The 72,089-nt window shown below is 39.2% G+C and overlaps 2 protein-coding genes across 4 annotated transcripts; one reads left to right on the top strand and one right to left on the bottom strand.

The window, feature by feature from the left end:
• The first annotated feature begins 29,097 nt into the window (after positions 1 to 29,097).
• LOC116259508 (cationic amino acid transporter 2, vacuolar-like) lies at positions 29,098 to 30,010 on the top strand. Its single transcript, XM_031637372.2, has 4 exons — positions 29,098 to 29,184; positions 29,341 to 29,437; positions 29,644 to 29,816; positions 29,905 to 30,010. Exons 1-4 carry the CDS (start codon positions 29,111 to 29,113, stop codon positions 30,008 to 30,010), a joined length of 450 nt encoding a protein of 149 aa, XP_031493232.2. The 5' UTR covers positions 29,098 to 29,110.
• A 5,405-nt stretch (positions 30,011 to 35,415) lies between these two features.
• Positions 35,416 to 45,987, bottom strand: LOC116258699 (two-component response regulator-like PRR1). Of its 3 annotated transcripts, none has more exons than XM_031636024.2 (6): positions 45,647 to 45,987; positions 37,675 to 37,836; positions 37,452 to 37,585; positions 37,158 to 37,328; positions 36,840 to 36,924; positions 35,416 to 36,772 (listed from the first exon to the last, which is right to left on the bottom strand). In XM_031636024.2, the coding sequence occupies exons 2-6, from the start codon at positions 37,724 to 37,726 to the stop codon at positions 35,739 to 35,741; spliced, it is 1,476 nt and encodes a 491-aa protein (XP_031491884.1). In that variant the 5' UTR covers positions 37,727 to 37,836; positions 45,647 to 45,987; the 3' UTR covers positions 35,416 to 35,738. The 3 variants fall into 3 exon arrangements, with proteins under 3 accessions (XP_031491884.1, XP_049935047.1, XP_031491882.1); XM_050079090.1 differs by lacking the exon at positions 45,647 to 45,987 and adding an exon at positions 40,632 to 40,904; XM_031636022.2 differs by lacking the exon at positions 45,647 to 45,987 and adding an exon at positions 37,975 to 39,254.
• Between the last annotated feature and the right edge of the window lie 26,102 nt (positions 45,988 to 72,089).

The following is a 72,089-nucleotide window of genomic DNA, read 5'->3' as shown; positions in this document are numbered from 1 at the left end:
TCCTCATCGACATAGAAGGGCTTCAGGTTACAAACATGAAACACTGAATGCACCTTAAAGTCTGGCGGCAAGTCTAGATTGTAGGCTAGCTTTTCGATTCTCTTCAGCACTGTGAAGGGTCCCTCATACTTGCGGATCAATGACCTGTGTCGACCACGGAAAATGCCCGTGCGATCAGGATAGAGCTTCACGAGGACTTGATCACCCACTCGGAATTCCATTGGCCTTCGATTCCGATCTGCAAGCTTTTTCATCTTTTTGGCGGCCTTGTGTAAGAACGCTTAGCCATTTCCGTCTGTTCGTACCAATCACGAACGAACTGGTAGGCAAAAGTCGGTCTTCCCTTTTCTTGGGCTGCAAGGGTATGCGACATCAACGGTTGTTGTCCAGTGGCTATTTCGAATGGACTATGTCCAGATGACTCGCTCTTCTACAAATTGTAGCAAAATTGAGCTACATCCAACAATTTCACCCAATCCTTTTGATTCGCGCTGACATAGTGTCGAATGTATTATTCCAACAATCCGTTGATTCGTTCAATTTGGCTGTCCGTTTGAGGGTGGAAACTTGGTGAGAATAATAAAATCCGAACCCAACAAACGAAATACTTTGCGCCAAAATTTTCTTGTGAAGCGAGTGTCCCGATCACTGACAATGCTTTTCGGCATGCCCCAATGCTTGACTATATGCTTCACGAACAACTCTGTCGTCTTTTCCGCAGGACATTCTTTAGAGGCTGGGATGAAGGTGGCATACTTTGAAAACCTATCCACATCCACAAGGATGGAGCTGAAGCCGTCAACTTTGGGCAAGCTGATGATGAAGTCCATGGAGAGGCATTCCCACGGACATTCTGGAATAGGAAGAGGCTCCAGGAGACTGGCAGGCTTCTGGTTTGTTCCCTTGTGCTGCTGATAGATCAAACATGTTTTCACATAGGCTTCAATGTCGTCGCGCATCTGTGGCCAGTAGTAGCCACGTTCGAGCAGTGCCAGTGTCCGCTCCTGGCCAGGATGGCCAGCCCACAACAAGTCATGACACTCTTTCAGCAACTCTCGTAGGAGATTGCCCCATCTAGGCACGACACTCGTCTGCCCTTTGCCATCAAAAGTCCATCTTGTAGCCAGAATCGTCGCGTCTTTCCCGCCTCCGTTGTTTCGACAAAGTGCTTGGCCACTGGGTCCTGCTTCATGCCTTCTCGAATCCGCCCGAGAAGAGCACCCTCGAGTTGCGCTTCGGATGATGTTGTCTGGGTAGCTGCCGACTCAGTGCATCGGCTACGACGCTTGTCTTCCCTGCCTTGTACTCCAAGGCGAAATCAAATTCTGCAAGGAATTCCTGCCATCAAGCCTGCTTCGGACTCAACTTTTTTTGAGTCTGGAAGTAGCTTGTGGCTACGTTATCAGTCTTTACCACGAATTGGGACCCCAGTAAGTAATGCCTCCATGTGCGAAGACAATGAATAATGGCCGTCATTTCCCTTTTGTGCACGGAGTACCGTCGCTCTGCGTCTTTCAGCTTCTGACTCTCATAGGCGACTGGATGACCTTCCTGCATCAAAACTCTGCCAATGGCAAAATCTGATGCATCCGTGTGGACTTCAAATTTCCTTGTGTGGACGGGCAACCTGAGCACAGGCTCCTGCGTCAGGGCCCTCTTCAACTTCTCGAAGGCATCTTCTTCGAGTTCTTCCCAAGCCCAAGTTCGGTTTTTCTTTAGCAAATCAGTGAGAGGCGCAGTTATCAAAGAATACCCCTCAATGAATCGTCGATAGTAATTTGTCAAACCGAGAAAAGAACGTAGTTCTGGTATATTGGTTGGCGGTTTCTAGTCTTGAATTGCCCTCACCTTTTCTGTGTTCATTCGCAGCTGACCTTTTCCCACAATGTGAACGAGAAAACTGATTTTCGGTTGGCCGAATAGGCACTTCTCGCGCTTCACATAGAGTTCGTTTTCCTCCAATACCTTGAACACTGTCCGCAAGTGTTCCACATGGTCCCTCATGGAGCTGCTATACACTACAATGTCAAGATAGACTACCACAAACTTATCTAAGTACAGATAGAATATCTTGTTCATTAGAGTCGAAAAAGTGGCTGGGGCATTCGTCAACCCAAATGGCATTACCAAGAATTCAAAGGCACCGTAACGAGTGACACAAGTGGTCTTTGGCTCGTCGCCATCAACAATCCAAACTTGCCAATATCCTGATCTGAGGTCTAACTTGGAAAACACTTGAGCTTCGCCTAGTTGATCAAACAGATCTACAATCAAAGGTAAAGGGTACTTGTTCTTCACCGTTACCTTGTTCAATGCTCGATAATCCACACATAGCCTTTTGGAGCCGTCATGCTTCGCTTGGTATAACACTAGTGCACCAAAAGGAGCTTTGGAGGGTCTGATTATACCTCTAGCTAGCATCTCATCCAACTGTCGCCGAAGTTCTCTTAATTCTGCAGGGGCCATTCGATATGGTGCCATTGCCGGGGGTTTGGCACCAAGAAGGAGTTCAATGGCATGGTCCACCTCACGTCGAGGTGGCAGCCGTATAGGGAGCTCCACAGGCATTGTACCTGTGAATTCTGCTAAGACAGGCGCAAGCGCCTCTGGGACCAAACCAGGGGAGTCATTAGTCACTTCCCTGATTGCCACCAAGTACGTCTCTTCGCCGTGCTTGAGGCCTTTCTTCAAATGAAGGGCAGATATCATTGCGGCTTTGCCCTTATCCCTCTTTATCGATGTTACTGGAACCATACAAGGGGACTTCTCGTCCATGATACTGATACTGCGTAGGTGCGGCATTGGCACCATTTTCGCTATACTGAGGAGCTCCATGCCTAGCATCATCCGGAAATCATCCATTGGGACCACCGAGAAGTTGGCACTTCCTGACCAACTCTCAATCTTCACAACCGCATCACGGGCCACTCCGTGGATGGGTTTGGCCTCTGAGTTCACCGCCTTCATGCGTAACTCTCCCCTCTCAAGGGTTAGGCCTAGTCTCCTCGCCTCCTCAACTGAGACGAAGTTATGCGTGGCTCCTGTGTCTACCATAGCCAGGGTAGACCTTCCATTTACCAAGATTTCCAAGTACATGAACTCATTAGAAGGTGTCGCTGTCACCTTCACTTTTTCCTCCCTTTTTATGGTGTTCAGAAGTTGAAGTGCACCCATCTTTGGTCATTCCCCTTCTTCACCTTGTGCCGCATTAGCAGATTGCCTTGAAGAGCTTGCTTGATTGTCCCTGTTTACATGCTTTGGACATTGCCTCCCCAAGTGATTACCATCGCAAAACCAACATTTCAACACTCTATTCTGAGTTGTCGTTTCTGCGAAAGAAAGTTCTTCTTTCGACTTGGCGCTGAGTTGATGGTTCATCTTTCCGTTCCCTTCGATCCTCTTTCTTTCCTCTATGGTCAGGCTTTTTCGACGGCTTGAAGGCATTAGTGTAGCTCTTGTGCTGAGTATCAGCCAAACGTTCTGCTACCACATAAGCATCCTCCAAGGTCTCTAGATTACTCCTTTCCACTTCGGATTGTGCCCATGACTGAAGTCCCAAAATAAACTAGTTCAATTTATCTTGTTCTTGCATATCTGGCACATCTAACATCAGCCTTTGATAGGCCCTCACGTAATTTCGCAAGGGTCCGGTATGTTTCAGTTCACCAACCTTCCGATATGCATGGCGTGTCGCATTCGGGGGCATAAAGTAAGTTTTTAACTCTCGCTGAAAATCATCGAAAGTATCTATTGTGCAGATCCCCTTCTGAATGTCGAGCCTTTTCCTTCTCCATCATGCCACAGCATAGCCCTCTAGCAACATAGCCGCAGTCTTGACTTGAAGGTCATCCCCCATAATGCCTTGCAAGTCTAGGTAATACTATACTTGGAATAAAAAGTTGTCGATCACTCGACTATCCCTAGTTCCATTGTATTTAGGTGGTCTCTGAACGTCGACCCTCGCTGGCCGATCGTCACCTCCACCTACAGAGATCTGTCGCTGTAGTGTGCGGTTCTTTACCTGAAGTTCATTGACTTCAGCTTGTAACGCGGTCACTGTGTCAGTCAGTGCCCGATTCATGGCCACTAGGTCGGCCACTTGTTCCCGTAGTACCTTCATCTCGTCCTTCATTTCCCCGAAGGACTCAGCTGCATTACCCAACGCTTCTTCATGAGTAGTTACGTCGGTAGCCTTGTTCACCATCTCGGTCAGGTCTTCTTGTCCCTGGGATGTACCCATCTCATCAGAATGAGCTACCCCCTTGCCCTTGGCACTTCGCAGATTGTATTGAGTCGTCAGGGCTTCTTCCTCTTCGATCAACGATCGTCGGAGGTCTCTTTCGATCAACGATCGTCGGCGTGTAGTTCTACATCGACTATCCAACCGCTTCCCCAGATTGCCGAACCTGGCTCTGATACCAGTTGTCACGGGCTGACAACTTCGGCCTATGCGGCACGGCAAGAACCTGATTGCCACAAGCCTTCAAACCGCTGAACGGGGCGCAAAGGTAGTTTGAGAAAACAAGTGTATAGAGAATGCTTGTGAATAAAGAAATCTCGCAATGTATTCGCTTGAAAAATTAGTACATCAGGAGAAAGATAAACAAGGAGAATGATCTCGACTTTACTTATATAGGATGGCCGAAGCCACTTACAGGATTCCCATGCCGACCACCCAAAACAAGAAATCCCAATACTTGACACTTAGACCGGTGGGAGGGTACTCTCTTACAAGTAAACATGCATAAACAAATGACTCAACATAAGCAAGGGAAGCACAATGCAAAACAAAGCAAAGGACTGTACAGACTCCCAGACACAAGGGAACATTCAGAATACTTTTAAAAATTAAAAATAAAGACATCACCGGCTTACAGGCCCCCAATGCGCAGCGTGTAATGCTAAACCCGAAAGGTTATTGGGCCAGGCTGGGTCTGATCGTGCAGTCTCAGAACCATTTCTACGGTACCTCAGCTTAGGCATGGGTCCGACCAAGCATCAGGTACCTTGCCCGATGTTCATGTCTATGGTCAGGTCATGCCTAACTTGCCCAAGAAGCAAAATGAGCATTTTGCTCGTCCAGGGCCAGGTTGGGCAGGCCAAATGGGTGGAAAGTAATCCTTGACCTAATAAGCTCCCTTGGTTTGTCTAAAATGATAAAAGTGCCCATGATACAGTGATTATGGCCTTTCTAGCTAATGATGCTTCTTTTAATGGGTGGGCAAAATCTACTACGTAAACCTCTTATCCCTCTCGTTTGCCTCCCATTCAGCCATTTAAGTCTCTCCCCTCTCTTTCTCCCCTCCATTTTCCCTCTCTTTCTCCCCTCCATTTTCCCTCTCTCTTCTCTCCTCCTCCTCCTCCTCCTCCTCCTCCTCCTCCTTCTTCTTCTTCTTCCAGCCCACCCCATAATAGGTACTTTCCTCCTTTTATTTCACGTTGTCTTGTTTTAAGTTTAATTAGTTAATTACTCTTGCTACTTAGTTATTTCACTATTTTAGTTTCAAGTGGTGTTATGTTTTTTTTGGTTTTGTTTAAATCGCGTTTAATTTAAGTTTAGTTCAACTTAGAGCTTGACAATAGGTCCTTGCTTTTAATTTTCTTTAAGCATGCTTAGTTTAAGCTAGATTTAATTTAATGTCATTAGGCCTTAAACGGTTTAGGTTTACCCCTCTCCCATAAGTTTAGTTGTTAATTTACTTAGCCAATTTACATTTCCACATACCATGCTTTATAAATGGCTTATAGATAATCATTCCCTAACTGTGGTACTAACATGGGATCGGGGAACTAATGATTGTGTCTTTAGCATTGATGGAACATCACTTACATTAAAAACTCTTTGTTTCATTTAATATGCATAAAATGAACTAGATATTATATTTTCATTTTGGTTTAATGCACTTTATATAATCTAATTTCAATTTAACACAACTACACACATTACCTTTAGTTGAGATTAATGATGATTAATCCTTTGACAGTGGTATGAACCTTGGTTTAAGAAGTAAATAATCATCCTTAAGACAATGAAATAAGCTCACCTAGATTAGGAATGTCTGAATTTTAATTGGCACCATTGATACACAAATCACACACATTTCCCCTCTCATTAGAATTTAAATACAAATGATTTAGTACTATACAATAAGTGCTAACTTGAGTATAAAAAGATTTGAATTTTAAACTATTATTAGGCATACTATTTCAAATTAAGTCTACGTTTTCCAAAAAGAATTTTAAAAAGCACCAGCATTTCAAAAATAAAGTTTCCTGAAAACCTCAAAGTTCAAAATGATTATGATGCCATAAAATTTAGGAAAGTCAAAACTAATTCCTTAACAAAATCAAAATCTTCAACTTAGATCAAAACTTCCAACCAAAACCCTTAACACGGATAGGAAAAACCAAAGGCCAAATTCCAAATCTCAAAATTTTAGACAAAACACAACTAATTATAATATGAACTAATAAAGAATCTCATAAATCTGAAACTCCTACCTTGAAATTTAAATTAAAATACACCAAAGTGTCAAGTCACAGACCTTAGATAGCTTAACAAAGTAACTATTTCAAACCATAACATTAAAAATGTCAACATCTTACTGCATATACGTTTAAACTAATTAACAAAAACCAAGTCCAGCGTTTGTCTGATCTATAACAAACCTTCGAAAAGTTAAACTATGAATCCCAAAACAATTGAGTCTTACAAAAGAAACCTAGCCGAACCTAAGAACTTTAGCTCATTTCCAACAATCATTAAATTTGAACACCATGACATCTCAAACCCTAAATCCCAAAATTGGAGATATCAAAACTCAAAGTTAGAATCTAACTTTAAATCTGAAATAAGTCTTCAAAATTTCAATTGAACATCAAAATGTCAATAAATCAAAACTTCATAACTCAGTCTGAACTTTAGGATCTAGTTCCAATTCTCAACATTAATCTTAGAACCCCAATTTTAATCATCAAATCTTTGATATCCATGCAACATATTCGTTAGGGTAAATCATTGCCTGACCTATCATGAAAATAAGACTAATTTGCAAATGACATCATATTTTGGAATCCTATATTTTGAAGGCCAAATTAGAGCTTATTACTTTCAAAAAGCTAGGGCATGCTCATTTTATTTTTGCATTAGAATCACAATGGCATTCAGATATTTAAGCAGTAGAAAGGTCAAGCTTAGTCCTTGGTTCGATTACCCTTGGCAAAGACATTAAGAACAATTAAACCTTGTCTTGATAGGTCGAGTCTCATCTCTTTGGAAATCCTACATAACCCGAATGGAGATGAGTCAAAATTTAGATGATATGTAACACCCCATTTTGAAAAGATTTGTACTATATCTAAACTTATGAAGTTATTTAGGAGACTTATAAAGGGGGGATGTTAAGTGGTTAGTTGTCCTGGTTCTGAGCCTTTTTAGGGTTGAGTCGAAGCTGCTAGGAGGTGGGCTAGGATCCGTCAATCAGGTTGTTATAGTGATATCAGAGATGGTTCAACACTTAGAAATGGGGTCTCACATGCATAGATGCATGTGTCTTAATGGGGGTATATTGTAATGCCCTACTTTCAAAAGTTTAGTCCAGTATCTAAGATTGTGAATAATTTTCAGGGACTTATAAAAGGGTTTACTAAGTCATTTGTTATCCTAGTTCCTAGCCTTTTAAGGCTAGAACCAGAACTGTTGTGGGATGGGTTGGGATTCGTCAGACATGGAGCCCGAGCCCTGTGTACGAGTGGGTCAGGTTATTATAATGGTATCAAAGTAGGTTCAATGCTCAGACCAAGGGTTGCACATGCATGCACATGGTGTCTTAAGAGAGATGGATTGTAATGCTCTACTTTGAAAAGTTTAGTCATGTATCTAAAATTGTGAAGAATCTTATGAGACTTATAAAATGAGTTGTTAAGTGGTTAGTTGTCATGGTTCTTAACCTTTTCAGGGTTGGAACCAAAATTACTAGGAAGCGGATTGAGATCCACCAAACTAGATCTTGAAGTTTGGTATCAAAGGTGGTTCAACACTCAAAACTGGGTCCCACAAATACGGATGTGTGTGCTTTGAGGGATGAGTTATAACACTATATGAAAAAAGGTCTAATATTGTGCTTAAGATTGTGAAAAACAGAAGCTGCTAAGGAGTGCGTTAGGATCCGCCAAATAAGTTCATGACATGATCAATAAGTAGAGCGCCAATATTATAGCAGCTTCTCTATTTAGAATTTTGAAAATAAGTGAAGAACTAAGGAAAGTTGTGGAAACATGTGAGCCAAGGGACGTTCCCCTCTTTTTCTCATCCTCCCAACTCCTTCACTTTTAAGCTTATCTCTTTTCTCCACTCTTGTCAAGCCTTTAGCTTATGTGTTTTTTATCACTTTATCTCCAATCCTACACCTATTTTTATCTATTTATTTGTCTCCTCTCATCCACTAAGAGTTGAAGTGAAGATGAAGCTTGGTAAAAAAATCAGTAAGGAGGAACACACTCCTCCCCCAGCATAACATTTTCACGGCCATGTAGACACAAGAGTATCCTCCCTTCCTCATCTTTAGATAGGTTAATTTCATGTGTGATTTCAAATTTCTATTTCATCGATAGGTTATCACCTTTCCTTTTCAAAATTTAATCAATGATAAAATGCTTCTATCTGGGCATTGAGATTATCAAATTTTCTATATACCATATACACCTATATACTTGAACAAGAAAACCCATACTATGTGGCATAGACTACTCTAAATGGGGTTCAAAAGGTTAAGGGTCTTTGTTCTCCTTAATTACTCACTAATATACTGGGCTAATGCCTTAGTACGTTGGGGGGGGGGGGGGGGGTGGGGGGGAGGAGTGGTCAATGTCTACCTCTAGTAAGTTGTTACTACCATTGAACCATCTTGAACAAATGCATGTAATGAGTATTCTGTGACACAATGACTGGGACATATAGGTGAGAGGAAATTTTGAAATATGAAAGCACTTGCGCAAACAATTGGCTCTAATGTCAGGGGATGATGCCTTGTTCCTCTTCTTCGCCAAATCGCCTCTGCAACTAATACGGAAAAGACACCCCCCTTCTTTTTCTTTTCTTTTTTTCTAATCAGTCGGGCGATTGGTTCTTCCTGTCGATGGAGCTGCGGTACTTCCTTCCCTCATTCTTATTTATTTGTTGTTTTTGAGTTACCCAGATGTTTAGCAGAGTATAACCCACCTGCTGTCGACAACGTTTTGTGTTTGATGAAGTATTTGGTTTGGGATGACAACAGTCTTCCCCCTTAATGTTGTATAACAGTTTTTGTGGCCAGACCCTTCGTAAGGGTTCTGGTATATAATTTTTTTTGTTTTGTATCTGTGGTTGGTTTGAAATTTTCTAACGCAGCCTTATCTCATACATGCCTGCTCGGTTTTTGTGTTGATTGTAGACTTGGTTTCTCACAGATTCAGCTCAAACTCCTGAAAACAACAGAAGAAAGAGCTCGAAACTGAATTGAACTCAAGTGGGGATGAATGGACTCAAACCAAAGCAAGAGAATATTGATTTATATGTGATAAATACTGTCCTAGCTTGGTTTCAATCACTCTATCAAGCTAAGCTGAAAATAGAAGAGAGAAAGAGCTCCAAGCCTCCAAAACTGAAAGTAGTTGGGAAAATAGTTTGTATGCATTGAGGAGAGCTTACCTTCAGCTTGGTTTGGATTGGCATGGTCTTGGTGCTCCAAAAATTGACATGCGCTTGGTTTCAGTGAGCTAGTTGAATTAGAGTGAGCTAACTTTGAATTGAGATAACTTTAGTGGGTTGAGTCTAATGACTCTTGAGGTCATGTAAAGGTGAGAAATGGCCTAATTGCTCAAATGTTAGGAAATTCTTAAAGATTTGGTGACAATTCTTGCTGTTGAAGTTGGGATGCTAGGGATGCATGTGCAAAATTGTCTGTGTTTAATGATAAAATGAAATGTGTTTGTTTGGTTCAGAAATAACCCTTGTTGTTAGAATTGACAATCTCAGGGTGAAGGGTAAAATTGTCATTTAGACATGAAATATCTAGATATTCAAACCATGATACTAGAGGATGTTGCAAGACTAACTTGCATGGAGTATCATGGCAAAGCTGCTATCAAGAGCTCAAAGTATGATATGAGAAGTAGGTACATTCTACTTGGCATGTTCCATGAAGAGTTCTACAATTGGCTCTTTGGTAAGGGGAAATTTATGATGATTTTTATCATGCATCTCCGTGAGAAGTGGATGAATAAATCATTGAACCATCGATCACAGAAAGCATATAGAGGACTGAGGTCATTACCTATATTCAGCGATAATTCTCACAAAAGAATAAGTTGAAAGTACATGTAATTCCTTGAGGACTTAGCAGCAGTGAACACCTATGCATGGGTACTATGCTGGCTTGCTTATTCAGCCAGCTCGACCAATTTGCATGTGACACTCAATTAGTCGAAAGGTTTTGGCCATTGATACATGAATATATTATATTGCACATTTTATTGCATCGTTACAATTATTTGCTGCATAATGTCTACATAAATACATTTATATGTCTTCTTTGTATGCTAGAATGTGGGAGCATGCACCTTTGTTGCATCCAACATTTGTGCCTCTAAATGCAGATGCCTTCCCAATAATGGCATAGTTGACACATGGTACTTGAGAAGATAATAGAGAGACTGAGGATCAAATAGGTACAATTACACTTATATTTTCCAATAGTAGTTACTAAATTTATAAAATTTGCTTTTGTATAGGTTTAATAGAGACTATATAGGGATGGAGAACATGAAGACAACGCAGAAGTTCCAGAGGTTGGGAAAATGTCATGCAGAGATATTTGATTGTTATGTATGAACAAGGTCGTGATGCAACATGGCAATCGAGTTCTCCTGCAGGCTGAAAAATGATAGTCTATTTAGAAGCTACTGAATGAACATCACAAGATAAAGAACGTAGGTGGTTTATAGCATAAAGAGGACTGCGAGCTCCATTTGTCAAAGAAATACAAGACTTAGATAGAAGAGACATTGAGGCACCACCATTTGGAAAGGAGGGGTTTGCATCAGGGTATGAGGAGTGGTAATAGCAGAGGGTGCACTCCCGTTCTGCTGAGAGCTATAAGACATTCAACGGTCAATGTCAACACTATAGAGCCCTTTGGTACACATATCTTTCACAAGTTCTTGCCATAGCTGCATCTTAGCCTAGTGGTTGTGTTCTTCTTCAACACGAATGGTTTCTACAGCCCACATTCCTCCACTTCCATCTCCAGTGCATGATCCCTTCTCAAATCATCCTATTCCAACCCAGGCTCCATCACTAGTGCATTTTCCACCCCCAAGACAGCCTTATCCCCCAAAAGCACAACATGAAAAAATCAATAATTTAAGGAGAATGAATAAAAATGTGGTAGTGATGAGTGAGAAAACTGATGAATTGAATAACCGACTTGAAAGAAATTCTGAATGAAGGCATAAGATTTGAATGTCTAAAAGAATAATTGTATATTATTTTCATATGTTGAATTTTTATTATATATTATTGGAACAAAAGGTTACTAAAATATTGTGTTTGCTTTGGACTTATCTGAATTAGATTGATCTCAAACTTGTGTCAAAATGGGTTACGCTACAACCATGGACATAATTTTTCCAAGTGCATAGGCAATGTTGCTTTTAGCAGGTAGATACTGTGGTTGCACACTAATGCACATACAATCATGCTCACTATTGATACCCATTTAGTATGTGTGCTAGTGTGTGTGACACCCAGTTAATGGATACCATAATATAATGGTATGTATAATCACACTTGCAAGATCTTTTGGCCGAGCCTCAGTGAATGAGTATGATCATGTGTAAAAGTTTCTACTTTCCTTTTCAAGGTAACATGTATATAGCCATCCACAAAGGAGTACTTGTTTGATTTGATTCCACTTTTTCATAGTGTATTGCAAGCATCGGTGGGAGTGATTCATGCATCCAATTTGATTGACTATTCCGCTATTCAAGGTTTTTATCATGTTTGGTGTTAAATCTCTTCTTCATATGCATTCCTACTCCTTGTTGTTCCATGTCCACCTTTGATGTTACGTAATTCACTCAGTCTCAACATATCTTCTCCCAAAAATTACCTACATCATCCTACCAAGGGACAACTAAATGCAAGTTTAACAAGGACCATGGTCATGAATTGGTATCTTAAATAATTTACTTATAGGATAAAAAATCGGTTCCCTACCAGTACTATAGATTGCTTTCACATACTTTGAGGATGAATATGCCACAATTTTAGCCATTGTTTTGTCATGGAGCTTCCATTGTATGAAAAAATCATCAGGATGGCATGTACCACAACTCACTCCCCAAGAAGCCCTTTACATAGAGCAAGTCAATGTGTACACTTTAGTGTGTATTCATAGAATTGTAGTATAGTATAATATTGTTTGAAACATAAAGCACATACATCATACTCTTCACACAAGATAGGAAGAATGATACACACAAAATATAAAAGGATGATGTCATGAAACATTTCAGATATGAACACATACAAAGTATAATTGTATGGTTGATCAATCACTTCAACACATACCACTTCAAATGACAATAATATATTAGGATTGTGGCAGAACATCCTTTTAGCCCATAGGAAATTAGAAATGAAGGTTGATTGGTGGACTGCATTCTACAAATGATGACAACTAAATAACGGTGTATGTGAGCCATACTCACTATGACACATTCTATCGATATATGATTGCACATCAGTAATAAAGTATATGTGCACAAACTTCAACAATGATGAACAGACTGAGTATGGAGTGTGATTTGATTCTTTGATGATTGTTGCATGAACTTTACTTCTTCATGTATAACCTACAAAAAAAGGTTAGAAGCTGTAAATAAGTAAACTAAGTATTGTAGGAAGTACTTGATGACAAACATGTATGAGAGTGCATATGAAATCACTGATCCATTTGTTCTGGCCCAGCTTGTCCACAATTTGTGTATCTATTTACTTAACCAACTCTGATGGCACCTCTTTCACTTCCCATTTGTGGTGTTAATATTCACCATTGCACTAGAATAAGTACCATCTATCATTGCACATGAAAATCCGTCCACAATGAAGAGGAGCTTTATTAAACACTCATAATGTCATTTAAACATCACTAATTGCAACAATATTAATTTTAGAACTGTCCCACCAAATTGATGGCAGTGAACCAAACATTTATGGGAGAGTGGGATTAATTTATATACCTGCGGTAACTAATGGCTCAACTAAGGATTTGCTGGCATACCCTATGGGCATACAACAGAAGCCAGCAAGGTAAAGCAAGTGCCATTGTTAAGTCTGAATAGATTGTAGTTCAGGGATAATGGTCTTGTGCAATAGTACTACATGATTACACGTGTTGTTGAGCAATAGCCAGTTACAAGAACTATGAGGTGTGATAGTATTGTTTACCATTGGACAAATACAGTAACACATACTAAATGAATGACACACAACCATATGTACATTCGCACAACATGATGCATGCATTGGACAACCATGGTGTTCGCAAAGGTTGATGTGTGATAACATCATACGATTACACTTGTGTTGTGTGATAGCCATTTAAATGATTTTCCATTTGATGAACTACCATCAGCGAATGATTTTCTTGAACATCATTCATGTTCACTAATTACTTGTGGTTACAATCATCCAAATGATTCATCATAGACGTAACAAGCTCAACTCCAGTTGTACAAATGAAGGTCATAAAAAACATAACTAGATAGTATGTGGACATGGCCACAAGTGACCCATTGGTCAAATTACAATTAAGTAAATTACTTTCATAAATGTTGTTCATTTTAATACTAGTGCTTACAATCATTCAAGTGATTCACTATCAGATAAGATTCATTTGGTCTGATTTTATTTGATATGTGAAATTTGCCTACGATATACTTGTCCAACAATATGTCACTTTCCCAAAAAACTATGTATCACTATCTTACTGATCATCATATGCACAGAGTGATACACACTAAATCAATGATACATAATTGTACATAGCTTCGCACAACATGACAAACACATTGGACAACCATAGTGTTTGTGAAGGTTTGATGTGTGATAGTGTTGCCTGATAGCACTACTATTCTATGATATTCATTTAAATGGCCTTCCTTTATCGAGCAAATGATTTTCCTTAACATCATTCATGTTCACTAATTATTTGTGACCACAATCATCCAAATGATTTTTCATAGATGTAATAACTAACTCAACTCCAAATGTATAAATGAAGGTCATAACAAACATAGCTGGATAGTGTGTGGATGTAACCATAATGACCCATTGATTGAATTCAATCGAGCAAATAACTTTCATAAATGTCATCTTTCACTAGTTGCGATTACAATCATTCAAATGGTTCATTATCGAATAACATTCAATTGGGTATAATCTCATTTGATATGTAGAATTGACCTACGGTATACTTGTCTGTTAAGATGTCACTTTCTCAAAGGCTACATATTACTATTTTAACCATTGGATGCACACAATGACACACTAAATCAATGACATAGAATTGCACGTACCTTCACACAACATAATGCATGCATTGGACAATCCATGGCATTTGTACTTGTGTTGTACGATAGAGTTGTTCGATTATACATGTTGTTGTACTTGTCGAATAAGATGTCACTAGCACTATGGAGCTATACATTCGCACACACTATCATACTTAGTTTTACACATGTTCATTTACATCCTTTTTCAAGCCATGTGCATAATGCTTATGGTACATTATGTGTAGAGAAATATCTGGTGTTAGATTTGATTCCAATCATGTGATTAGTGCGATATGTTTGATAATCTTTCACTATATGATTTTTATTATGTTTGGCTTATATTTTAGCTCATTGTTTCTTTTTTATGGGACAAATCCAAACATTGGGTGTTATACGCCATCAACAAGAAAAAACACATGATTGCTGACCAACATTGACCTTAAACAACAAATGCTCGATGCATCAACATTGGTGTGCCTGTTAAAGACTACAATGTTGAACATAATAGATTTCATGTCATGGTACTAACTTATTTCTTATTCGACAATATAGTTTCTTAGAACAAGGGATGGTCGCTGAGGTCATGAATTACAAGTTATTTCCTGTCAAATGTCCCTAGAAAACCAATGGATATGATTGCAATGTGTTTGTAATGAAGTTCGTGGAGGAACTTGAGATTTACACAGGAAGAGATCATGAAGCATTTTTGGAAAAACTATTGTCATGTACTTGTTGAATACCAAAACCACAAATCACGTGGTACTAATTCAGAATCTTCTAGCAAAAGCATTTAACCAGCATGTTAATATTGTGTATGTTGTTGTATAAGATAATGCAATATAAAACTCTAATACAACACAAAACTCACACAACTCTCTTACTAATCATTGGATGCACAATCATACCGACTATCGAACAATGTAGTGTTCTCCACTATGGAATTCACTATCCAACCGACTATCAGACGATATCACCATTGAATTGATATTGATGCTCTGGATCACATAGACTATATCGGGCTGGCTATCAAATGGACCAAAGCATTCAATATTGGACCAATTATTGGACTTACGATCAGATTGTCTGTCGAACTAAACTGCTACAAGATGATATCAGTCTTGAACTTATTATTGAATGCTATAATTGCCTAAACCACCAAACCATGATTAGACTTACAATCATGTTATATATCAAACTAACTAGGCATTCACTATTGAACCAACTATCAAACTCATGATCATATATGGAACTAAACAACACAACTCACTATTGTACTCGCTATCAAACTGACTATCAAACAATATCACTTTTGGACTCACTATCAAACAATATCATTGTAGACATCACTTTCAAATGATATTACCAACTAACTCAAGTCACTTTCCCAAAACCGAATCATGTTTATTATCGAACTCACAATTGGGCTAACTATCAAGCTTTGCATGTGAACAAAAAGTCAAGCATGTCTAGCAGTGTGCCTTGATAGTACATGCTTGGAGATTAGGACACATTACCCAATGAGCGCTACCGATTGGAAATGACTGCTCACATTGTTCTAGGCATTGGCTCCAAGCAAACCAAAAGAGAGGGAGGAGCAGATATTATACTTACTATTGAGCTCACATATACATCTATTGGATGCCTATCACACTCAACATCCATGCTAACCATTGTACAGATTGTTGAGGATATTGTAGAGAATATCATTGTGTCATCTAAGATGGGCATATGATACAGTCGCATCTGACAGGCACACAAACTAGTTTTTAATGTGTCTGTTATTAAAAAAAGTATCAGGGCTGCATCCTTTGCATCATATAAAAAGGCAACTCGCTACTAAAGAACTAGGGTTTGCAGTAGTTGAAAGAAATAGGAGAAGAAGTAGAAAGCTCTAGGGAAATGGATGTCTAGCATCGAGAACCAGGTCAAAAACCGCTCAATCCAAACAAACAAACTGTGGGAGGAAGGTGTAGACCCAAACAAGTATGAGGAATCAACCAGTTGCGGACACTTTTATAGCTATTATTGAGAAGGAGTTTTTGCCTCAAAATAACATCAGTAATGAGGTCATTATCCTATTCACCATCGTCGGGTGTGAGTGTCGTACATGTATGATTTATTGTTCATATATAGGTTGTCAATGAGTATACAAAAATGTTAGGGCCGCTTTGGTATAACCACACTAGGATAACTTTGACCTCACATTTTATGGTAGATTTACACTAGCACATATTTATTGCTATAGCTTTGTTTGCCATGAATAATTGTTGACACTTTCTCAAAAATTGTACTTGCTAAAGAGTTGCACAATAACTCGATATTTTTGTGTTAGTCGACAGACTAAATAATGTGAAATGGTATGTCTGATTTGTTGTTCCATTTGTTTCCACTTGTATAATTGGTTCATTTGTATGATGTTTATGTAATTGTATCTATGCTTTAGCACATTCTTCCATGCTTGTGGGTCAACGTAAAATATTGGGTGGTATACATCATCAACAACAAGAAGAAACGCCTATAGATGCATAATTCACTGGCCTACATTGATCTCGAGCAGCAACTGTTTGATGCAACAACATTGGTATGCATAATAAGGAGAACAATTTTCAATTGAATGTATTTCATATTGAGGACCCTAACATGTTCTACTTCTTCGACACTATAATAACTTTACAAAAGCGTTCTATTATGAGTTTCATGACTACAAGATATTTATGTGGAATGTCTCCAACAAAAAGACAACTGTGAGTGCAATGTCTTTATGATAAAGTTCATGGAAGACCTCTATTATGGTTGGAACCCAAAATTTACACAAGATGATGTTACAACAATACCCCAGAGATAGTGTCTCCTTATTCTAATTTGTTGGCAACTAGGGGCACAACGGAATAGTAGTCAATGCCTGAGACACAAGATATCATTGATTGAGGGCAATTCTAAACCAATAGACATTTCATGATATAATTTGTACAAAGCAGTTATCAACAACATATATAAAACTCTTAATTATATGATATAGCATATCTATCGCACTCTCAATTGCATTCTCCATTCATCTTCACATGATATATGCATTCGGTACTTCTCTAATGTTCTCCAAATCAAGAGTCTTGAACACATGATAACATAAAATGCTTTTGAATTCATATTTTTTGCAAGAATATTACATGACACTGATTTCAACACAGTAAGTAATATACACAACATTCCTTTTAAAAGACTCTTCTTAGTACCATACTGCATGCTATCTAAGCGCCTTTGGTTCTTGCATATCTAATTCTATGTAGCAGTTAGTTGCTTGAATGGCATCTTGCTTAAACCGCTCAAACATAGTTGGTATATATATAGCACTTACCAACATATTCACACCCAGAGTTTGAGGTTGTGAATTGTAGCTTTTTACATCTTATTCAAGCTCATTTTTCCTAAGGCCATTGACAAATAATTCATATTGTTCCATGAATCAATACATTGATAAGAAGAGTAGACTCCTTATTTCAATGCAACGTGCATGCTCTAAACTCTTGTGTGCTCATACCTATGCAAAAATATTGTCTTTTGTATATCAATGTCAATTTTTCTTTGTCTGTATACAACTTTTGAAGCCAAAGGTTCTCTTCAAGGTCATAGGCATGAATCATTTGTTTACATGTAGACTCGAATGTCTCTACATCTTTACACTTAGTATACATTTTGAGAAACACTCTTTGAAACAAGTTTTTTAACTTAGCATGTGACCTATTTTCAATCACAGCATGCAATTTGTGTGAGGGATACTAAGGGATGGTTGTGGTCATATGTGCATACATGAATGTATCTTTTTTTTCATGAGAAACCTCCACAACATTAATTTGGCTGCACAACCACATCTTGCATTAATCCTGCCACTCTTTACACTTTCACATGCTTTCTTCCACCCTTCCTTTGAACAAATAATAGTATTTCATAACAACGTCGTGTGCATGTTAATCACTCATACACTTTCTACATTTAATCTATGTCCCAAAGCATAAGAATTGTAGAATCTATAAGTGTCATACTCGTTGTCAAACTATACTTCTAAACATACACAGATTCTACCTCCTTTATCTATCGCATAGACTACAATGATATTATATGCAGGCAAATCGTTCATGCATTCACGAGAAACATCATTGAGAGTCATGTCTTCTGCTGAAGATTTCCCTCTAACATTGTAGCATTCAGCTGCATCTAAGAAACATTGGCTCTCTTTGTCATCTTTGATGAAATGATGACAACCATCCCTTATGCAGTGCATGAGATTTAATGATCAATATTAGAGTCACTATCCTCCAACAATGACATGTTATTGAAGAGGCATGCCGTAGAGTATATGACATAAGACAATTGCACGACCACACTAACAACAGGAGCCAACAGTTAAACAGCTCATTTGAGTGGAACTAAGTGATATTATGTAAGCAACAAAATATTGTCGGACAACCACACGAACTGCACCTAAGTGAAAGTATATGCGAGCATGTGCGACCAACTGATATGACCCTCATCGCAGGCACCCAAACAACAGTATGTGTGAGAAAGCATGTGCGACACTGGTCTATTAGAAGAGGTGTGCATATGACACAGAATTGTTGTGTGACCACAACTAATAGGTATTGACCAACCGTTAGACCCATTCATCACATAGGACTTGGACAAGAGTATGTGATACTATGTGGGTGACAAAATGTTGTCACACAACCACACAGACTGCACAGGTAACCTGTGAAAACCCTCATCGCATAGAACATGAGTGATAGATGCAAGTATGTTCTACCAACTGTTGTAACCCTCATCACATAGTACCCAAGTAATAGATTGCAAGTAAGTTTGTGCCACACTAGACTACTAAAAGAGGTGTATAATAGTGTGTAACATGGGACCATCGCCAACCACAAATGGTAGGCATCGGCCAACCGTTAAACCCCTTATTGGAAGAGCACCTGGTTGATAGTGTGTGCAAGATCATGTGAGTGATGGTGTGTGATTCTATTACAACCCATGTCGATGAACATCTGAGTGATAGTGTGCATGATAGTGTGGTATCTATGTTCGTTTCATTTCTTCAAACGTCTATCTGTCAAAAAAGAATTATGAGCCTACAGAACACATTGGTATTGTGAAAATATGGAACGCAAGGTAGAATAAGAAGAAACTCCGATGCAAAAGGAATATGTGCTCACTTCTTCCTTGCCTTTCTCCTTTAATTTTTCTGCAACTGTTCGACCAACCCATGAGCTTTGCAATTGTTCTTTCTTTCTTCCAACCTTCTCCTTATTTCTGTTTGACGACCAAGTTTTCTTCAACCCCTCTCTTTTTGCATAAGAAAACTGAAAATATGATAGGAAAAGACATGTTTTGGGTTTCCGTACTTTGGAAGGATATTTAGAACAAGAAGATACATGTCTTTTTTTTATTAAGAACAATATTAGAACATAAGTTGTGGGCCCCATACACACTCCTCCCCCCTCCACCCCATGCACAAAATTTTTGTAAATAGAGTGCTGCACAAAACTCGGCCCCCTTCTTTTCTGCTCTGCCATGTGAAATGAGGAGCCAACCAGGCAGGAATTGGAGCTTTTGGAGCCCCTATGCTGTCCATGATGGTGTCACAGTATGGGAAGGTTTGCTGATTCCAAGACTTCCTTCTCTCTCCTTAAAGGAGAACATCGTGCTCTTTGGCTAGGGTTTCTGTCTCCATATTATTCTGCTTTTTCCCTCTCTTTATCTACATTTTCAGTAGTTTTCATGTTTGGAGATCTCATTAACAATTGGTTTCAAGATGTTGGTTTGGCTTGTTATTACTGATGACAAATTGGGGTATTTCTTTTCCTCTTATTGTCGTGTAACTAAAGATTTTTATTTGGGAACGAGTTCTCAAATACTTTATGAAGAAACAAAGAGCATTGCATGACAAACAACAAATTTCTAGTTCTAGACTTAAGGAATAAACGCTAAATACACATAGCCTCGAGATCCTCTTTTTGCCAATTTTCTCATTGTAGAATGAATGTGAGGGCAGCTCATAAACCCTTCGTTGATGATCATTCTCTAGCATTTTCTGCAGTTTTTGTGCATGAGTACCAGTGCAAAGCCCTAGATTCTAGTGAGAATATTTCAAAACCGTACTTACGATGAACATAAAGCAAAAAGTCAAATGGAACAAAGAATGATGATAGTATTTTCATCATAGGCAACTCCATTGCTTCATCGTTGTTATCCTTGAGAGATGCAGGTTCATGAAGATCACTGTCCAAGTAAACACAGATCACAATAAACTCCAACCTTGAAAATTCTTTATTCACTGTATTAATAGACAGGATCACCTTCAATACACAAACCTTCATTCCCGAATGTTACTTGCTCTTCCATATAATAATCCTTCAAGTCTCTAGGGCCACTCATTGTTGAGCCTGCGAAACCGATCTATTTTCTTCTGTCTTATGATGACTACTCATGATTCTATAAATGAAAGCCTGCAGGAGTGCATACTGCCTCTCTGCAGGGGCATCCGCATTCTCGATGGTTGCCCTTCCCATCCCAGTGTTCATGAACATGCTCGTCCAACAAAAGGGAGACATGGGCTGCCCCACGACAAGATGGACAAATAGGGTCTTACCCCACGACTGGAGAGAGAAAGATAGATGCCTGTAGAAATAAAGCTCAAGCTCAGCCAGATCAAGCTTGACTGGACTCATCTTTCTCGACTTGAGTTTGGGTCGAGCATGACATGGTTGGCTCGAGCTTGAAATGATTTTGATAAGGTCAGTTCGAGCTTGAAATGATTTTGATAAGGTCAGCTCGAGTTTGACTCGAATAGACTGTGTCGAGCTTGACGAGGTTGGATCGAGCTTGATAGGGTAGTTCGACTCGTTTAAAGCGTTTTAACTATTAAACAAAACTTATTTGCCACAGTTTAAATACGAACCGAAGTTTCACAATGGATTCCCATTATTGTCAATCTAAAACATTACTGCACAAATGAACTGTTGCACACTTATGGTTCGTGAAATGCTTCAAACATCAGAAACAACAGAATTGTGAGGTTAACTAAAATAAAGACAAACTCATTTCTGAACCCTCATAAAGAAGCCTGAAGAAGATGCACAAACACTCAGAAAGCAACCTGCAAGACGGCTTGAAGAATTTCTGGAAAAACAAAGGTTGATAATCGTGCCGATATGAAAAAATAAAGGCCTGAGAAAAGGGAAAAAAGGCAATAAAACAAAAAGGGGGAAAATGAAACAAAAAAAAGGGAAAAAGAGAGAGAGAGAGAGAGAGAGAGAGAGAGAGACCAGGTCTTTTTCTGGTGTTTTTCTTCTCCTGCTATAACCAGAGATCTGGTTGTTCCATTTTCTCTTCAAGGACTCCAGTTTTATTTGACAAAAACTATTGAACTTCATTTTCCTTTGTTTTTGAACGTCTTTGGCTTTGAGTTTCCCCTCTAAAGTTTGTGGAGGCATGCCAACTTCATAGCCGGCGTTTTGGCGAGTTGTCAAAGGTCGGAGAGACTGGAGTCAAACCTCTGCACATTGCAAACCTCAGACAGAACAGGGTTCGAGAGCGGAGAGAGAAGACGGATTAGAAATTGAGAGGGTTTGCCTTTTTTGCAGACTTTAAGGGCCTGTTTGGTAGGAGGGAAAGGGAGGGATTGAGCAATCCCTCCTTTGTTTGGTTGACTAATTAGAAAGGAAGAAAAGGGAAGGAAAGGAGCAAAAGGTGTTTGGCTGCAAGGGGAGGGAAAGGAAAGGAAAGGAAAGGAATGGATTGTTTAGTGTAAATCTCTTCCCTCCCAAATCGGACGGATTGGGAGGGAAAGGAAAGAAAGGTAAGTGGAAGAGTTTTTTATTCCCACACTACCCCTCCTTTCTAAATCCATGTGCTATTTAGTATTTTTTTCCATTCCATTCCTTTCCCTTCCCTTTCTATCCAAACAAACTTTTTAATCAACTCTTTCTATTCCTTTCCATTTCATTCCTTTCCCTTTCCTTTCTCTTCCCTTCCCTTCCCTTCACTTCCCATTCCCTCCCTTTCCATCCCTTCCTTTCCTCCAACCAAACAAAGCATAAAGAATGGCCCTCGTACTTTCTTAATTTTTTGGAAAAGGAATCATAATCTTTACCCCCATTAGGCACATTTATTTTATCACCACACGTCAATCAGATTGACAAAATCTTTTGCAGGATGAATATCTTTTCTTTTTCTAAGGCATTAACAGCAACCCTGCATAGGGATTTCACTGTGCATCAGGGTAAAGTTGCCGAACTTGTACGGCTTTTCGTGATTCCAGCAAGCGCAGGTTTTTTTCCCTGGGTAAAAGGTTGGATCCAGGGTAAAATTACCTTGGAAAAAAGTCGGACCAGGGTCTGACTTTTTGGCGGAGACAAATTTTCTGCCCGTTAGGTCTTCCTCATCACCATCGTTCGCTCCAGCCTCCAGCCGTCGTCCGCTCGCCGTGCTCTCCACCACCGCCGCTGCTCTGCCTCCAGCCGTCGTCGTGGTATTTCAAAGAAGTTGAGGTACGCCATCCCTATTCTGCATTCTGTGTTTTTCTATTCATCGCCATCTGCTTTTTTCCTTCCGCTGCTTCATGGGTGATCCTTGCCTTCTTCCGTCCTCAATCTCGATGGCTCTAGATGGTCAATTCTTGTTTTAGAAAGACAATGAACTTGTTACGTTCTGCTTGTGAATAGAGTTTTGAAGAGAGGAAGAGAGCAGAGTGAGAAGGAAGAGACGGAAGGAAGTAAGAGAAATTGGAATTAGAACCATGAACCTTTCATTAACAACTAAGGCCTTATAACCAGAAGTGGAGGCCTCAAAACAAGCAACGTGGCTAACCCACTAACAGGAACTAACTTCTCGCAAGGTAGTGGGAAACCCCCACTACATGGAATAACTGAAATCAACATAACTGATGACTAACTAGGACCATGACGCCTACTAACCGTTACCACGATGCCACAATGGCCATTACACGATTAAGGTCGTGACAATCGACCTCCCTCGGAACTGTTCTTGTCATCAAGAATAGCAATTTGATTCAATTCGGATATGATGGGAAATTGAGCCTTAATTGCTTTATAATCTTCCCATGTCGCCTCATCATCATGTAAATTGGCCCATTTAACAAGTACTTGGACGACTGCCGCATTGTTACGCTTCACCAAACGGCGATCCAGTATTGCCTCAGGTTCAGACCAAATTAGGCCCTCCTTATCAGTGACAGGTGGTGTAGTGATTGGTACTTGTCCTTCCCCAACTCATCGTTTTAGTAACAACACATGAAAAATTGGGTGGATTGCGCAGGATGGAGGTAGGTCGAGTTTGTAAGCCACCAATCCTATCCGGGCTAGTACACAGAAGGGCCCATAATACTTGGCTGCAAGCTTGAGGTTGGTACGGATATCTAGTGAGCTTTGCCTGTAAGGCTGGAGCTTTAAGAACACCCAGTCTCCTACAGCAAAGTCCCTCTCACTCCGTTGTTTGTCAGCTTGAATCTTCATGCGGTTATGTGCTTGAACGAGCGAGTCAGATAATAAGCGCACCATTTGAGCATGCCTGGTGGTGTAGTCTGCAACCACGGCTACAGAGGGCTGTTCGCTGTGAATTCCAGGAATGGGAGGTGGCGAGTAACCATAAACCACCTCGAAGGGTGAACTCTTGATGGCCGTATGGTAGGAACTATTGTACCAGAATTCAGCTAGTGACAACCAAGTGTTCCAAGTGCTAGGTCGATTGAAACACATTGCTCTTAGATAATGTTCGAGACATTGATTGAGTCTTTCTGTTTGGCCGTCAGATTGGGGATGATATGCTGAACTAAGGGCCAGCTGGGTGCCGAATCTTTTGAAGAGCTCACGCCACATATTGCTGGTGAAGACTTTGTCTCGGTCTGAGACCATTGTTTTCGGAAGTCCGTGGTGCTTGAACACATTGTCGAAGAGAGCTTGCACCACTTGAATGGCAGTGAATGGATGCGCCATGGCAATGAAGTGGCCGTACTTAGAGAATCTATCCACCACCACTAATATCACATCCTTGCCTTGCGAACGAGGCAATCCTTCGATGAAATCAAGCGCAATGTCCTTCCAATTGCCTGCTGGAATTGGTAGGGGCTGAAGTAAACCGGGGTTTGCCACGGTTTCAGATTTGCAACGTTGGCATGTGTCACAATTAGCAACGTACTGATCTACTTCCTTCTTGAGGCCAGGCCAATAAAAATGTCTTTTGATTCGTTTATAAGTTGCTAACCTGCCCGAGTGCCCTCCAATGGCTGCATCATGTAATTGTTGAATAATCTCGTGGCGAAGATTGCTAGAACAGCCAATATAGAGGCGGTTTTTGTAACGCAGCAAGCCATGTTGCAGCTTGAATTTGGGCCTGCCATCAGGAGCTAGTAATAACTCCTCTTTGATTTGAGTTGCCTTGGTGTCCCCAATATAAGTCTTCTCAACGGAAGCCCTCCAGGCTGGAATGACTGAGGATATAGCGCTAACCTCGTTTGGAATGTTGTTTGTGTTAGCGAAGCGTGAAAGAACATCGGCTGCCTTGTTATCAAATCCCCTTCGATAGGTGATAGAGAAGTTCAGCCCCATCAAACGAGAGACACCCTTCCATTGTAAGTTTGTATGAACCTTCTGATCCGTAAGAAATTGTAAACTGCGATGATCCGTCTTGATCACAAAATGGGCTCCCTCCAGATAATGTCGCCAACGCGTCACTGCCGATAGGACAGCCATCAACTCCTTTTCATAGGTGGCCAATCCAGCATTGCGAGGACCTAATGCTTCACTCATGTAGGCGATTGGACGCCCATGTTGAGTTAAGACCACCCCTATGCCCCGTTCCGATGCATCTGTTTCCAAGACAAATCCACTATTAAAGTCAGGATATGCAAGTATGGGAGAAGTGGATAAGAGATGCTTGAGATTTGTGAAAGCCTCATCTGCGACTGGAGACCAGCAGAAGGCGTCCTTCTTGAGGAGGTTAGTTAGGGGTTGCGCCACCATGCCGTAATGCCGTATGAATTTTTGGTAGTAACCAGATAAGCCGAGGAAATCCCTCAACTCTCGGACGGTTTTAGGTGTGGGCCAGCTCAGTATGGCTTCCACTTTCCTTGGGTCAGTACTGACTCCTTCGCCTGATATGACGTGTCCCAAGTAATCAACTTTAGTCATGCCAAACTCGCATTTGGATAACTTGAGGTAGAATTGTTGATGGCGTAGTAACTCTAGCACCATCGCAAGATGGTCAATGTGCAAGGTCCACTCGCGACTGTAAATCAATATGTCGTCAAAAAATACCAGGACAAATTGACGTAAGAATGGAGCCAAAACCTGATTCATTAAGGACTAAAAGGTGGCCGGGGCATTATTAAGACCAAAGGGTAGCACCCTGAACTCATAATAACCTTGGTGCGTCCGAAATGCCGTTTTAGGCACGTCCTCCTCCTTCATACGGATTTGATGGTACCCAGCCCGTAAGTCGAGCTTGGGGAATACCTTGGCGCCATGTAGTTCATCCAGAAGGTCATCAATGATTGGAATCGGATATCGATCCTTGATCGTCCGACAGTTGAGTTGACGGTAATCTACACACAGTCGCCAGCTACCATCCTTCTTTTTAACAAGCAAGATGGGCGAGGCGAAAGGACTGTGACTGTGGCGGATGAACCTAGCATCCAATAGGTTTTGCACTTGGACCTCGATCTCTCGTTTTTGGTGGTATGAGTAGCGATATGGGCGGAAGGCTATGGGTGGAGTCCCCGAAACTAGTGTGATCCCGTGGTCATGAGAACGTTGAGGTGGGAGTTTCTTGGGTTCTTCAAACAAGTCGCCGAAGGAGCGAAGCAAGGAATGCAGCCTGTCTTGGAAATCCATGGGGAGGTCCGATCTGCTGCAAGTAGGAAATCCAAGTGAATTTGATGGTGAAAGCGCTGGCAGCTGGTGGTTGATCTGAAATACCCAAGCCACGTGCTCGATCTGCTGAATGTTGATGTTTTGGGAAGTACTACTATCTATGAGACAGCTGAGCTCCTCCAAGTGTTTTAAATCACCACGATGGCCCTTGAGAATAACCTCCTTCCCGTTCTTTTTAATAGTGGCCTGGGACTGCACAAAATCGAAAGTGATGGGGTTCACCTCCTGCATCCAATCAGTACCCAAGACAAGGTCGTAAGTACCAAGATCAAGAATGCGAAAATCACGTCGAAAGTGACTGCCGCACATCTCCCAGCTCAAGTCAGGGCAAGTTTTGGAGCACCGGACTCTGGTGCCATTGGCTAGAGCAATGGTCATATCCGGGTCGTCCAGGACATCCAGGTTAAGAGCATCAACCAATTTGGAGTTAAGAAAGGTTTCGGTACTCCCTGTATCTAATAGAATCAAGACTGGCTTTTGACGGATGTGCCCCCTCAATTTTAAGGTGCCTCGGCCGGTACTCCCATTAATGGCGTGCATGGAGAGTTCCACAAGTTGCTCATCCGGGGCTAGTGAGTGGGTGGTCTTCCTCGAGGCCGCCCTCATCCGAACCGGTTTCATCCAAGACGTGAGCTTCACCATGCGGACGAGGTCTGCAAGAGTGTCCGCGAACCCAAGGGGCGCCGCAGCGGTAACATGTGGGATCCTTCTTGACAGGATGTTGATCCCGTGGGGTTTTCAGTCCGCCGGAAGGGAAGGGGGTGGACGGCAAGCTACGAAATTGGTGTTTTGCAAGTGACTTCAAGGCTGCTTCGTGCAACTTAGCCTTGGCCATGGCCTCCTGAATCGTGAGGGGTGTGTGGGCCCGAACGAGGGGCTGAAGCGGGTCCGTAAGTCTGCCAAGAAAATAGGAAATGAAGTACTTATCGGACAGGGTGACGTGAGCACGTAACACATGTCCTTGTAGCTCCTCGAAGCGCTTGATGGAATCAGCGACACTTCCTGTTTGTTTGAGGTGGTTGAATTCAGCAATGACGGTTTCAGAATCTTGAACGCCAAATCTATCGCATAATCGATTCACGAATTGAGGCCAGGTGAGGTCATTGTGGTGGAGCAGTTCATTGGACAGCCAAGTGTCTCCTTCTTCGTTGAGATGGAGGCGGCGAGCTTTACCTTACGGTGTTCCTCAATGTCATGGACATCAAAGTCTTGCTCACATTTTCGAATCCAATATCTGGCATTAGTCGGAGTGAACTCGGGAAAATGGAGGCGAAATGAAACATCACTAGAACGCCGCATCGTAGGGGGAACGGGAGGTTGTGCAGTAGCGGGTGAAGCGGATGATGTTGCTGCCGTTGAGGTGGGGTGGGAAGGTGGTGCTCCTAAGAGTCTGCGATTATCAGAGTCTGTGCCCATCTGAGGACAGGAAGCCATCGCGTCCTGTAAGTCGGTCAACTTTTGATCAGCTTGCTTAAAGTATTGCTCCATGCGTTGCCAAGATTCCTGAAGACGAAGGTTAATTTCTTGGCGAAAGTCGGCCATGGAGGACTCCAGCCGTTGGACCAGATCATCAGGTGCTTTGCTGTTGGTGGTTTTGGAGCATGTAGCCATCGTGTGGCTCTGATACCACTTGTTACGTTCTGCTTGTGAACAGAGTTTTGAAGAGGAAGAGAGCAGAGTGAGAAGGAAGAGACGGAAGGAAGTAAGAGAAATTGGAATTAGAACCATGAACCTTTCATTAACAACTAAGGCCTTATAACCAGAAGTGGAGGCCTCAAAACAAGCAACGTGGCTAACCCACTAACAGGAACTAACTTCTCGCAAGGTAGTGGGAAACCCCCACTACATGGAATAACTGAAATCAACATAACTGATGACTAACTAGGACCATGACGCCTACTAACCGTTACCACGATGCCACAATGGCCATTACATGATTAAGGTCGTGACAGAACTTAAAGATTCCTGTTGTATTCAGATTTCTTAATCAAATCTGTTTTAGGCAATCCCAACCAAGACTACACACTTAGTGGATATCCCTATCAATGGAAACTTTTCCCTCTTCATCCTAAAAGCTTGTCCCCCTGATTTCTGTGCAGTGGGCTCCAACTGCCCACTCAAGACCACTTGCTTGCAGTGGGCTGGAGGCAATGCCGCCTACCTTGGAAACCATGCTAGTGACCTCCATATTAACGCCAACATGCTGTCTGATCTCTGCCACAGTTGTAGAAATCTTATGGCCACTTTACAGTAGGACTAACTTTTGCCATGCCTCATTTATCGTTTTGAACGTTCTCTCAACTTCAGGAGCAAGAAAAACAGGGCTTCCAATGGTTGAACTACCAACATACTAAATCCAGAATTTCAGTTGTTAATACAGTATGATATGATACAATGACCAAAAAGATATCCCTATATGCATGTTTTGATGATGGCCTGTGGCCCTACCTTCCTTGAATCAGGCCATTGTATCTGGGGTCGCAAGAGCAGCCTTTGGTAAGAATTATGTCTGGGACATGTTAATTTAAAGAGTGCACTTTTCTGGGTCAGCATTTATCACTGCAAACGTTTGTGTGATGATTTTTGTCATCATAGCGGGTAGTGTCCTTGGATTTCAAAGTGGATGGCCTGGTTATGCCCTTTCCAATGGGTAAGGGAAAAGTGCACTCTAGATGGTTATGCACTTTTTACTTTTTCTCCTATATGCATTGGAACTATTTTTATGAGAAATTCTCAATTCATTTCTTGGTTTTGTTGAAGGTGGTTGAAGCTGGAGATTTAATCTATGTTCTTGTTGTGGTTCTAGGTACTTTCCTTTTGGAGTTAATGGGATGCTTGCTGGATCCGCTACTGTTTTCTTTGCATATATAGGCTTTGATGCGGTTGCAAGCACGGCTGAGGAGGTATATTGCTATTTACGTAATTATGAATGCCATTCAACCCATTTTTGCTTCATTCCATGTGACAAAAATTGTTGAAGTTGGATATAGCAGAAACAATTCGTTATTAACTTTCATAGGCACTTGTTAGTCAAAGCTTTTATTGTAAATATAGCCTGATATTTGTAGTCAGTAGTCACTTCATGCTTGACGCTCATCCTATCTTGCAGGTGAAGAATCCACAACGTGATTTGCCATTGGGAATTGGAATCGAAAAATCCCTATGCTGTGTCTTGTACATGCTGGTATCTGTGGTTATAGTTGGTTTGGTGCCTTATTATGCAATGGATCCTGACACACCAATTTCATCTGCTTTCTCCAGCCATGGGATGCAGTGGACAGTGTAAGTCAGCTTCAATGGAAATCGTGTTGTTTTTTGTAGGTTAGCCAAATGACTGTGGTTGGCTTAATTCATCTGCGTTTTGTTTTAGGTACATTATCACTGCCGGTGCAATTACTGCTCTCTGTGCAACATTGTTGGGTTCACTCCTTCCCCAGGCAAGTTCTTCGCAGCTTGAACAAATAGTTAACCAATGAGATTGCATACCATTGCAATTATTTAGTAATCATGTATGTGCTTGTTTTTTGTCCTGTACATGTAAAACATGTGTTGGAAACAACGTTAATGATTTGTGCTTACTGCCTTTTTCATTTTCATGAACTTAGGAATTAGTGTCCAGGTGCATTTTCTGAATTTTTTTCATACATATTAGGTTCATCTGTCAATTTTTGACATTTTTTTAGTTTAATTTTTTGAAAGTACATCCTCTGTGTGTGTTTATACCTATGTCACAGGGACACGGCAAAATGGGCCACGTACCGGTGTCGACACTCCGACACCTGGATACCGACACTTAGACACGACAGGATATGTTTTGGATCGGGTCTGGGTCAGACCCGATCCAAACCACTTTACTAACCCGACATTTTTTGTTTTGTTTGAGACTTTCTTTCTTATGACTTATAAGATTGGTCATGAACAATGTTTTGTTTGAGAATCTGAGACTTTCTTTCTTATGACTTATGAGATTGTAAGAGTGAATTATTAATTTAATGTTTTTTTTATTTTATTATCCTTTTTATTTTTTTTTAGAATATAAAATCCACCGTATCCGCGTATCCTAAAATTTTGAAAATTACCGTATTCACGTACCCGTACCCGTACCCATAGGATACCGGTACCGGTATCCGTGTGACATAGGTTTATACATTCTTGCAGTCCTCTTCCAAAAATTTTTCTAATGGTTTTGTTAGTTTTTCTGTGGATTTTAGTCTTCGGTGGTTTGATCCCACAAGCTCCCTTGATTGAAGCTTCGGTTGATTTGAGAAATTTTTGTTTGTTTGTTCAAGATTGTGGAGTTAGTTGCACTACTTAGAATTTCAACTAAAAGTTGCAAGTTTGTAGTGAACATTTGTTTTAGCAGCATTAATCTTTGTATAAACTAATGTTTCGGTATTCCATAACTTGTAGATGATTCCAGTGGCTTTGAACGATGTAGCGTTTTCAACACACGCGGTTCTGCTAACAGGATTCACAGTTTTGCAAGTTTTAATCTATGAAGTAATTGGATCATCTAACGGAACCTTCTTTTTTTGCTTGTCTTCTCCTGGTTTTCGTGCAGTTTTATAGAGGATGGCTTGTTATCAGTTTTAATAGATGATGTTTACAACTTTCTAGAGTTTATGTTGTACATTACACAGGGTTTTATGTAATAACTCTATTATTGAATGGCTTTAAATATTTTTTCCATGGCTGAATTGCATATCTGTGTGTAGGTGGTGGAAGGTCAGTTGCAGTTTTTTACCATGACAAAAAACGGTCAAAAAATTTTTCCTTGAAAAAATTTTCCTGCCTATCAAACTAGGCATTTTTTCCCCTTCAAAAAAGTTCCAGACCATCAAACATGGTGTGAAACAAGAAGAAGGGAATTTTACCCTTCTGTCATTTTTCCAGGGTAAAATTACCCTAGAAAAAGTTTCCCCTCTAAAAAATCGGTGCCATCAAACGTGGCCTAATGTAAAATATTCTTCTCGTATTGTAACTAATAAATACCAACTTACAAATAACTACAGCTACAACACCATATTGAACAAACTAACCAGGTCATTAGTAGCAATAACCAGGTCATTAGTAGCAAAAATAGGCTTCACAAAACACTAGCAACCAGGTCAACGAGCGTCAACTTAGATTTTATTACAAGTGAAGAGAAAGCGCTAGCAACTACATTCTTCAGCAGAAGATACTTAAGAGGTCGTTTGATTGTGTTGGAACACCGCGGCACAGAACAGACACATTCTGTTTTGGTAAAATCAAGCAAACGTCGGATAGAGGACAATCAAGACAGGACGGACAGAGAACAAGGGTATAAATAGGTGAGGCGTTCTAGTGTGTTCCGTGGTTTACCACGGAACAGCGTATCGAACGCAGACTCCCCGACCCGAGCTCCTCTTGCCTCGCCCTTTCTCTTTTTTTCCTTCTCTCCTTCTCCTTTGTCTCTGTCAGAGCTGCTTCGTCTCCTCTGTCTCCACTCCCGAGCTGCCCCTTCTCCTCCATCTCCACCCCTGTCTCTGCCCCTTCTTCTCTGTCTCTGCCCTCGAGCTGCCCCTTCTCCTCCGTCTCCACCACGGTCACTGCCCTAGCCCTTTCTCTTTCTCGCTTTCTCCTCCGTCTCCACCCCAGAGCTGCCCTCACCCTTTCTCTTTCCTGAAGATCTATTGCATCCTCACCGTGCAGATCCTCCTCACCATCGCGGTCTATGCCGTCGTAGTGGCCGTTCATCGCCGACTTCTTAGTCACGACAACTCTGGACTCGCCATCTCCATTGTCAGCCGTGTTATGCCTTTCATCAGTGAGTACTACTCTCATTTCCAACCATATAGTTGAATGATTCTTTGCCAAAGGAAACTGGTTTTGAGGACGTTTTTTTTTTCTATCTAGACATGTTTGCATGTAATCAAAGTATCTACCTCAAAGGCCTATACTGTAGCTTGAACTAATGAACATGATACCTTCTACTGAATGGTGCAAAACTGTATGTAGGAGTATATTAGAAAACAAACTGATCCTTTTTTAGACTAACGATTTGTACAGATTATGTGTATTTCATCATCAAACATACTGATGGCACATTCTACCTTATTAGTACTCCATGAACATACCACCACTGCTACCAGAGAAGCCAATTTGCATCATTACCAGAAAACTCTTTAATATTGGAATATTATATATTTTTGTATTTGTAATATTAGATATTATGTAGTATTTCTACCTATCTTGGCACAGTATTACCCAATTTTTTGTTTTATGCCTAGAACGAGCTCGCATGCTAAACGTTTGGCAAAATGTTTGAGAGAGAAATGCCAAACAAATGAATGAATGGCATTTGCTCTTAAAGTGACTTTGAGGTCAGAGTAGCCTTGAGTTTGTAAGTACGGCGTGGGCACAAACAAATGAATGGGATCTTCTGTTAATCATGTTATTCTAAAACTGATTTTCAGGTATTTTCTCTTCATTAAAATCGATCAATCTAAAGGTGCACATGAATTTAGTTTAGAGAGAATGGAAAAAATGAACATACAGAAAAAGGTGAGAAAGAATGAGAAAATGGGAGGTGAAAGGGCACTAAAGCAATTCCTTGTTTGTAAATTGCTGAACAGTTTAACCTTACTTAAATGATAAATGCTTATGGGCCTGAAAAGTGTCTCATTTAATGCTTCAATTCTTAGAATTAATTACAGTATGTTGCAGGGCCTTGCCACTGCATGAGATACAGCAGCAAGGAGTCCCAGCCCTCAATTTTCCTTTGAGATTCCTCTGACGAAGACATCTTTTTAATCTATGAAACTCAGTCTGCAGTAAGGAATTTGAGAAGACGAATTGGCATTGCTATTAGCCACATTGTGCAAGTCTTGCTACAATAGTTTGCTAATAGATTGGAGTTCAGTTTGCAGATGAACACGGTCTAGGAAAAGCGGAGTTCCCACATTTTTCATATTGCAGTCAATGGACGGTGTTGTAATGAGAGAGGCACTTTGTTCTTTGTCAATATACTTCCATCTGCTCTATTGAGGTGTGGGTCCTTGTATGATTGGTATGTTATATTCATATATTGTTAATGAAGGCTTAATTTTAGGTGGAAACAAGAATACGACTGCACCTGTAACTTTTTTGGCTTGGCGCCCTTTCCATGTTTGCTTTCAAACATCAGAGATTGGTTTTCTCTGCTTGCACAGGAAGAGACTTCACACGCAGGAACCAGAAAAGCCTTCTGTTTTACAGTTAGAATGCTCGTGTTTTCAACTTATTAATTTCTTATGAAGTAGCCTTTTTATGATTGAGCGCTTGATGTTTTCACACATTTCCTTTTATCCACGTGATTGTCAATGGCCATGATCACTCATTAAACAGCCGCACTCCCTTATCCATCTTTACTGCCATGTCAATTGAAAAAAGCTAAATCTTTTAAGGAAATCGTCTGCTAAACTGTAATTCTTAATGTTATTGAGACTCTCCCATTGCTTTATACTTTCGATTGATGGTGCAATTTTTCCCGATCATTGAAAGTAAGAACTGGGATTAGTTTCAATGGGGTACCTTACCATCCAGAGAGAAGCTATAGGATGCCATCCACCAGACACAGGTTCGTCTATGGAGAAGCTCTCTTGCTTTTTCAGATGCTTCCTTAACCCCTTATATACTTAGAAGAATAACTTCATTGAACTCCAATAGAAGAAGACATCCTAGAAGATGAATAAGAACAGAGGATCTCTTAAATAAGATTCTGAAAGTGATGGGAACAGTTTGTGGGCAAAATGCTTTAGAAAGCTGAAATAAGCAGAGATCCAGAAATTTGTTAATAGGTCAACACTTCAAAATATCTGGGAATCGAATCTCCCACAAAATAGGCTACATGGTCAAGACAGCAGATGCCTTTTAGGAGGGCCCAGAATCCTGCCCGAAATATTTGGATTTGGTTCTCTCCTTTTCTTCATTATGAGGATCAGCATACATGATAATACATGATAAGGCCATGCATGATAAGGAAAAACAAACGTCAAACAGGATGGACAGAACTGACAGAACAGACATGTGAAACAAACGTAGGATAAAAAGAACGTAGTGTTCTGTTCCTAAATCATCAAACGGTGGACAAGGGACATCATTGTCCATAAGAACAGGACAACAGTGTAATGGACAGGACGTCCTGTCTATCCTTTCCTAATGAACAGCAACCAACCAAACGACCACTAAGCCTCCAGATATAAATCTGAAAAACGCTTTATGTAGCAGAGACAAATGAAAAACATCTAGTGCAACTTAAATGAAGTAAAGGAATCAAAACGTACAGGATATGAAATTGCATAAAGAACAACTACAAGTGAAGCCTCAGGATATATAGCCAAATATCTAAAATGGGTAAAGAAAAACTTGAATAAATAGAAATAAAGACTCTACAGAACATGTAAAGCATGAGTCTCAACAAAAACATGCAAAAAAAGCACGAGGCGTTCACAGACTCTGTTCCTGGATCAAAGAGTGGGGGGTACAAAAGCGAAAAGGAAAGCAACAAGCATAAATTTGCATTGATGCCACCAACATCGACAGAAGCTAATTTTGAACAAACTGAAATGTTTATTACAATTTACAAGTGAAGAGAAAGCTTTAGATTCTTCTGCAGGAAATATCTTAAACCCTGCCTCCATATACAAGTTCAGTAAACGTTTTACATTAGTAGAGGCAAGGAAAGTCATCGGTGCAACCTAAAGTAATTATAGGGAGAAATTACTAGATAAGTGTATGCCCAATAAGACAAACTTAAAAGGTGACCAGTGGTGAAACTTAAGGGCACATTGTAAAGAGGAAAAATGGAAAACGATATGAGTAAGGCCAAATGCAAAAGCATATGAAACTTACAGAAGCCTCCTAGCTCAAAAAGTGGGGATAAGAGAACGAAAAGGAAATGGCAAGCATGAACTTACGTTGATGCTTACCATGCCAATGAATGGTAGGTAATATTTGTTCAAGTTAAAAAATTTATTACAAGTGAACAGGATGCACTAGTAACTCCATTCTTCATCAGGAAATATTTAAATCCTGCTTCTGCATTCCAATCCTTGAAATGTTTTACACTAGTAGAGATTCAAGTGGTGCAATCTAAATGAAGTAATGGCAAAGAGGTCTTACTAGATATTGAATTCATGGTAAGACAAAAACTGCACACGAAGATGTCAAAATCTGGGTACCAGCACCAAACTCAACTGCAGGCTAAAATTCTGATTCACACTCAGGTGCAGAATCTGCTCCTAGTTCACTTGAAACTGGTCCATCTTCATCCTCATCTTCATCCAAATCAGAATCATTATTTGTGACTGTCTGTCCATTAGAACGAGTTTCTGCATCAAATGCCTGTCTGACAAACTGACCACGAACCCGAGGTCTGTTTTCGGCAAGGCGTTTACGATTTACATACCGAATTTTTTTATCGAAGCAACGTTCTTTTCTTTTGTTCCTAAATTTGACTAATGCAGCTTCTCTCCTAGCTAAACAAGCAGTCTTCATTTCAGGCACTGAAGAGTTAGCCGCGGGAAGCCAAGTATGTAATGTTTGCATTTGTGCTGCATGCATTCCAATACCAAGTGGATAATATGAAAAGGGTGCCATAAGTGGCACAGCCTGGCACTGTGGAAGACCATTATAGCAAGTTAGCAAGTTTGAAGGCACATGACTTGGTCCTTCTTGCAAGCTTCCTTGAAATATATGAGCAGCAGGTGGTCCCACTACTGTTTTTAGCATTTGTGGCATATAGAGAGGAGATCGAGCAACTGCCTGAGAGACAGTATCACCTACATTTCCTGGATTGCTAGGATGCAATCCAGTCCCAGATCCCTGTTCATTGGGCAAGAACCAATCTTGTGAAGAGTCAAAAGATGTGGTCTTGCTGTGACTAGTAGAAGGCAACTTCATCCCAGGTTCCTCTTCACCAGACAATCTGAGTCTTTGCAACTCAGAAGGTCTAGACATACCAAGTGTCATATCAGCAATGCAAGTTGTATCAGCATCAGTCCTGATGGTGCAAAAAGCACGGCTAGAGTCTCTAGGTATCTGAGCTTCAGGGTCATCCAGTGACTGGTTTGCAACTGGGCACTGTTCACCGTGGTGAAGACCTGCTGCTGATGCGCCTGTGCTTGAACACCTAAAATCAGAAGTACAAATTCCAGGCGCATTTGACCTGATGTATGTAAAGAAGGCTGATGACTCTCCGACCTTGAGCTCGCTCCTTCTAGGGCACGATAGTATTCCTGACAGTGTCATTCGTTGGTTAAGACAGCACAATTATTGGAAAATAACAAAACGTTTCGTGCTTACCTGGAAGACTGGTAGCTCCCGACACTCGAGGTTCATACTCTGTGAAAAGCTCAACTTGTGGTTCCCCAGCTGCAAAAGCATGCGACTGAAAAGGAAACTGTAAGATGCACTGCATAATTGCAAACTTTTTAAATTCAAAATTTCCAATTGACCAACAGTGTCTTCTCAAGACCATGCTCAGCAACTACTCGCCCCAAAAAGTGTTTATGGCAAACACGGTAACGAAGGGTATCAACGTAGCAAAGAGAAGAACAGCCCAATAGACAACGATGTCATGCAACAAGCCCGTCAAAAAGCAAAGTTCCTCATTGAACGTACCTCACATTCGTTAGGGATGGATGTGTTCACTTCCGGCATTGTGCTGCGCCTACATTTCTTGTCATCTGTGTCATCCGAGAAGGGAGTCGTACTGTTTGTATTTGTGTCACTCGGGTCAGATGCGGGCATATCAAGTTCGTGGCTCAGAATGTTCTTCTCTGCGACGCCAAGCTGCCATCAATAATTAGAACTCGATTAACTAACGATATAGGCACAGCAAGGCATGCTAACGCTTCAAGACGCAATCATTCCATTTGAGAGGAGTAGCAAGCGGAGTCGAATATTTTTAACCACCATTTTTCTCCTCCTCCACATGTGAGTCCACAAGTTCAGCAGCTCATTAGTGCGCAAGGGTTTTACGAGGTAGTCCGCAGCACCAAGCCTCAGGCATTTGACGACCACGGAGACCTCATCTTTTGCGGACATCACTGGAACGAAGAAGAAGTCATACAGAGCATCGAGACAAAAGGTGACTGGAGTTCAATTCTACAAGGAAATGCTAGAGCTATAGACATACTAATGATAGGTATTCTCCTGAGTTCCTTCTCCCTCATGATATACTTCAGCATCTTAAAGCCTTTGGCAACTGGAAGATCGACTTCCGATAGTATAATGTCGATGTCCTCGCCTTGGGCATTTAGAGCATCGATCACCTGCCTCGGGGTCTTTACAGCAGTTACTGTTCATTCAAAGAAGTGAAGATTACAGAGAAGTTGACAATTTCATCCAACCTTGTTGGATGATAAAGCACATTCCGAAGAGAGAGAAAAAAAAAAGGAAAAACAAAAGCCTGTGACGGCACCATAATCATTCATACCCTGGTAAGAGCATTTGCAAAGCAAATCCGTAACTTCTTGGCAACTTTTGGAGTCATTTTCGCATAGTAGAATCCTGACCTTGCTACGGTCAAGGAATTGATTGCTAGACACATCTTCGTGGAATCTATCGCCCTTCTGAGACATACTACCCCTCCAATGACCCCCTTTTCCTTTTCTTCCCTTTTCCCCTTTGCTTAAGAAGCAGATGCGAGAGTTTCTAGAAGCACGAGGGAGATCATGGGTGGTCTAAGACGAGCGAAGGCAGCACCTGCATCTGAAACTAAGAGGCAATTTTACTTTCTAGCCCAAGATTTCTCGCCACACTGAGGCCCAAGAAAAAGCAAAAATGCCGTGGCTGTTAGGGTTGCAGAGGGGCCGTCAGTAGCTAGGCAGGTGATCACAAACAAACCGCCAAATCCAGGACATTCTTGGACGGCTCCTTCCAGTCGCAGCCAATCCTTCTTCCAAAACCAGATGACAAAAGAGTAACAAAAGGAAAAAAAAGTTTGAGGACCAAAACACAGTCTCTCCCAAATAATTCCTGCAGGAGAAAGATTGGAAAACGAAAGGCGCAGCTTTCTCTCTCTCTCAAAATCAGCTTCAAGGAAAACGTTTATCAGCTTCTTGCAGGAGCAAGGAAATATTTGGAAACCCAAAAGTACAGAATAAAAGAAGATCTGAAGATGAAGCAAAAGATCGACTCTTAGATGCTGTCAGAAAGGATAAAACAACACCAAACATTTCATGCGAAGGAAGAAAAAAATATTAGAAGGACGACGAGAAGGCGCGAAAATCTAGATAAGGAAGAAGACCGGCAAGAAAGCCGACAAGAAAAGGGGGCGAAAGTCACCCAAAGAGGTAGGGAATGTCGGGAAAACAAGAACGGGCGCTGGTAAAAGCGCAGACGGGGAACAAGAAGGAATGATCCGAGAACGTGAGAGAAATGAGATGCCTGATGACGGCTAAGCCTAAGCCTAGCGGTCGACCGCTGGTTCGGCCTCTTCTGCCCAAGTCGCCCAGCCCATGGTGTTGCCCCAAAATCAGCTTTCGCCGGTTTGATTCCCCCCGCTGGCCGTATACTCGGGTTGTGTTATCGCCTTCGGCCACGCTACGGAGGATATTCAATCCATCTTCTTGTGATCTACGGGACCATCGCGTCGATGTATTTTTTAGCCAAAAACGCGTTCCGTAAAGTGCTTATTGCCTTACTTAGCACAAGCTTAGTACGCCTCTGAGGCGCACGCTTCGGGGATCCCTCCAAAAGATTTAAAACGGCACCCTCCACAAAAACTCAAGTTGACAGGCATGCAAAAACCAGTTTTTGTTAAGCAAACGTAGAGGGAGGCATGCTTCTCATGTCCTGTGGTGCACGTTTTGTTAGCCCTGGATTCCACTGTAAACAGGAAATCGAAATTCAATTATTTAAATTTCATTTTGAATCCATCAAACACGGGATCGATTTTATGCCCAATAACGAAGATTCCAGAAACATTTATCCTGAATTTTTATCTCACTCCAAGGGGTGGAACGAAAATCCCCACATAGAAAAACTGCGTGAGTTGCATCGAGTTGTAGCAAAAGCCGCAAGCCCATACATAGCAGGAAGAGTGGGGAGGAAGCTGCATGTGAAGAAGCTGTGTCTTCTCACAATGGTCCTATGCATTAACAAGAAACAAGAGGCAAAAACCTCTCTCTCTCTCTCTGTCTCTATCTTTCTCTCATTTTGCCACTCCTTGCAAGGTCGATGCAGATCTCCTGGTTTGCCCTCGTTGGTAACAAAAGTAGCCCATGTTATGTCTACCTCCTTTTTGTTCTACCAAACTTCTATCTCGTCTTTTCTTTGGCTTGTTGGTGTGCATCTGTTTTCGTACTTGTAGATTATTTCAGCTTTATCCTGCCTATTTTTTTCATTTATCTAGCTTAGGTTCTATGTTTTATTGTTTCGTGTTTCTATGACTTCTTATTTGTATTGGTCTTGCTTGCCGATTACGTGGTGTCTTAGAAAATGGTATTGAACTTGCTTGTCGTCACATGTGCGTAGAAACAAAAGCCCTTTGCTAGTTTATGAAACAGGGATACATGTGCTTTGGATCTTTGTGATGTGTTTCTACTAATTAATGACTATTTGAATGCAACGATGGATGGGCTCCTACAATTGGATTGCCATGTTTATCGATGGTTATAGCACTCGTAATTTGGATCCTTAGTGTCTGATTAATGAGTGAACTTTTGGTGGTTGAGAGACAATCAAACCAAATATTAAGAAGCTGACAACCATGAGAAAGTAGAATTAATTATTTTCCCCTTCTTTTCTCTCACTATTTTCAATCCAACAATTGGTTAACTTTTGGTGGTTGAGAGACATTCAAACCAAGTATTAAGAAGCATACAACTATGAGAAAGTTAAATTAATTATTTTTCCCCTTCTTTTCTCTGACTATTTTCAATCCAACAATTGGTTCACTTGCGAAGGCCATTAACCAATAGGTGTACAAATGGGCATAATTTTCCAAATGCACCCATCAACTTACCATAACCATGTATTTGTTTCTGTGATAAGCAGATTAGTGTTCAACCTTTTTTTTTAGGATATATATCATGTGGTACATGAACTAGTGGACGCTACACTACCACCAGCTAGATAGAAACACCTTACCATTGGTGAGCACTCCCTAAACGGCCTCGACAAGCGCCACAGCGTCGTACATCACCACCACTGTTGCTAGTTTTCCAGCCGGCCAACCTAAGTAGGCTGCCTCTCTCTCTTGTCACATGCCTCCGCTTGATCTACCACTGTCTATCACCAAGGACTCTACTATTGTTGACCGCCAATCGCCACTGTCTGCTACTGGCTGTCCCATCTTTCCTTCTTTTCTCTTCTCTTCCACTTTCAACCGCTCATTGCCACCACCCCACCAATGCTCCACCACTACACCACTACTCGGTGCCACCATCATCATCCATGCCAGTCGATGCCACAACTTCCAATGAAGGATGTCGGGAGGCAGACTCCCCACCATTTAATAAGAAGGAATCATATGTACACGATAAAAACGATGTACAAAACAAGAAGTGACAAGGATACCATGCATCTATCTTTAAGTATAAAGCAAAAAAACCAGAGTTGCTACAACACAATCCTTCACAAGTAATCAAAAAAATAGGCAGAGCCAAAGAAGAGGCCTGAAACGACCTCTACCAGAAAACAGACTTGAGCATATAAAAGGATTAGCTTGTGGAGTATCTGTCAAAAGAGTCTGAGCAGTCCCTTACCAGAGAATCGATGTTAAAAGCAATTGTATCATCTTTGAGCCTCCATTGGTAGCCGTGGTCAACTAAAAAACTCTATTTCTCAGGCTAGTTCATTCTACCTTCAATAATAGACTTGAGGCATCTGATCCATCCTTTATTGTTGGAATGAATGGCAAGGGAGATCAGGCTGGTGGAACGCATGGTTTCCCCCCACTTGATAATGTTAAATTCTGCATCATCTACACCATAGCATTCTTCTAGGTACAAGGCTTCTTTAATACTAGCATCTGAGCCATGCGGGCATCCTACCACTCTTATTTTGCATTTGATGATAAGGGTGATGACATACAACTTATCTGAGATGCCAATATCTTTCATTATATTTGAATAGATGAGACCATGGCTCCCCCAAAGGTCAACCAGATTTTTATCCATGTCATTCCATTGAAAGGCTTTATAGGCCTCTTTGCATTTCTGCCAAATGATGTGATTGAGGGACTTAGTCCTCTTCATGTCCTAACCTTCATGGTAGGCCTTGTTCCTGGCCCACCAAAGCTGCCAGCAAATTATATGAAAGGTGACCGACCAACATTTGGTCATCCAATGGTACTTGAAGTGATTATTTATCTAGATTTGAAGCTCTTGCTTGATGTCCTGCCAGGGCGCTCTGGACTTTCCAAACTTTTTAACTATCCACTGCCAGGTTTTATGGGCCTAGTCACATTGAATGAGGAGGTGGGGATTGGATTCTTCAGCTTTGTGGCATAAGGTGCATCTGTTTGCTAAGATTATCCCTCTTCTCTGAAGAAGTCCAAAGTAGGTAGCCTATTGTCACATGCCAGGTAGATGAACCAGTAGGCCCTTGGGGGGTAGAGTTGTTCCAAATTAACTTTCGCCAGGGCTTCTTATGCCTTTGTGCCTGAGAGCCTCATAAAACAAGGCTGGTGACAACTTCCTACTGGGTTCAGATATCCACCCAAGCTAGTCCCTATTGTCTTTCAAGGTGACCTCACAAACCTTTGTCATGGCAAGTTGAATGTTGATCGGTGCTACATATATTTATTCCTAGCCTTAGCAACATTGAAATGGAAGTCCTTACTGAGGATGACATAGTCATCTGCTTGTATACAGTTTTTGAGTAGAACATCTCACCATTTGTCCAACCAAAAGAGGGCAAATTGACTATCTTGGATAGTCCAGGCAATCTTGTCTTTGATCTTTGACCAAGCCCAACGTAGTCTTTTCCAAAAGTAAGAACCAATCGATGGCCCTTTTAGGGACCACAGGCTCTTGGCTGATCCCAAATATTTTTGCTTACACCAATTCCATGCAAGAGAGTTGCTATTGACTAGTTGGCAGATCCTCTTCACTAGATGGGAGGCATTCATTGTCTCCAACCTCTTAAGACCTACCTCACCTTCTTCTTTAGGTCTACAAAGAGAGTTTCATGCCTTCCATCTATATTTGTGATTACCTATCTGATTTTCAGGACATAAGGATCTAGTCATTGATGCTACCAACTGTTGGATGACTGCTCTAGGTAGCCACACTGATTGCATCCAAAAAACAGGTAGAGAGTAAAGGTTGTGCTTGATGAGACAAAGCCTGCCACTATAGGAGAGGGAAGTCATTTTACAGCTTGATAGTTTTTTGTCAAATTTATGAATCAACTCTCCACAAATTTTCTCTATTAGACACCATGAAAGAAGGGGATGACCGAGATACTTGAGGGGTAATTTGGCAATTTCTCAGTTAAGAATTTCTGCCAAACTAGGTTGATCATTCTCGTGAACATTGTAGAAGATAATTTTAGATTTAGAGGGGTTGATCTTCTGACCTGAAGTGGTTTCCATCTCCTCAAAGAAGGATTTGATTCTTCGTAAAGAGTTACTGACGGCTTTGCAGAAAATCATAACATCATCAACGAACATAATGAAGCTGATTTTCTCCATCACTCTAGAAGCTCTCGGGAGGGCGATCTTCTTGTGCATCACTTGACTTTTCCAACCTTTAGAAACTACATCACTTGACTTTTCCAACATCTAGAAACTACTTCCATTGCCATAATGAAAAGGTAGGGGGATAGAGGGTCCCCTTGTCTAACTACTCTTTTACTTCCAAAATGTCTTGCCATTGGTAATCCACTACTGGAGCATTGCCATCTGCCAACAATGCACACAGAACTTCTCTTTTCTTTCGCATGGTTTATGGGTGAAAGCCAAACAAACATGGGCTATTTGGTGACCAGATTGATAGACTCTTCTCTAAGGGCTACCACGTACTTGACACAGAGTCAGTCTCCATCCAACCATTGCAAACCTATAGTCAACCCTCAACCTTTTACTGGAGCCTCTCCTCATCTGCGTTTGCTTCCTCAACCACATACACCAGCCTTCACTCTAGCAATTATGCTCACCTGTTGTTTAGCACTGATGACCTCGTCTTGTGGAGGAATGTCGTTGGCAGAAACCAGACAAAAAAACTAAGTCTCACCTCTCCCTTGGCCAGTGCACCTTTCTATCAGTTGTTGGTAAATTAATCCTCAACCAATGATAAATATGCTCTTCTCATTTCACCAACCCTTGCACTTTCATGACACTCTGGTGCACACACAAGCACTGGCCCCACACTTTTTCAACTGATTTCTCTCTCCACACTCATCTCTTTATAGAGTGTTCCCTCAAATACCATTTGGTTGCAAGGACAATTGTTCTTAGGACATTTGTCCTTACAACAAGTGTCCTAAAAACAAAGAGTTCTTGTCCATATAGATAGGCTGTAACTCTGCCTAGTTTTCACCTTGTTTTGTTTTAGTTTGTTCAAATAACCAAATTGACAAGTTTAACATACGTTTTGCATTTCTCTACCTCTCTCTCTCTATCTCTCTCTAAAACACATGGTAAAACAAATGAAAAAATATAAACTAATAAAAATACTCTTCATTCTTTCAATAAAAAATCACATATGACAAAAGAAATAATTTCTCAAAACATGTTGAAAATATAAGCAAATAAAATATTCACTCTCTCTTTCTTTTTCTCTCACTACACATTATACGAAAATACATGAACTAAGGTGTCTTGAAAAGTAATCCCTTCACAATTTCCTTTTCCACTACTTTCCATTGTGCACAAATAACATAATCTGCCAACACATCCAAAAAAGGTACCAATTTAAGAGCTGTGTGTACATTTTCAGGTCTCCTGGCTTCGATGGATTAATTATTTAAGACCAGATATCAAAAGGGGGTGATTCTTCTTTGAAGAAGAAGAGGCGATAATCCAATTATACAACACTCTTGGAAACAAGAAGCCAACATCTCATTCAGGTGAATGAAAAGATAACAAATGTTTCTTCATAGTGCCAAAGAACTAAATTGATGACTAATAATTTAATTTACTGTCTTGTTACTTAAGGTAGTCAGCCATTGCTGGACATTTGCTAGGAAGAACATACAATGAGATCAAGAACTACTGGACCCACATAAGGAAAAGGCTTCTGAGAATGGGGATAAACCTAGTGACCCATAGTCCTGGACTTGATCTTCTAGACTTCCCAAGCTTAGTCACTTCTTTCCTCTTCTCTTAACCATGGAGTTGATCCCCACTTCAATTCTGAGATACAAAAACTAGCTTCAAATTTTCTACGGCAATTCAGAAAAATAACACAGGTTTTGGGTACAACCAAAATCTCATGTCTCATCTGCAAAACTGCACTTTAGGTCCTTAGTTTGGGAACGAACAACAAGTTTTTTCTTCTTTTTCAAGTTGGAGTAACACATCAACTGAATATAGTGAACATTATAAGATTCATTGAAAGAAGTCAAAACAAGAGAAATGGACTTCAATCATTCCCTAAAAAAGGGAAAAGCAGTTTGAAGAAAACAAAATATTGATGATAATGGAGTGTCTTAAAAACAAGAGTCACATTTTAAGTTATCTTATACAACCTCAACTTTTGATGACATTAATCAAGTGGATGCTTAGCTTTGTTGAACTTCCAAGAAAATTTAACTGCCAAAAGAGGATAGCTCTATATGCATTAATCACTGACTATGAATGGCAATCATATCAATTGATCAAACAATGAGAAAGGAAATTTAGGTTGCTTCCAACAAAATCAAAATCTAAAAGAAAATGGAAACATGATCCAAAATCAATGCTCACAAGTATGAAAACCGACAATGAGAAAGGGGAAGTTCCAGAGAATGGATGATCAATGTTTCCGTATGCTAGCCATGGTAGTCGTAAAACTGGAGGCTATTGTTTCCCCACTTCCAATATTTCCATCTCCCTCATTCTTTATGTTGTCTGAGTACTCCACAGCTTCTACTCAGGAAGATCGAGGATAAACGGTTGAAATGATTTCAAGGTCATATCCTAAAAAAAAAAAAGAGGAGAAAAAGAGTCCGAACCTCACCTTCACTAGCATCTAGCTCCAAAACCCTCTTGTTGAAGCTCAGTAGTCGGCTATGAGTTGCGAAAAGGACCCCCTCTCCTTCTCTTGCAAACCTGCACAAAAGCCCTTCAATCTTCCAATGTCACTCCACCACTCCACTATGTAGCTTCTATGCAGACGAAACATGAGAGAGAGAGGGAAAAGAGATGCAGTTATTTGTGGCACAAGCAGAGAGGCACAAATCTGAGGAGGAGATGAGCAAATGCGGTGAGCAAGAACGTGAGAGGTGAGGGAAGAACAGAGAAGCACAAGGGAGGAGGATGTTTTGATTTTTGTTGGGCCAAGGTTTTACAGGTTCTGACAGCCTTGCGTTCCATGGGGGCATTTCAAGTAAGGACACATTTTTTTGTTCTCGATGGACAAATGAACACTTTGTCCTTACAGTTGTGTTGTCAAGTGTTTGGTGACAACGTCCGTGGAACAATGTGTCACTTCAACCAAACAACCTCTTAGGGTCCCTTTTTGTTGTCACCAAAGTTGTCGATGACCTACGACCACGACTATAGCCATCTGATGTCGACCTCTTGCATTCAAGTTACAGACCCCCTACTACTAGGCTAAGGCCTTGGTCCAGATTAGCATGGAACCCGACTAGTGCCCATCTATGACTGATCACTGCCTAGCCGCCTCAACCAAGCCAAATCAATCGTGTTGATCAACACCTAGCTAGAGCCAAGATACAAACAGGCCCTGTCTGGCTACTTGGAAGCACCATGATGACTTCTGTGGTAGGCTCCCGTCGATGCCACACCTGACCAATCACCTAATTTCTTTCTGTTGGTCAAGGATTTATCCCTGGGGACTACCTTTATGCTCAAAACCAAGCTTGGAACTCCCAACACAGTCCTGCCAGTGTTGGTCCCGAGATCCAAGTTTCTCTCTTTCCCTCTTTCTATATTTCCCTCCTCTCAAGTGGTTTGGACATTCCCTGTACACACATCTAGCAAGCATTAACTAGTGGTTGGGACACTCCTATGCCTGAGCTATTTGCTCTAAGGTTTGTCCAGATGAGATGCATTCTAAATATATTGGATTGATGACAAGTGCAACTAGGAAATCTTAGGATAGGATGCAAAAATTCTGGTATCAAAGCACTAGTTGCATGGCTCTATGCAATGTAGATCATGTAGAGAACATGGAAGAGGAGGTGAATGGACTAAAGGCCAACATCAACACCATGTAGGGCAATATGAGCACCCTTAGAAAGTTCATTTATCATATAATCACACAAGTAAACAACATGAATACCAACTTTGAATATGCCATGAATAGGCATGAACAACAGCAAGGGAGATTGACCAACTCTGCCAAGCAACGCTAGATTGTCATATAAGAGAACACACATCTCGTCATTCACATTCTCACACATTACATAGGTCATGATCACCCACATCACCCTCACACCATTTTCACATAATTGGGTACGAGTTCACATATAACAAAGCCTACTGGGATGAGTTTAGATATCCTAAATTAAAGATTGACTTTCTTAGGTTTGATTGCAAGCACATATCAAATTGGATTTTCAAAGCTAACTAGTATTTTGAGTGCTAACAAATGCCCATAGAACATTATGTATCCATACCCTCTCTATACTTTAGAGGAGAAGTCATGTGTTGGTTTAGGTAGCACAACAAGGGCAACCAATTCTTTACTAGCTATGAGGTAGAGGTCAAAAACCTTAAGTCATTGGGAAATCTCAAGGATTACATAGCCAAATTTGAAGACTTTAAGGATGCCCCAACCAAGACCATGATTGGATCTTTTGTTGGAAGATTAGGTGATGATATTATGGTTGAATTCTTGGCTGCACAAGCCCAATCGCCCCTGAATGCATAAGAACTGCATGAGTGATTGATGAAAAGAATATGACGTTATGGGCACATAGGGAACCACCTCAACATAAAAAGCATGACACATTGGTTTCATCCAAACTACCACCTGCAATCCTTGTCAAGCACAACAACAACAACAACAAGCCTTATAGGAGAGACACTCCTAAACCAATGCGCCCAAGATCGAGTGCATCACCTGTCAACAATAGGAAGAGAGGCAAAGAAAATGCATATGTAACTGTGCTGAAAAATGGTTCAATGAGTACAAGTGCAAGGCTATGAGAAGAATAAGAAGAAACATCTTCTAAGGAACCAACCTCCAATGAATAGGAAACAACTATCTAAGGATGCAAAGATGAGGAGACCGCTCAAGTCTCCTATCACACTATTATAGGAGGCTAACACCCCAAATTCTATGAAAATTAAGGGTGGGTAGGAGATAAGAAGATGAGTATTCTCATTTATACTAGATCCACACACAGTTTCAACAATGAAGACATTTCACAGACTCTAAAATATCCATTAAAAACCACTCATTATTTGAGGTCATAGTTGGTAATAGAACGAAACGTCATTGCAACTACATGTGTGTGGATGTCAAGCTCTAACTTTAAACAGCTAGTTTTGAAGTGGATTTTTATATTTTGTCCATCAAAGGAGTCACAATATTTTTAGGAATGCACTAGCTTATAAATGTGAAACAAGTCACTTGGGATTTTAACAAAATGACCATGACTTTTTCTATTAAAGGAAAAATAACTATTTTGAAAGCTCAAACCCGTAAAGTTATCAATGCCATGAAAATTTTACAAGCCAAAAATGAAGGGTACATGGTTTTTACACCCACCGTAGGCAAGACCCCTTCTTCCAAACAAAATACTCATCGTTCCAAAGGATTTGCAAAAAAGTTTGGATCATTTTCAACCCTTTTTTGATGAACCAAATGGCTTGCTATGTCCTTGATCGCAAGATAACCACATCATCCTCAATGATGGGGGCAAAACCTGTTAATGTAAGAGTAAATAGATATGTCTACATCAAAACAAAATAAAATTGAGGGACTGGTGAAGGAGATGATGGAGAAGGGCATCATCTATCCAAGTTCTCCTTTCTCTTGTCCAATTTTATTGGTTAGAAAAAAAGATAGATCTTGGCAATTTTGTATAGGTTATCAAATCTTCAATGATTCCACATTCAAGGATAAGCATCCCATTCCTATTATAGATTATATGCTTCATGAATTGCATGATGTATAGTATTTCACAAAGTTGGATCTGAGGTAAGATTAACCCTAGAGCAGAATGACCCGCAATGATGTAGAAAAAATTGCATTCTGGAACCATAATGACCACTACGAGTTCCTCGACATAACATTTGGGATAACAAATGCACATGCAACATTTCAGAGGGAGTGACATTTTCAGTCCTTACCTATGAAAATTCGTTTTTATATTTTTTGACGATATTCTGATTTGTTACAAAACTTAATCTGAGTAGTTGGACCATATTAAAATTGTTTTAAAAATGCTTAAGAAATGCCACATGTTTGTGAAGAAACCCAAATGTGTTTTTTGTCAAGAAAAAATGGTCTATCTAGGTCACTTTGTCACTTTCATTGGAGTTCAAGTTGATCCAAAGAAGTTCCAAGCCATGGAATGATGTCCCACTCTCGAAGACATTCATTCTTGAGGAATTTTGTAGGCCTTATTAGGTATTATAGGTAGTGTATTCAATACTGCGAAGTCATTGCCACTCTTCTTACACTGATCTTGAAAAAGAAGTATTTTAATTTTGAAAGACTACCACAACCATCAATCAACTCAAGAAGGACATGCTGAGTGCACCTGTCTTAGCCTTGCCCAATTTCCGTAGAGTTTATCATTGAAACAAATGCTAATGACGTCGGCATTGGAGTACTCTTAAACCAAGCCATGTATGTCATCCCATCACCCTCATCAGCAATGCCCTCACATCTAGAGCACCATTGTCAAAGTAAGATAAGAAGGTGTTAGCTATTGTTACAACATTGTTAAAATGACAACCATATATTCTAGGAACATTTCATAGTTCAGACCTATCATCATTGCCTCAAGTACTTGGCTAGACAAAGGATCACCACTCCCATGCAGCAGAAATGATTAGCCAAGGTCATGACTTACGACTTTGAAATCCAACACAAGAAACACCAAAAAAAGAGTGGTATAGTGCCATCTCAATGCAAGATAGTTGCCAAAAAGAAGGAGCCGTCCTATCCACATTATATCGGACTTATTCAAACATATGGCCTAAATTAGAGGAAGGTCATGCCTTAGATGAAGAAATATCTAACATTAGAACCAAGCCTCTTGTAGACCTCTTGGCATGTCCTTGATATATACTTAGGAAGGGGGTTGTTTACTACAAATCTAGAGTATGACTGTCTACCCAATTTAGACTTATTCCACATTTTCTCCACCATTTCCACAACACTCCACTATCCAAGCATGAAGATGTCCACCAGACCCTACAATGTCTCAATAAATCCTTCTATTGGAAGGGCATGAAAGAGAGAGTCAAATATATGTAAGAGAGTGCACTTCTTGCCAAAAAAATAAATGCAAGAGTATTCATCATCCTGGACACATGAACCATTAACTATGCTAGACAAAACTTGAACGGACATATCAATGGAGTTCATTGAGACCTTACCCAATTCTAAAAGGAATGAGATGATTTTGGTTGTGGTAGATCATCTAACAAAATAAGCTCATTTTGTTGTTTTTCTACAAACCTTCTAAACCCTTTCGATAGTTGAACCTTCAATGAGTATATAGAAAAACTACATGAGGTCCCAAAACAACAAACAATATTAGAGGATTTCACTTCCTTAGTAAATTTTGAAATGAGTACTTTAAATTATTGGAAATTTTGTTTTACCACAACTTATCAACCCCAAAGTGATGGCCAATCTAAGGTAGTCAATAAGACACTTGAGATCTTCTTGAAGTGTTTTGCAATTCTAATCAATATAAGTAACAAAAGAAGATAAGGCTCCTGTGTCATGCTGGTGGAGGTGCTGAAGGAAGTCTTTCTAACTCCCACACACAAAAAAACACTAAAGAAAGGCACGTTAAGATAAAGTTGAACAAAAGAAACTCAATACTATTTTTCTTTTTCTCATACTTTGGATTACAGGCATGTAACTAGTATTTAAAGAACAAAAGAAAAAACTACCCACTAATGCCACTTGCCAAAAGCAGCCTCATTTTGTGGACACATAACCACTAATTCCTATTTTTATGGCTAAAGAAAAGAAACTAAAAAAAAACCACCACATGTTTACACGATCTCCACTTCCACATATTGCTCACACGTTCACATTAACTAATATTTCTCCCCCTTAATGTGAAAAATCTTGTACTCCAATCGCTTCTCGAAAATTGAAAAACTTTGATGGTGGTAGTGCTTTTGTAAAACCATCTGCAACTTGCTCTTTTGTGAAACATTGCTTCAACTCAATTTCTTCTTTCTCAATCCCGTCTCTAATAAAGTGATAACGTAACTCTATATGTTTAGTCCTTCCGTGAAATGATGGATTTTTTGCCATGGAAATAGTAGATTTGTTATCATAGTATAACTGAGTTGGATTCTCTTGCTTCAATTGAAGATCTTCTAAAATACATCTCATCCATATCGCTTGACATGCATTAGCAGTAGCAGCAATATACTCAGCTTCCGAAGAAGATAAGGCTGTTGAACTTTGTTTCTTTGAGCACCACGACACAACACTTGAACCAAATCCAAATACAAAACCACTTGTACTTTTCCGATCATCAACAGAACCTGCCCAATCACTATCAGTATATCCAATTAAACCAAAGTTAGTCACAGGTTTATAAAAAATTCCATAGTTGAGTGTAGATTGAATGTAACGAAGAATTCTTTTTGCTGCACCAAGATGTTGCACTGAAGGATCTTGCATGAACCTTGATATCAAACTCACTGAAAACACAATGTCAGGTCTGGTATGTGTCAAGTACATCAATGCACCGACCATGCTTCTGAAATATTTTTCATTTACTTTTGCCATTCCATCATCTGCATTCAGCTTTTCGTTGGTGTTCATGGGAGTTGCACAACCATTACAATTCATCATTTTAAACTTTTTCAAAGTATCCAATGCATATTTTCCTTGCGATATAAAAATTCCTTCATCACTTTGTACTACTTGAAGACCAAGAAAGTAATGCAACAATCCCAAATCAGACATTTCGAACTCCCTCATCATACAATTTTTAAATTCTGCAATAAGACTAGAAGAAGTGCCAGTATAGATAATATCATCCACATAAACACTTACAATAAGTAAATGATTTTCACTCACTTTGACATAAAGAGTTGACTCACTATCACTTCTTTGAAAGCCATTTTGATGAAGAAATTTATCAAGACGACTATACCAAGCACGAGGAGCTTGTTTAAGCCCGTATAATGCCTTTTTAAGTTTATAAACCTTGTCTTCTTTTCCTTTAATTTTAAATCCAGGTGGTTGATCAACATACACTTCTTCATTCAAATAGCCATTTAGGAATGCATAATTGACATCAAACTGAAAAACTTTCCATTTAAATTGAGCAGCAATAGAAAGAACCATTCTTACTGTCTCAAATCTTGCAACAGGTGAAAATGTCTCAGTAAAATCAATTCCATATACTTGCACAAAACCTCTACCAACCAGCCTTGCTTTATATTTTTTCACGTTACCTTTAGCATCATACTTCACCTTATAGACCCATTTTACTCCAATTGGTTCCTTCCCCGACGGCAACTTAGAGAGCTCCCATGTGTCATTCTTTTCTATGGTTTGTATTTTCTCTTCCATATCATTCATCCAATTTTTGTCTACACATGTTTCATCAAAAGTTGAAGGTTCTATAACAGCAAAAGCAAATGCACACTTATAAAGGTCATTTAAGGATCGTACCTTTCTTGGAGGAGTTCCTTCAAAAATGGATTCAATACCTTCATTGATCGTCTCCTTCAAGGCTTCATCTTTCTCTTTTGGTTCTTCGTCAATATGATTTGGATTCACTTCTTTCCCGTCAACTTGGAGTTTCATGGTTTCATTCTTAACCCAATCCCAGCAAGCTTTTTTATCAAATATAATGTTTGTTTTTCATTTAACATGCTGCGTGCCATTTCCACCTCTATTTGATTTTTCCTTTCGCCACACCATTTTGTTGTGGGGTCTTCCTTACTTTCGTCAGACAAAAATTCTCCCCCTCTATCTGTACGCAATATCTTTATTACATTTCCACTTTCTTTTTCTGCAAAAGCTTTAAACTCTTTAAATTTATCCATTGCATCAGATTTGTGATTGAGAAAATACACCCAACTCATTCTAGTGTAATCATCAGTAAATAGCAAAAAATACTTGCTACCATTTAAAGAAGAAGTTTTCATTGGACCGCATATGTCAGCATGAACTAATTGAAGCGGCACTTTAGCTCTCCATGAATTTCCAACTTGAAATGGCAATTTATGTTGTTTACCATAAACACACCTTTCACATACATCATCATGACAATCAATAAGTGGCAGTCCATATACCATACCTTTTTTATGTAAGAGTTTCAACCCATTAGAGTGAAGATGCCCATATCTCACGTGTCATAGCTTGGAATCATCAATTTTTGTCATAAAAGCATTTGTCTTAAGAGGAAACATTTTATTTCGAACCATATTTACTTTTGCAAGAACTACACCACTTTTATTTTTAATTTCACACGCATCATTTTCAAATAAAAGTGTGTATCCTTTTTAAACCAGCTGCCCAACACTAACTAAATTTTGAGCCAACCCGGGGACGTAATACACATCGTTAATAAATCTTTCCATACCTGTTTCTGGTTTGATGATAACTGTTCCTTTACCATTCACACTTATTGTATTATTGTCTCCAAGCCACACATCCAACTTTATAGTCTCGTCAATGTCTTTGAAAAAACTCTTGTCACCCGTCATATGATTACTGCAGCCGCTATCTACAAACCAAACTTCACTATTGCAACGGTTAGCATCCATAGTTGTAAGAAATAAATTCTCATTTTCTTCTACAAAACTAGCTTGTTGTTTTGCCTTTTCAAAACATTTAGCTTCTATATGTCCAAACTTCTTGCAAAAGTTACGTTGTTTTCCTCTAAAATACTGATTTTGATTACCTTTCCCTGTTGTGTCATAGGTTTTATAGAAATTTTCATGGAATCTTCCACGTCCTCTACCATAACAACGAGTGACTCCTCTATAGCCTCCTCGTCCTTGACTCCTTCCTTCATTTCTTTGATCATAGCTTCCATTCTTCTCTTTTGAAAACTCTATCTTTGTTTGGAAAACTTGCTCTATTCCTTTTTCTGTTGACCTGTTCATGCGTTGCTCATATGCTAAAAGAGACCCCATTAGTTCATCAATAGAATAAATAGACAAATCTTTGGATTCTTCTATTGTAGTGACAACATGATCAAATTTAAAAGGAAGACTTCTTAACACTTTTTCAACCACCTTTTGCTCGGTTGTGGCTTCACCGAAACTCTTCATTTGATTTACAATAGTAGAGAGTCTAGAAAAATAATTTTGAATGGACTCACCAGTTTTCATGCAAAATGTTTCAAACTCTCTCCTTAAGATTTGGAGCTTAACTGTAGTAATCTTCTTATTTCCATGAAATTTTTGTTTGAGGAATAGTCACACTTCACTTGACTTCTCTGCACCAGCAATAGTTGGGAAGACAGTCTTTGATACAACCTGCTGCAATACTAAGAGTGCCTTTGCATCTTTCTTCCGAAATTCCTTAACATCAATTTTCTCTATTGACTTTCCTGCTGCCTTTGATACTTCAGTTTCTGCATAACCATTCTCAACTAACTCCCAAAGATCTTGTGAAATGAAGTAAGTTTTCATTTTGATACTCAAAAACTCATAGTTCTCACCATTAAAAATAGGCACTAAGGATTGGGATAAATTGAGAGTATTTGAATTAGCCATACCAGCTTTCAAAAAATAATTCTTACCAATAGCACGCAATTTAGAGTTCCTTGCTTCTGCAATGCTTCATGATACTTGAGATGCCCACGCAACCTGGCGCTCTGATACCAAGATTGAAGGAAGTCTTTCTAACTCCCACACACAAAAAAACACTAAAGAAAGGCATGTTAAGATAAAGTTGAACAAAAGAAACTCAATACTATTTTTCTTTTTCTCATACTTTGGATTACAGGCATGTAACTAGTATTTAAAGAACAAAAGAAAAAACTACCCACTAATGCCACTTGTCAAAAGCAGCCTCATTTTGTGGACACATAACCACTAATTCCTATTTTTATGGCTAAAGAAAAGAAACTAAAAAAAAGCCACCACATGTTTACACGATCTCCACTTCCACATATTGCTCACACGTTCACATTAACTAACAGGTGCATCGTTAAAGCCACTGATGGCGTGTGAATCAGCTGTGGATCCACTGCACCTAAAATGAAACCCTCGACTAGAGAAAACTAGAATAAGATAAAGTCGAAAGAAGAGAGGGTGAGCTGGAGAAGAAATAAGGAAATCGGGGAAAGGGCGTTTTTATGCTGTTGAAAGTTTTTAAGTCAGCCCCTTTAATTTGCCAAAATCTTCACAAATGCATATAGTCAATTCATCTTTGACGCGCTGCATTTTTCAAAAAAATCTCATTTTCAGAAAGAGGTTTTTGAGCCATTGTTTTGAAATTTCGAAAAAGTTACGTGTTTATAAAGTTTGAACACAAGGGTCTAGACTTTAAAATTTTAATTATGCTCCATTCTTAAGTTTTAATAAACTTCATAAAGCTGTTTCTGGACAGCCTCTCTATAACCGAAACACCACTTCCTTTGTGAATACCAAAACAAGGCCCAAAAGTTTGGAAAATGATTCTACCATATTTTATGTCATAAAGAATTTCAAGTGAGGTTTGAAACACAACTTTGGACAGATCTAGACCAAGATCTGTTTACCATGACAATTTATGTTATGGTTGTTTTAAATAATTTGGATCTTGATGACGAGTCCAACTCATTCTGAAAATATATTTTAACTGTCGTAAATAGATTTAGACAAGAGAGCAATTTGTATTAAGTGTATATTTTTCTTGTTCCAAACTTGTTTGGATTTGGATCCACCCCATTTTCAAAATAGACATTTTGGTTCTTTTAAAAATATATTGTTTGGATATAACATGTTTACATTTGACCTATATTAATTGTTGCAAACATATCTGGTCCTAGATCTAACTTGCTTTGAAAACAATGATTGAGAATTTGCAATTGAATTTGGATTTGGATCTACATATTTCTAAAAAATAGATATTTTGTTACAAATGAATTGGATATGATTTATATTGTTTTGAAAACACATTGTTCTTGTTTTGCAAAGACCTCTATACAATGGTGGTTGAAAGTAGATTGAGATGTTGAATGTTTGAAAACGTATTTTAATGGTTGAAAACATACTTAAATAAAAAGTATATTTTTCTCCACAATGTATTAGCTATTGGAAATGGATTTTGATATGGTTTGCTAGGAAAAAATTATATATATATATATATATATAATTAGACTTGGAACTGATTTTGTTTGGAAATAAATCTATATTGGAAGTTGTAAACTGATTTTGGATTTGGATTATTTGTATTGAAAGTATGCATGTTTAAATGTCATTGCGGATCTAGACCCAAACCCAATTTAGCTTATACAGATCAACAGTATGAGTTCGTTAAATTAATCACTTGTGAGAATAATAAAACATGATAATAAATGCTTATGGATGGATATGGATGTTATATATTTTCATTGTATTTATTGCATCATGACATATTGATATGACTTGTTGCGCCATGCACATGTAGATGTTTGAAACTTTTCTAGCTTATGCATGTTAATCATATGATGGTCATAGGATTTGCCTTGATTAAGCATATACATTGGTGCATAATTGTTATATATGAAGAGATTTAGATCTGGATCTAGCTTAACTTGAGACATATATGTCTTATATGCTTGTGTTTTGCAAAAATTTGAATTTGTTTGAATTAATACTTAGGATCCAGAATTCTGTGCTAATGAACAAAACACGTGCTTGTGAACATATTACTAATTTTTGTTTGGATGGCTAGAAATGTGTATTGTGCCATTTATTTCAGTGCATATATGCTATATATGATGTTGTTAATTATGCGTTGAGTACATGCAGTAAACACAATATATACTTTGAAAGTATGCTTAAATGTTTGAACTAAACAATGAATGCTGGTAAAGATTAATGCATATCTGGCCTGACCTTAAATGGTTTGAACTGTTTAGAGGAAGAAGGTGGCACGATCTCTTGTCATATGAGGAAGGAAGTGAAGATTGCCTTCTGCCTAGGTGAGGCTGAGTATGGCCAATACTCATCACCAAGGTTTTTGGTTTTTGTTTCTGCTATGTGTTTGTCTGGACACATTTGTTTAGAGGTCACCCATTCACCACCACGATATTTGGAAAACATCCTTCCAACTTGCTTTTTAAGGGTCGGTTCAATGAAGGAAGACAGTGACTGATCTATAAGTCTGGTACTAGCACTTGAGTTGTTTATGTTGTTAATTGTTTGGTTATACCCTTAGGCACTGTAAAATAAAAAATGTTGTGTGAATAAATGAATGCCGGTTGGGTCACCATCCGCATGGTGTCCGCAGTCATAGGCAAAAAAACTTAATTATGGTTGCAAGCATGCCAATAGATAATTAATATTGTAGGCATTCATAGATGAATTTATGACGATTGTAGTTGTCAATACTGATTAGTGTTAATTGTTCTTTTATCTATGTGGATATAGATATTGAATGCATATATTGGACTACTTAGTTTCATGTGGTAATAAGTTAAATTGAATGTTGCATTGCTAACCATGCATGTTGGAATAAGCCGAAGGTGGACGTCGTACTGAAAACTTCTCAAAGTTCTCACCCCTATTTACTATTTTTTAGGCGATCATGAATAGAAGGGATGGTGATAATAAAGTTGCTGCATTGTGCGATGATCTGATGGTGCCAAACTGATCTAAGTCATGAATTGTGTGATTTAAAAATTTTAAATGTCTTTCATACTCCTTATTCTTGTGAATGATCTATTTGATGGTTTAATTTAAATTATTATTTAATGTTGACCAGTTTAGATATAGTTAGTGATGATGCCTAATGATTTTATAACTTAAAGGTTTGAAAAGTTATTTCTGCATGCTTTCATTTTAATTTGAAATTATTTTGTGTGTTTTTTTTTAAAAGAGTTGGCCTTAAAAATTAGAGTCGTTTCATCGGTTTTCAGAATCATGCATATTATAATGAATGTTTTATAACGTTTGATCTGCATGCATATAGTTTGCTTTTGGTTTACCTCATACATGCAATTCCAAAATGTGCACTTAGAATTAGGTCCATATGAGAATCAGGTTGGATTATCAAACTCACTCATTTGACAATAGTCCTTGCATGCACTTTACCCAAACTAACTTTCACAAGGACACATATTTTCAAAAACATAGTCTTGAACCGCACAATTTCGAAATTGAACGTGTTTATGAAACCTGCTTTTCAAAATCTTTGGTTTATACATGTTGAGATCAAAACCATAGATTTAACCGACCGAAAATCACATTAAATTTATTCGGTGCCTTAGTCAAGGCATGGAATTGAACACACTACTATAAATCCAAACCTGTCCCACATTAAAACAAGGCTAAACCCTAATTACAACTAGGTTTATATTAGTCCATCCTTTTGAACCAACATAGGTTTAGATATATATGTACCACCCAAAATTTTCATAACTCCAAATGACCATTTTACTTTTCACTATGAAATTTTCACATTGAGTCTCAAAAACAGTATTTCAAGAACAATGGTCATATTTCATTTCAGCATTGAGCACCTAGACCTAGAACACCTAGGCCACCCAAGGTGAAAATGACCATTTTTCTCCTGCATCATGGCACTTGGAAAGTAATCACTAAATTTTTGAGAATTTCCTAAAATTTAAGTAATTAGGTCATTTCTCAACTATACATAGCTACAAGAGTGGTTAGAGTCAGCTCATTAGAATTATCCAACCTCAAGTCAGATCTCATGTGACTTAAAACTATGCTTTTAGCTGAACCAAGTTCAAAACAGGTGGAGAGGGTTTATGTTATTTACCTTGAGTTATCCAGCCCAAGTTTTAATTTGTAGGTTTTCATTAGGTCTTTCTCTCTCTTGTTTTTAGGAGTTTGAGCTGAATTTGAGCTCAATCTGATAAAGTAAGGTAAAACCGAGGTAGGACTATGTTTATCATGTATATATCAATCTTCCCTTAATTCGGTGTGACTTCAGTCATCTCAGTTTGAGTTCAATTCTGAATTCTTTTTCTCTCTTGTTTTTAGGGGTTTGAGCTGAATTTTAGCTCAACCTGACATAGTATGCTAAGATCGAGCTAAGATGATATATGTCATGCACAAATCAATCTTTCCTTAATTCAATTTGAGTTCATTCACCCCAATTTGAGTTCAATTCAGTTCTGAGCTCTTTCTCTCTCTTATTTTCAGGGGTTTAAACCGTATTTGAGCTCAACCTTATGGAGTGAGTTAAACTTGAGCTAGACTTATATTTTCCACGTTCAAATCAATCTTCTTTTAGTTGGTTTGAGTTCAATTTTGTCTTGAAGGCCATATAAAATGTTTTGTAAAGAAATATAAGAGTTGGAGAACTTAAAGAGTGCCTTACCAATATCTTTGATAGAAACTCCTGAGCTTTTACTCACCTTTATAGAAACTGATCCTACATAGGTTTCCTGTAAGGATAAATTTTCCAAGCTATTTGTTATGCATGACTTTCCTTGGAGTATGGAAACTAGCTGTTTTGATTTACAACATGAGCTGCAAATGAGTAGTAAGCAGCCGCCTTGCTGCTTGTTTGATTTGCAAAATTTTTTTTCCTAGTGATTTTGAAGTAGGTTTTGGCCGAGAGCCCGGGCTTGTCACAATATTAGCACACTACTACTCTTGGTTTGTTGTAGTCTCCATCACCAAAGCCACCTCTTCCAAGTCCATGGCTACGATTGAAGTTTTCACCACCTAAATTGTATGAACCTTGGCTGAAATAGGCTTCTTTGCTTTCAGTATTGTATTGAGTGACATTCGCCATTGGGAGCACCATCCCACGATATATTCTCTTGATCTTTGATATGAGTTTCTTGAATAAGAACACCACACATTTCAACCAAAGACATAGGACCACATGAGTTGTGACTGAAATTTTAAAAAGTCCATACTCTGGTGGGAGTCCTCTTAGGAGATCCATAATTAAGTCAGCATCAATTGGTTTACCAGCCATAGCATGCTGATGTATCAAATGAAAATAGTTGTATGTAGATAAGAATTAAGTAAACACATCAACTGGTTCAGATACTTTTTCAAAATTGCATAATTTTTTTTTTGAAATTTATATTAATAACCTAACAATTATGGTTTTACCTCGTTTAAACAAATGCTCATTAAAGCATGTCATCAAACATTAATGAACAAGCTGGTTTGCTTTCCTCAATTAAATTATTTTTCAATTTTCGGTCATCTTTTTTGGGTATCCATTTGAAAATCTTCCATCACTATTTAATATTGTTTAGCACATACAATGGAAGGTTCAAAATCAGTTAAGTTGGGAAAATTGACCACCATATAGTGAACAAAGAGAGGACTTTCAATAATGGTGTTCGCTGAAGCCAAGGAGAGCTAACTGCCAAATGTCTCTAAGTAAACAAAAAAATAGAAATAGATTATTGAAGGCTTACCTACAACTTCGGCCACTATTCCTGGTCAATATATGGTACCATTGGACCTTACTTTAACATGTGCAAAGGCTGTGGTCTCCCTTTTTGTTCCTCACAATAATGGAAACCTTTTCCAAGAAACAGAGATTCAAGATGGTAAGGAGCTGGACATGAAGAAATGAAGAAGAAGAGCTGCTACTTTTGTGACACAAATGATTTTTTACTCATCGAGCAAATAAATTCCAAAATGAGATAAGCAGGAGGATATTTCATTCTATTGATGTTAAAACAAAAAAATGCAAACATTTAATGTGAGAAAAAAAATTCCTAAGCAATTCAAGGAATAGCCTAGGGAAAAAATTGGAGAGAAAAGCATGCTTTTTACCTCATGAATGAATGTTTATGCCATCCTCCATTTATCCTCATTGAACCAATATGCATTTTTGCAATGCTTCATGGACAAAATAACAAAATAAAAATCATGAAGAAATTAGGGGAAATAGGAAATTAAGGAAGAAGAATAATAAGAAAGAGTTACCTAAAAAGGTGAGGCATGAGAACCCAAGAGAAGTTCCTGCACTTATAATATATTTCAATGAAATTCATGTTATATATGGACACAATTTACCTTTCTTTTCTGGTGCTCGCACAAGACATTTCTTGTGTTTCAATGAATACAAACCCTAAAATATGAAAAGTAGCAAAAAAAAAAGTTTTCAAAGAAATGATAACAAAAAAAACTGTGGAAAAGCTCAATTCCCCCCACAAAACCAATAGAGAGAGATCATTAAAGTTGTCCGCAAATCCCTACAAAGTGCTTAAGGAACACCAATGGATGTATGCAAATGTGTGTTGCCAAGAAAATTGGTCCAATTCATGTTTTTTTAAGTTGTCTTTCTTGCAAGCATATGTTGTAATGGACAAAAACTATGTCATTGAAATTCATTTGAGCCAATTTATTCCTTATCTTAGTGTAAATTTGGTTATCCAATTTCATTTGCATACATATGAAGAATATGTTTGATTAAATATACGAATAGCAATTTCTTGAAGATCAGGATGGCATGTTTCATGTATCTTCCACCACATGGCTGAAAAAGGTACATCACAATTCAAAGTTCAAATGTCAACTTTAAGCACAAAATACATATAAACTATTTCATGCACATTTGAACACTCATTACCTGGCTTGTGTTCTTCTCTAGTCATAATAGATATTGAAATACTAAGATCTACACTTGCATCTTCAAATAGCTCGAGCTAATGCTACCCACAAAGCCCAAATACATGCATTTTAATTGAAAAGTGATTAAGAAATAACAATTGAGTAATTAGAAAAATTTAAGATGCTCGTCACCTACTTGCATACCTTGATTCTTGCTGAAATGTCTACCTCCAACTTTCAGCATTGAATGAAATCACACCCAACCTCAGGCTGCTTTGTCCATTAGTAGATGAAAGTTACTTTGGGAGCCAAAAAACTTTGATGATTCTCTCAATTTCAATAGAATGAAAAATGGATAATAACATAATTTATAAAAATGTAAGTTGTGAAGTTTGGACTATAATGAAATTATGAAACAATAAAAAGATGCAATATAACTTAGAAAAAATTGGACTTATTGGTACTTGGGATTGAGATAATATGTAACAACTTGAAAAGGTGAAGTAAATTTATCCAACAATTATCAATTATTTTCCAATAAGGTATGTATTTCCTCTCTTCATTGTCATGAATTTCCTTTATAGCTTCCTTAGATCTATCCATTGCTTCATAATGATATCCCATTGTAGGATTTCTTTTACATCTACAATCCTCAAAACTTCCACTAGAGGTTGTATTGTCTTGACAGTTGATTCTACAACTCACCAAAAATTAGGATTCAGTAGAATTTCTTCCATCTCTTTTATGTCAGCAAATGTTGAATACTTCAATGTGCACCATACATCTGAAACAACCATTATTTGAAGACTGGATCGATGTCCTAACAAACTTTGGAATGAGATAAAATTAGTGGCAAATCTTGTAGTAACTGATTGTAGAATATCTTTGTAATTACTAAATTGATTCATAGACAGATTCAACATGAAAGTATATTTATAAATAAACTTCATAATCCTCTATTCTTTATCCATGCATCTAACTATATTTTTTATTTTGCTTATATTTTCAAGCATAAGATCTCACAAAAAGTCCCAAAGGTAGTTTTTCTCTTTTCCTCGAACTTCTTTAATGCTGCAAAATAATAGGCTGCATATTGTCCATAATTATCTGTACAAAATGATAGAATATGTATGATTATTAGATATTGCACATTCACATTGCACACATAAAGCATAACATAATACACAATCACCAATAATTGAAAACAAAAATAACATACCTCAGCCACATTTTCAACACCTACCATTTCCACCACTTTGTTAAACAATTTGGGTAAATTATTTTGGCTCATTAAAATATTAGTTACATCAACTGACTTTAGAAAGTATTTGCCCTTTGGATAATGAACCAAGAAATTTATGAATGTTCTATGGTTAGCATTTTTCCAACCATAGCATGATAGGGCAACTAGTTTCAAACGATGATTCCTCATATTCTTTAATATATTTATCAGTCTTTTTCACTTCTTATCTTAATAGTTGTCCAAAAATTTCAGATGATAAAGGTGGCTTCAACCCCATTCATATGGACGTGCAAATTTCAAGCATCTTATATAGTAAGGGGAATTTCGGAATTAAGAGGAATTGTTGAAAGATAGAACAAACTTACAACTGTTGAGCACAATTTATCTCTTGCCTTCCTATCCATTGATGTTTTTATGCCAAGTTGTTTCTTTGATGGAACTATTGCTTTAGATTAAATAAAAGAATCAAATGTTCTATTTTGGTTTTTTTACACATTTTCCACAATCAGTTTCCCTCTTTGAACTCTTACAGCCTCATTTTCATATGATTTCATTATTTTCATCCCCATTTATCTCAAAAGAACCAATTCCATTGACAATGTGCTTCTTATAGTTCTTTTGTTCCTTTGATTATTCTAAACATTTATTAATTTTCTTCCTCACCTCGTCTACCATTTCATTACATGGTTCAACTTCTCCTTTTACTTCAGCAAGATAATATTTTGGTCTATTGATATCACCATTCATTTGTTTTTGACAACAACAACACTTTTTTTTTGGCTTATCAAGAGGGATTCCCACTCCCACGCAGGAACTTTTCCTCATAGAAACGAAGGGTTCTTGACATTTTTGTGGATACTAAAGTCCAAAATGTTGCTTCTTCTATGACTGCTAACAGTTAAGAAAAAATAGAAAAGTAAGAAAGTTGACATAAACATTAAATAAGTTTTTAAGGCTACACAATAATGATGGTGCGGTATTATAAGTTACTTTACTTGAATGAGTAACACATTAAGTAATTAAACATTAGAAATCAAAACAACAAAGGATATATGCGTCTTCTAAGTCCCATATGAAAGTTGACATAAACATTATAACAACAATTATGGCAAGATATACTATAAAGACCAAACTCCAAGTCCCCAGTAACCATGCGTTACAAAATCTCAAATATATATAAACCCTACACTAATGTAGATTTGCACACACATGTATATATATATATATAAATGTGTGTGTGCGTTTGCAAATCTACATTAGTGTAAGGTTTATATATATTTGAGTTTTTGTAACCCATATATATATATATATATATATATATATATATATATATATATATATATATATATATATATATATATATATATGTAGAACCATATCAGTCTTAAATTCAGTGTCAACACTTAACAAATTTGTTTGCATAAAAAATGGAGAAGCAGTAGGTAGAACCATATCAGTCTTAAAGGTAAAAACTAAAAATTAAAAAAACTAAATCCATCTTCCCTAACAGTAACAATTTTTAAAAGTAAAAAAGGGTGAACTGCAAAATACATAAGATTGCATATGAATAATCAAAGCATGACTAGCAAGTAGCAAGTAATAGGGTATAGCAAATTAGCAATCGTATAGACATTCAAAAAATTATTTCATGGTTGAGACTCTTAAGTATTTTAGAGAATCAAGGAAGTAGATGAAGCGAGAAAAAGAATATGCATTCAGTTGAAGATAATGGAATAACTTAAATACTCAATTACTTTAATCAAATGCATTTGGTCTAATCTGAATGCCCCAAACATGGACACAGTGATTGAACCTTGAGGGCTTGAGGTCGACAGCACTAAGGCAAGAGATCCCAGGCCATTACTCTTAATGGCAGCCATTTGCTGCCTCATTCTCCATCTGAGCAGCTGAGAGAGAGAGAGACCGGTAGGTAAGAAAAACGTCCATAAAACTAGGCAAAACCGAGGGAGAGAAGAATGGAGGAGAGGGAGACACTGGAAAGAGAGAGGGGAATACATCAGAAAAAATGATAGTCGCCGAGAGAAGGAAAAGTCGACTCAAAAAAGTGGGAAAACTGAAACGTTGGAAAATAAAAAGAAAAAACAAGCATAAAGTACATGAGAAACTGATTTTTTTGTTGACACCGGTGTAGTTGCCGAAATCACTATTCTTGCTGAAAAAGCTAACCGATATAGTAGACGAGGGTTTAAAAGTCATTCCCCTCGTTAAACCTTCTTTAAATAATAGGAGAACACGATCGAGGGTTTTCACTTTTTATAACATGGCCTTTCTTAGTAAAATGCCTTGCAATTTTTTTATTTTTTATAAACATGCATGCATAACTTGGTGGGTTTAAACTCACTCATGACTTGCTTTGAATGAACGAGTCTATGCAAAAACTTGCATGAGTTTTTTACCGAAAAAAAAAACTCAACAAAACACGAGCCAATCTTCCTTGACTCGTGACTCGGCTAAGTCAATTGAGTCAAGGCCGAGTCTTAACGAGCTTTTGACTAAACCAAGTCCCCTATTGGGTTGACCCAGTAGGGGGGCGAGCCAAAGCCGAGTTAATGAGCTGACTCGATGAGTTTTTAAAGCGCATTGGTCTTCTTTAAGCTTGATTATTCCTGCATATGATAGAGTTAGCTGGTCTTAACTCGATACAGAGATGGAGACTTCTAGCATTTGAGAAGGGTTGCATATCATGCACGTGTGATCATAGCTTTCCAAGCAGTTGTTAATAATGTCAGGAAAAAAAAAGTATTTTGGCAACCAGAGTGGCCTTAGACAAGGGGACCCCCTGTCATTGTATCTCTTTATTGTGATAATCGAGATACTCGTTAGAAAGTTGATAGTGGAGTATGAAAGAAAAAAATATACTCTCCCTCCAAACTTCAAGGTTTAAGGTTTGTTCTGCAACCTTAGCGTCCACAGACGACACCAAAATCTTTTGAAGGTGAACACAAGGGCTGTAGACAACCTCAATAGAATTTTGAGGGAGCTCGAAAGGTGGGCCACTGACATACTTGGGTATGCTGTTGTTTGTTGCAACTTGAATGAGAACCTCTCTAGGCCCTTTGTGGATAACGTAGCGATTGGAAGACAAAAACTTTGCTATACATGGGCCATATATGCCTAATATTACTTGTCATTGGGTAGTTGATGAAGTGCTTGTCCAAGTCCTTCCGTTTGCTTCAGGGTGTCATTATGAGAGAGAATAAGGTCATGGCTGTTTTTTAGTCAACTCAGACTCCATGACTTTGTTAAGTATAGCTGTCTGCATAGAGGTGTTATTGACTACACCAATTTCATTAGAGGCCCTAATTATAGTTCTACTTTTTTCTGCATGATATAACCTACCAATGTTTTTTTGCTGTCAAGTAAATTGTGATATTCCAAATGAATTCCGTTAAAAATTGACACTACAAAAAAAGGTAATTTTACTAATGCAAGAAAAACATCAATAAAAATAAGCAAAAAGTCAATAAAGGTTTATTGACGTTTTATTATGAATGTCAATAAAAATCACGTTGCTAACACTTTTATAATATTTTCACATTACATCAGTAAAAATTAACTTATACTGTCTCAGAAGATTAAATGTCATTAAAGTCATAGCACCCTTGACCGACATGATGCTTTCGTTAGTAAAAAAAATGAACACATTGCTAAAAGTGATAGGCCTATACCAGTGAAACAATTGACCGTTATAGGGCTTTTCAATTGTAAAGGTATTCACATAATTATTCTTCTCAATGGTAGGAGTTTCGGAGTTTGACTATTTGGCTGGCAGCTTAGACAAAAGGAAATAAGAAAACAAGAAAAATACTAAATAAAACTCACCACAAAAGGAGATCATCTCTCTCTCTCTTGTTTGGCTTCTTCTTGCTGGCCACATCAACACTTTTGACCACTTGCAGTGCCTTGGCATCAGTTTAGCTAACCAGTGTCCCCTCTGTCTCGCCGCGGCTGAGTCTCGGGTGCACCTTTTTATCTCCTGCCCTTTTTTCTTTAGTGTCTTTGCCTCTGCCTGACCTTCTCTTTTTAGTAGTGTTCCGGATCCACTCTTCATTCGTCTTTTTTTCCTCTTCTATCCTTCTCCCCGCCTGACGGTTTCCTGGGGTCGTGTATGGATGTTGTGACTCATTTCAGCTTGGTGGCGCAATTTGGGAAGAGCGCAACAATAGGGTCTTCGGAGGCACCTTCTCTTCGTCGGAGTCTATGGCTCGTCTTGTGCAGGGGGATGTACATTTTGCCATTCGGCTACGACATTATCCTTTGCCTGCGGCTGGGTGATTATGCCGCTCCGTCTCCCCATTCTCTCTCCACCCCTCTTATTTTATTTTACTATACATTGCATTGTATATTTCATCTTTTTGCTTATGTTTTGCGTTTGTTATTGTAACTGGGGGACTTCTTGTCCCCAAATTTTGGTATTGATTTCCATTTTATCGTCTCTCTCTCTCTCTCTCTCTCTCTCTTTGTGTGTTTCTCTTTTTTTCAAACTCAACTCGGATGATCCTGACCTGATCTGACCCGACTTGGCGATTTCAAATGGTCTGGGATATCCAGATCTGAGTCTTTTGAAAATCAGATGAACTCGAGTCGAACCTTCAACTGTGGCCAGGTTTTTAACCTATCCAAGTTGACTCATGCGATTCACTATATGGAACTGATTATCTTTTGAGTATGATTCATGGGTCATTCACATTCCTGTCCCATTTTTCTAATCACATTTGTTTAAATTAAGTTTGACAAATATGATGGTTAAAAAAAATATTTTCTAGAGTGCGTATGTTAAGATTCTAACAATAGAATGTGCAAATTTATAGTCAAATAGGAACAACTTATTTTCACACAAAGGGATCTTTGAACTTGAGTGAATTGAGCCAAGTTCAGCCAACTTATTTAGAACTTCAAACTTCTTTATTTCCAAGTGAGCCCTTCAGAAGATTATTTTACATTTATCTTATGGTACATTTTCTAGTCATTTGTAATTAATTTTGTGAACGATCGGGTGCAGCCGACAAGCTACATTGTCCAAGCTTACTTTTCAATGTAATGACAAAAGAAAACGAAAGACATTTTTTTTGTCATAAATAAGGTAGCATGTTTTTTAAAACAAGTTCTTTTAATGACATGAACCATATTAGTGTCGGACTAGCAAATTGATGCAATGAAAAAATTGAATATTTGTAACATTACAGATTACTAATGAAGAGACACATATAACCAGATTTTGGTTAATTTTGAAATGTTTAAAAAGTGTGTCTTACCATAAAGAGAGACGGCTGCACCTGTAAATCCTTGTAATGCTCTCTCTTATTCAGACATTTGCTCTAGTGCTACATTGGCATCCGGTTGCCGTCAATTTCATACTTTCACAATGAGTCGAAAAAAATATTTCTAGTGTTTGTGTTTCCTTGACACACTATGAAAACCACTTGGGTTGTCTTTTTCATGAAAATGTTTCACTACTTTTCATACACTGAGAATTTTCCAATGCATACAATTGCCATTACCTTTGCTCTTCCTGATCCTCGTCAATGTCCAATGTGCCTTTTGGGAATCAATCAAGAAATTAAAATCTATAATAATGACCCTTTTAACAGGGGAGTGAAAGAGAACCAATAGATATTTTGACAGCCTCTACGGAAGAGAGAGGCAGGCCAGGCTTGTAGATAGTGTGTCTATGCTTCCCCTCAAGGGCCTAAGCTTGAATTTTTTTGCCTTATGATAAAGTTGATGGAGGTAGTCATAGTGAGCAGTCTTGAAAAGGTGGTATGACTTCCCTGCATGTTTCATGAGGCGGTGCCAGTTGGTGGTTTTCTTCGCTTCTAGTCTGGAGGTAGTGCAGCCCATGCTGGTGGGTGGGTGTATGTAGGGAAAGATAGAGGCAGAGGTTTCGTGGCTATTTACTGTCCAATGGGAGAAAAAAATCTTCACCTATCTATCTACTGACTAGGAAATTAAGGACTAAAATTTGTTCTGTCATAGAGGAAGAGGGAAGGGGAGAGACTCTGTCTTGCCAATCCATTATCTAAAGAGAGAAAAATTTTCCCCTGTCATGCTTAGACATCTATTAACCATCCAATGGGAGGGAGGTGGCAGGCATGGGCAGACATTTGGGTAATTCAATGGCAGAGCGACTCAAAAGAACCAAAAGAGCAGTTGACAGGTGCGGCCAGTGGAAGCAAATGCTATGCAATTACAACAATCACTCTGTCCATCAAATCCCTCCCATGGGCATGGTGGTTGTTGTAATAGGATTGCATTTTCTTCTGTTGGCCGCATTGTGAAGCTGGTCTTTTGGTTCTTTTGAGTTGCTCTGCTATGTAGTTATCCAAATGTCAGCCCATGCACAACACCTCCCTCCCCTTTGGACGGTTCATCAATGTCTAAGTAGGATAAGTGAAGAGTTTTCTCTCTCTAGATAGAAGGTAGTTTCTCTATGTATGTCTCTCCCCCTTCCTCTCCCTCTATGATATAAAAAATTATGGCTCTTTCTTAGCCAGTAGATGGATAACTAGAGTTTTTCGTCTGTTGGACAGTAAATAGCCAGAAGACCTCTACCACTCTATTCACATACACACACCAGCTAGCATGGGCTGCGCTACTCCAGTCTAGTGCACGAGAACACTGTCAGCTGTTACACGGGTGGCGCCGCCTCATGAAACAAGCGATGAGGTCCCGCCATGCCACCTCTTTGCGGTAGGTCACTCCGACTACCTCCATCATCTTTCCCCTTTTCATCAGTCTATTTATGAGATCTACCTAGATTTCAAAGCATGCACAATTTTAAAATTAGGGAATGTTTATTTTTCTTAGGCTTTGAATGACATTTAATCTTACATATTGCAACACTTTACTCTAGTCTTTCATCATATTACCTTTGGTAAAGGCACTAGGAATGGTTAAACCTCGTACCAATAGGTCAGGGTTCTGTCTACATAAGGAAACATTGGTAGGTATATGCATTTCATCTTAGTTATATGGTCTGTGTAACACTCGACTTTTTGGGTGGGCCAGGTCGGGTCCAGACCTGGACCCAAACCCGCCTGCGTGAAGAGACCGTCGCGCGAGGGGCTCTTCTCTCGCGTCTTCTCCCTCGACTTTACCTCTTCTCCCTCGTCCCGCTGGGTTGCACATAGCACAGAGAAGAAGAAGGCGGAGGGTTGAATAGCGATGACGGAGGTTAATGGCGACGACGGCGGTGACGTGTAGGTAAGCCCATCGGTCCCTCTCTTTCTTCTTTTTCTTCTTTTCCCTTTTGCTGCTCTCCGTCATTTTTTCTCTCCTTGCCCTGACTGTTCCCTGTCGAATACCCCTCTTTCTTTCACGCTCTTCACTCGCAGTTGTCTCCCCATCCCTTCTCTCTCTCTCTCTCTCTCTCCCTCTCTCTCTCTCTCCCGTGCCATCCCCCTTCCTCCGCCACTCTCTTGTCTCTCCCCTTGTCTGAACCCTCTCTCTCAGTCTCTTCTCTTTGTCAGCGCCCTCCCTCACTCGTTTCAACCACCCTCACCGCTACCGTGGGGCTCTTCTTGCGGCAGACCCCTCTCTTAAACTTCATTTTTGCTGATTTCGACTCTTTTGTGGCTATTGGTTTGGACTGCAGTTGGGGACACATCATTTCCCCTCATACCAGCGAGTTGAAGGCTTGGGAGGTGACGACAACAGTTAATTTTGGTTGTTTGGGGGATCACTTGAACTCATGAGGTGGCTGCCAGGAGAACTGCAGCAGCTAAGACATTGAAATTGGGGTGAGAAATGTCTAATCGAGCTTAGAATGTTGTATATTTTCTGTTGAAGCACGTATAATTATTGTTTGAGCATGCTAGAATTAATAAATGATTTAGAATGCATATTAGCGATGCTGCAATTTTGGGGGAAGATTATGACTACGTTGAGTAAGACAAGCGCCACGTGTATGTTTATCACTTTAGCATTATAAGTTGATTTTCGAAGCAATTGGGGAAACATGGTAGAAATTATTGTGGTGTGGAAAAGATTTAGAACCGTGGTAGCGAACTCGTGAAGTATGTTTTTGTTGAGGTGCACGTATGTTGTTGTTGGGGTATTGTAGGTAAGTTATGTTGACACCTCAACTAAGGAATCAAGGGAGAAATGGATTAGTGATCGGTTCCAATCGAAAGCGTGAAGCTTAAACCATTTGGTGATAACCTCTACGGCTGAGAAGAGGCCTATTGGAGGGCTTTGTAGGTCGACACTACACGTCGACACCCTCTTGAGGCGATGACATGTGCCTTAATGATTTTGTTGTGTTTTTGTATGGATTGCGATACAAAACCAGTAGAGAATTTACCACTTGTGTATATTTGCAGGTACACTGGGCACGTCCAGTAGGCCTTGATCAACTAGACGTGAAGCTCAAGGCGTTTTGGAGTGTTTTGTGGACGCGCAACATGTATGTTGGCATTTCAGGCAAATCCCTGCCTGGGGCCAAGTTGAGAATGTGTGTTCCTAAGATCGTTGGATTCTAGGATTGTGATGTGATTGAATGATTGTTTTGTGAGTGAATGTATGTATGCATGCGGATGATTTTATATATGATAAGCTTTGTTTTGAAAAGTTATTAGAAGCTTGTTTTGAAAACTATTACGCATTTGCATGTGCATGCTAGAATAGATATCTGCTTAGGACAGATGAGGTGGGGGTATCGAGTCGAGTGTCTCCTCAACCCCAATTGTGCATTAGAAAGCATCCTACAATGATAATTGCTTAGGACAACTACGAGCCAATCAAGGATCGAGACTACTCTCTGGGATACGGCGAAGTTTTAAAAGATGTGAATGATGTGTTTGATAAGATTTGAATTTTTATGAATGTGAATATTGTGATTTGTTGCACATGTATTGCCGTGGGCAATGAAGCAAATGAATGAATGGAATGGTAGTTGTACCTGTATTGTTATGACGGCTAGCTAAGAATGTTATTGATATGTGTAGCCCTCGTGTGAAGGCAATTGGTGGTATGAGTGCACTCGTGAAGTGAACCAACCTCATGAACTAGCTAGTCATTTTGTGAATGTGCAATTATAATGATAATAATGAAAGAATAAGAGATGAGAGGCTAGTGGAATGTGGCTACGTGTTTGGGAGTTGTCTCGCCTTCGCCATTGGTTTCATCTGTTGTGTGATGTGCTTGGAGCGTTGGGCTCCCGCCTTCTCAACCTAGGTGTCCTATAGAAGGCTGAGTATCTCTTCTTGGAATTCACTCACCCATAGGTGAGTGCTCTACCGCTGCAGCGAGAATGAACCCATACTGTTATGGGCCACCACAGGGGTTGTCCATCGGCTGTAGGCTGCCCGTGGTATGC

The sequence above is a fragment of the Nymphaea colorata genome, chromosome 8, assembly GCF_008831285.2.
Source record: "Nymphaea colorata isolate Beijing-Zhang1983 chromosome 8, ASM883128v2, whole genome shotgun sequence".
Classification (NCBI taxonomy): domain Eukaryota; kingdom Viridiplantae; phylum Streptophyta; class Magnoliopsida; order Nymphaeales; family Nymphaeaceae; genus Nymphaea; species Nymphaea colorata.
This window is presented reverse-complemented; position numbering and strand designations above follow the sequence as displayed.

What these genes read in the sequence shown, in the direction of transcription:
- LOC116259508 (XM_031637372.2), top strand. Translation starts at nt 29,111, where the DNA reads ATGATTTTTGTCATCATAGCGGGTAGTGTCCTTGGATTTCAAAGTGGA. An exon ending in GGTTATGCCCTTTCCAATGG is followed by an intron (nt 29,185 to 29,340) that starts GTAAGGGAAAAG and finishes TTGTGGTTCTAG; the next exon opens with GTACTTTCCTTTTGGAGTTA. An exon ending in TTGCAAGCACGGCTGAGGAG is followed by an intron (nt 29,438 to 29,643) that starts GTATATTGCTAT and finishes CCTATCTTGCAG; the next exon opens with GTGAAGAATCCACAACGTGA.
- LOC116258699 (XM_031636022.2), bottom strand. Translation starts at nt 38,119, where the DNA reads ATGTCTCAGAAGGGCGATAGATTCCACGAAGATGTGTCTAGCAATCAA. An exon ending in CAGGAGAATACCTATCATTA is followed by an intron (nt 37,586 to 37,674) that starts GTATGTCTATAG and finishes TCTTCGTTCCAG; the next exon opens with TGATGTCCGCAAAAGATGAG. An exon ending in TGTGGAGGAGGAGAAAAATG is followed by an intron (nt 37,329 to 37,451) that starts GTGGTTAAAAAT and finishes TATTGATGGCAG; the next exon opens with CTTGGCGTCGCAGAGAAGAA.